This window comes from Nelumbo lutea, chromosome 2 (assembly GCF_056320005.1).
Source record: "Nelumbo lutea isolate HS-2025 chromosome 2, American lotus-T2T, whole genome shotgun sequence".
Taxonomy (NCBI): domain Eukaryota; kingdom Viridiplantae; phylum Streptophyta; class Magnoliopsida; order Proteales; family Nelumbonaceae; genus Nelumbo; species Nelumbo lutea.
The window spans coordinates 18,574,795-18,646,883 of record NC_142685.1 but is presented as its reverse complement, the minus strand read 5'-3'; the positions used below and the strand labels follow the sequence as shown (position 1 = coordinate 18,646,883).

At 38.9% G+C, this 72,089-nt stretch overlaps 3 protein-coding genes across 25 annotated transcripts; 1 reads left to right on the top strand and 2 right to left on the bottom strand.

Moving 5' to 3' along the window:
* The first annotated feature begins 10,551 nt into the window (after window positions 1-10,551).
* LOC148868957 (protein yippee-like) lies at window positions 10,552-17,264 on the top strand. 13 transcript variants are annotated; one of them, XM_088967143.1, is made up of 8 exons: window positions 10,682-10,766; window positions 11,449-11,777; window positions 11,936-12,227; window positions 14,588-14,631; window positions 15,065-15,173; window positions 15,269-15,324; window positions 15,405-15,527; window positions 17,112-17,264. In XM_088967143.1, exons 3-7 carry the CDS (start codon window positions 12,132-12,134, stop codon window positions 15,487-15,489), a joined length of 390 nt encoding a protein of 129 aa, XP_088823269.1. In that variant the 5' UTR covers window positions 10,682-10,766; window positions 11,449-11,777; window positions 11,936-12,131; the 3' UTR covers window positions 15,490-15,527; window positions 17,112-17,264. The 13 variants fall into 13 exon arrangements, with proteins under 13 accessions (XP_088823271.1, XP_088823270.1, XP_088823269.1 ...); XM_088967145.1 differs by lacking the exon at window positions 11,449-11,777 and having other exon boundaries at window positions 10,552-10,766; XM_088967139.1 differs by lacking the exon at window positions 11,449-11,777 and having other exon boundaries at window positions 10,684-10,766; window positions 14,540-14,631.
* Window positions 17,265-20,622: 3,358 nt separating this feature from the next.
* Window positions 20,623-52,776, bottom strand: ATE2 (arginine-tRNA protein transferase 2). Of its 11 annotated transcripts, none has more exons than XR_016107576.1 (8): window positions 52,221-52,750; window positions 45,781-45,948; window positions 41,385-41,423; window positions 37,032-37,182; window positions 28,559-29,710; window positions 22,941-23,247; window positions 21,432-21,736; window positions 20,623-21,139 (listed from the first exon to the last, which is right to left on the bottom strand). XR_016107576.1 is itself a non-coding variant. In XM_088971518.1 (8 exons), the coding sequence occupies exons 2-8, from the start codon at window positions 45,815-45,817 to the stop codon at window positions 21,620-21,622; spliced, it is 1,722 nt and encodes a 573-aa protein (XP_088827644.1). In that variant the 5' UTR covers window positions 45,818-45,948; window positions 52,221-52,750; the 3' UTR covers window positions 21,225-21,619. The 11 variants fall into 11 exon arrangements, 7 of the variants coding, with proteins under 7 accessions (XP_088827644.1, XP_088827643.1, XP_088827641.1 ...); XR_016107575.1 differs by lacking the exon at window positions 45,781-45,948 and having other exon boundaries at window positions 22,941-23,083; window positions 23,165-23,247; window positions 37,032-37,191; window positions 52,221-52,620; XM_088971518.1 differs by lacking the exon at window positions 20,623-21,139 and having other exon boundaries at window positions 21,225-21,736; window positions 22,941-23,083; window positions 23,165-23,247.
* Window positions 52,777-57,303: 4,527 nt separating this feature from the next.
* NPC1 (non-specific phospholipase C1) lies at window positions 57,304-64,663 on the bottom strand. The gene is made up of 3 exons (XM_088970969.1): window positions 63,272-64,663; window positions 58,771-58,947; window positions 57,304-57,763 (listed from the first exon to the last, which is right to left on the bottom strand). Exons 1-3 carry the CDS (start codon window positions 64,365-64,367, stop codon window positions 57,450-57,452), a joined length of 1,587 nt encoding a protein of 528 aa, XP_088827095.1. The 5' UTR covers window positions 64,368-64,663; the 3' UTR covers window positions 57,304-57,449.
* Between the last annotated feature and the right edge of the window lie 7,426 nt (window positions 64,664-72,089).

Sequence of the window (72,089 nt, the reverse complement as noted above, 5' to 3'; positions counted from 1 at the left end):
GAGGGGTGGTCTGCACCTGGTACCAGAACTTAGCTTTCGGGTCAATAAAAAGCTGGCCCCAGTTCGTGCAGATCTTCACTGCGCACTTTGTCACCAGCAAAAGGTGTCCCAAAACCGAGGAAAGTATCTTCGGGGTAATCCAAAGGGAGGGAGAACCCATCCGGAGCTGCATCAAACGGTTCAATGAGGCATGTCTGTAGATCCCTCGGTTAGACCCCGCGGTACAGCTCGCCGCGGCCAAAAGGGGTGTGACGCACAAAGAATTCAAATGGCACATGGTGGCCAGCCAGCCAGCAACCGTGGCCGACTTCCTCAAGCTCGCAAACAAGTTTATGAGAACAGAGGAAGAGATCAACCAGAGAAACGAAGGCGGTGTTGAAAAAAGAAAAAGAGAAAGCGAGCCCTCCAACCTCGACGACATAAGAGGCCACAACCGAGATGCGAAGCCAAGTCAGCCATCTCGAGCTCCCCTAGCAGTTCGAACGGATTACACGCCATTGAACACAAGGCGGACTGAGATCCTGATGACGATCAAGGACGCCCCTTATGTAAAGTGGCCACCTCGCCTGAAGAGCAACCCCAACGAGCGGAACAAAAATTTATATTGTAGTTTCCATAAAGATCACGATCATAGCACCGAGCAATGTAATAATCTCCGCAACGAGATAGAAGGACTCATCCGTCGCGGGTACTTAAGAAATTTTGTACATTATGACAATAGTAATAAAGCAGGTCGGCAAGGGGAACGCGGGAAGGATGTCCCCGAGCCGAGCAACAGACCGGCCGAAGCTTTGCAGCGACCTCCCCGAGAAGAAAGGCCAGTCCGGGGAACCATCCACGTGATAGTGGGCGGTTCAGTGGTGGCAGGATGCACTTTGGCGGCAGCAAGGGCATCAGTTCACGAAGTAACCCGAGAGGAGCAAAACCCTCCCAAGAGGCCAAAGAAGGAAGACCCGATCTTTTCCATAGAAGACGACGCGCGAGGTGTTCAATACCCCCACGACGACGCGCTCGTCATAAAGCTAAGGATCAACGACTTCGAAGTCCGGCGCGTACTGGTAGACTCAAGCAGTTCGGCAGACATACTATTCAAATCGGCGTTCGACCAATTGCAGTTGCAGAAAAGCGATTTGAAACCCGCTCACACTCCTCTGGTAGGCTTCAGCGGAGAGGAAGTCAGGCCCTTGGGAAAAATAACAATACCTATGGAAGTCGGCACATGGCCGTGCGTGGCAAGACTCAACCACGATTTCCTGGTGGTCGCGACCCCCTCCCCATACAACGCCATAATAGGGCGACCAATTACGCATATTCTGCGTGCAGTGGTTTCCACCTTTTATCTGGCAATGAAGTTCCCCATGGACTTCGGTGTGGGGGTAGCGCGGGGCGACCAACTCGAGTCCCGCAAGCGCTATGTTGCCGCCCTAAAGGGAAAAAACAAGGCAACCGATGACCTCGAACTAGAGCGACCGGCGGAGCAGGGCGAGGAACGAGCTTTGCCCACTAAGGAAATGATCGCAGTCCCGACCTCGGCTACAGATCCGACGCGAACTCTACAGATCGGCGCCTCCGTCAAGGAGCCTTTGCGAACTGAATTGGTGAGGTTCTTACTCCAAAATTTAGATATTTTTGCATGGTCCGCGGCAGATATGCCTGGTATTGACCCTGGCCTTATAACTCACAAGCTTAACACTGACCCTGTAGTCAGACCCATTAGACAAAAGAAATGCAACTTAGCCCCGGAGCGCTGGAGGGCGGTCGACGACGAAGTCGAAAAGCTCCTCGCAGCGGACTTCATAAGGGAAGTTCATTACCCGAGCTGGGTAGCCAACCCAGTGCTGGTGAAAAAATCCAACGGCAAGTGGCGCATGTGCGTCGACTACACTGATCTGAACCGAGCTTGCCCAAAAGACTGCTTCCCCCTACTCCGAATTGACCACCTCGTGGACGTGACCTCGGGACACGAGCTGCTAAGCTTCCTGGACGCCTACTCAGGCTACAACCAGATTAAGATGGACCAGTCCAACCAAGAAAAAACCAGCTTCATTACCGAATTCGGTCTGTACTGTTACAAGGTCATGCCCTTCGGACAAAAGAATGCTGGCGCAACCTTTCAAAGACTTGTAAATAAACTTTTTTGGCTTTTAATTGGCACGAAAATCGAATGTTATGTAGACGACATGTTCGTCAAAACACAGTTTTCGCGAGAATTAATAAGAGACTTGGATTCTGTCTTCCAAATTCTGCGTCAGTATAACATGAGACTAAACCCAAACAAGTGTGTATTCGGTGTCACCTCGGGTAAGTTCCTAGGGTACATTGTCAACCGGCATGGCATTGAGGCCAACCCGGACAAAATAAAGGCCATCCTTGATATGAGACCACCTCAGAAAGTAAAAGAAGTTCAAAGGCTAAACGGCCACATAGCCGCTTTGAGCCGCTTCATGTCCAAGTCGGCAGACCGCTGCCTGCCTTTCTTTAAGGCAATCAAAGGCAAAGGGTTCGAATGGACCCGAGATTGCCAGCTTGCGTTCGACGAGCTAAAGACTTACCTTGCCACCGTACCAACCTTAGCCAGACCCGAGGAGGCCGAGGTCCTAGAACTGTACCTCTCGGCGAGCGACGAAGTGGTCAGTTCGGTATTAGTAAAACAAGTAGATCGGGTCCAGCGGCCTGTCTATTATGTTAGTAAAATTCTGCAGGGAACAGAAACAAGGTACCCGCAAATTGAAAAAATTGCCTATGCACTGGTGATATCAGCTCGGAAACTCCGCCCGTACTTCCAAGCTCACACCGTCGTTGTCTTAACCGACAAACCCCTAAGACAAGTTTTGTTGAAGCCCGAGGTCTCCAGTAGGCTGACGAAATGGGCCATCGAACTCAGTGAGTACGATCTCCAGTACAAACCCCGGACCGCAATTAAGGCCCAAGCTTTGGCAGATTTTATCGCCGAGTGCACTTTCAGCCGCAAAGCCCTACAGGTCGAGCCCAAGGTCCCCAGTTCGGGTGAACCCGGAGCTCTCGAGCCAATAGAGTCTGAACCCCGTGAAGTAGCAGCAAGTGTGGCATCTCTCCTAGTCAGGCGAAACGCGAATTGGGATAAGGAGCCCTTGATCCTTCACGTGGATGGTTCCTCGAACCAGCAAGGCAGCGGGGTTGGAATAGTCTTATGCGGTCCGGGCGGCACAAAATTAGAGTACGCACTACGCTTTGAGTTCGCGGCATCCAACAACGAGGCAGAGTACGAAGCACTGATACCTGGGCTGGACCTAGCGCGAAAGGTGAAGGCAAAGCACCTGGTCATCTACAGCGATTCCCAGCTCGTGGTCAACCAAGTTACGGGCGAGTATGAAGCACGTGAGCTCTCCATGATCGCATATTTGGCGAAAGTAAAAGAGGCCCTGCTCAACTTCCAGTCACACTTCATCAGGCAAATCCCAAGGTCAGAGAACACTGAGGTCGATGCTCTGCCCTGGTTAGCCAGCACAAGTCACAACAACATGAGAACCGTGTACATAGAGGACTTAACTCGGCCTAGTATTCTCGGGGGGGCAGAGGAGGTCGCTCCCGTCCTGGAAGTAGAGCCGAGCTGGATCGACCCACTCGCGAGCTTCTTGATAGATGGAACCCTCCCTGCAGAACGCAATGCGGCCAAGAGGGTGCAGCGCCAGGCAGCCAAATATGTCATAATAGACGAACGGTTATACCGACGGTCCTACACACTCCCCTACTTGTGTTGCCTGCAACCTGCAGAAGCCGAGTTCGTACTCTGCGACACTCATGTAGGCCTGTGCGGCGGACACTTGGGGGGCAGAGCACTCGCCCAAAAAGCACTCTGACAAGGATACTACTGGCCAACGATGAAGGCAGAAGCTGTCGAGCTCGTCAGAAAATGCGACAAGTGTCAGAAGCACGCCAATCTCCACCATCAGCCTACCTCCGACCTCAAATACCTCGCCAGCTCGTGGCCCTTTGCACAATGGGGCGTCGACCTCCTAGGGCCATTCCCACCAGCAACAGGCAAAAGAAAATTCCTAGTTGTTGCAGTAGACTACTTTACGAAGTGGATAGAAGTCGAACCTCTGGCAACTGTTACGGCCCGAAACATACAGAACTTCTTTTGGAAGAATATAGTATGTCGTTTCGGGTTACCTTGGGTACTAATTTCCGACAACGGCAAGTAGTTCGAGGATATCAAGTTCCAAGAGTGGTGCCAGAACATGGGGATTCGGCAAAACTTCACATCAGTCGCGCACCCGCAGGAAAATGGTCAGACGGAAGTAATGAACAGAACCATCCTGCGCGGACTGAAAGCACGTCTGAATCGAGCTAAGGGATTGTGGGCCGAAGAGCTACCAAGTGTCTTGTGGGCTCACCGAACTACAGAAAAAACCACCACGGGAGAAACCCCCTTCAACCTCACCTACGGCACTGAAGCAGTGATCCTGGCGGAAATCGAAGTACCAACATTGTGACTAGAAACATACGACGATCGGACAAACGGAGATGAGTTACGCACCAACCTTGACCTACTGGACGAGGTAAGGGACCTCGCGCACATTCGGACAGCAACTTACCAGCAGGAGGTAGCTCGCTACTACAATGCCAGAGTAAAGTAATGAAGCTTCCGAGTCGGCGACCTGGTCCTTCGTAAGATTATGGTGTCCGAACCCGGCGTGGGCAAACTTGGACCAAACTGGGAAGGGCCCTATAAAGTAAAGAGCGCTCGGGGGGGGCATACAAACTCGAAACTTTGGAAGGCAAACAAGTACCTTGAGCGTGGAACATCGTGAACCTAAGGCGATACTACCTATAAACCGCCAAGCGAGGTGGACGAAATCAGGTCCTACGGGACACGGTGCAAGCCAAGAACCTCGGCGTAAACAAGCAAAGAAAAGGGCATATTATCAGCTCGACAAAAAAAAAACAGCTCGCTGCAAAAGCCTCCGCGACAAAATAGGTCGCGGAAGTATAATAACCCGGACAAGAAAAGTGGCATATTATCAGTTAGACAAAGAATCAGTTCAGGACAAAGGAACACTTGGGCAAAAAGATTACCTATTCCGTTGCAAGAAACAGGACTACATTGTCCATCAGAAGGCACTTCAAAAAAAAAAAAAGATTATCTTTACATGCACGGAGCTACTTCTTCGCCATCAGAAGGCACTTCAACAACACCCGAAGGCCCTGCCTCTTCTTCAGAGTCCGGCTCGCCATCAGCAGCATTGGCCATCTCCTGAGTTATGCACGAGGTGGATATGGCACTAACATCGAGGTCGGGGTACGTGTTCCAGATCATCCACCGGCTCAGTTTGAACCCCCTTCTGTAAGAATCCACCATCAGATCATCAAAACGCGGAGAGGCAATGTAGTCTTCAACGGCCTTCTTCTTGGCGTCTTCAATGCCTTGGGAAAAAATCTAAGTTTTCTCCCTAATGTCCTCTTGAAGATACTCGACTTGATGCTGCAAATCCAACTTCAAGTCTGCCATGTGCTTGACAACGACCCCCATGGCCTCGGCATCACGCTGAGACCTCGCCTGCTTGGGCATTGCGACGCGAGCAGCCTCTTCGGCAGCATAAGCGGCCGCCTCAGCAGCTCGGGTATTCGCCTCTGCACCACGGAAAGCCTCTTCAGCAGCATGAGCGGCAACCTCAGCAGCTCGCACTTGTCTCGAGCTCCTCTCCACTTGGGCTGCTAAGGCATGAATTGAAGAATTCACCTACCAAAAGAAACAAGTGAGCAATGACAACAAAAGCGATAGAAAATGAAAAAGGCAAACGAAATCTAACTTACCACCATAGCATGTGTTACGGTGCGGCAGGCGACCTAATTCAAAGGAAGATCGGTCCATGCCGCGATCTCCTCAAGGAAAGTAGCCTCCCTACTCTTCTGAAGAGCGTAGTTCGGCGTCAACACGCTCCTGAACTCCCCTTGAGCTCCCGAACCCGAGGGCCCAGCCCACGTATAAGCGGACCCAGAGTGAGCAGGAGCACTTGAGTATGCAGGAGCGCCCGTATAGGTGGTCTCAGCGTAAGGCGCCCCAGCAGCTTCATGAATCAGAGTCACCTCGGGCTCCCTGGGCAGATCCTCCGGCGTGTTGTCTGGAACTTGAGGCTCCTCTTCCGGGGGCAGCTTGGTACGAGTTCGCTTGGCGACCCGCTTCCTCCTCTTCATACCTTGGAACAGACGCCCCCCACGAGTTCTCTTCGCGTCCATCACACCTGCAGAAACGAGTTCGACATCAGAAAAAATAAAGGAACAAGGCAACAAGAAACCGCAGTACTAGAAACCTACCCGAACTCAGGCCGGCCGCAATAAGCTTGACCTCCGTTAAGTAGTGATGGCACTTTAAACCTTGTCGTGCCCATTGCCGGAGGCCCTTCACCGTCTCTTTGTCGAGAGTAACACCTGAATCAGGAACGGCCTCACCCCACCCGGTCTGAAAGGGCCATCCTTGTGCACTTCGCACACCGAAGTAGTCCCGCTTCCACGCCGGGACCTTATTAGGAAGATCGTGCAGAAGCTTAAAGCCCGGGCGAGGACAAAGGTAATACGCTCGTCTTCCCCCAGGAAGAGAACCCGCCTATCTCTTGAGCATCAAGATGGAGGAGAATATCTCTAAATCTAAAGGGAAATTCTGCTCGCAAAAAAGGGAGACTGTCCCCACCAGGTTCCAAATAGAGTTCGGATGAAGTTGGCCAATGGTGACACCGAAATGGTTTATGACTTCGACGAGAAGGGGGTGGAAAGGAAGTCGCAACCCCGCAGCGAGCTGCTCTCGAAAAATCACGATCTCATCAGGACCGTGTTCCCAAGGAAAATTACCTGACGGAATAAAATATGTATACCCCCAGGCAGATCGAAAAATCACGATCTCATCAGGCTCGACCTACTGGTTCATGGTCCTCGAATTCCACCTCAGGATCACTGAAGCAGTCGGGGGATACGGCTTGGTTTGTAGAACCTACGTCAGTCCTACTTGAAGAGTCGTCTGAGCTATCAAAGCTAGACATTGAGGAAAAGAGGTGGATTCAGGAAAGTACTCACCGGAAGAAAGTTTTGAAGGCTCCGGAGACGGGAACAAGCCAAAGAAACCTTGGAGGCTATGTAACTAGCCTAGGCACGAGCTGAAAAAACTTGGACCCGAGCTCAATAGGCAAACCGCAGAAGTGACAAATCGACTGGGGTCCCCCACTATTTATAGCTACAGTAACCAAGAACCGATCGTACAGATCAAAGACGATTCGACGGCCCACATTCACGTTGGCCGCACGTCCCCTGAGGTCGAGACGTGATTGGCGCATGTCCTTCCAAAAAAAGCAAAATGTCGGCGCACGTCTTTTTGAAACCGACGTCGCGCTGACGCACGTCTTTCTAAAACTGACCGCACCGCACGTCTCCCTGACAAATGCCAGCGCACGTCCAGCAGTGGCGCACTTTTTTCAAGTTTGAATGACCCGCTGTCACGTCCCAGCGGCGCGAATTTTTGAAATTCAAAACGCGCGCGGTCAACCATCAACATTTATTAGGCACATTTCCCGCCTTCTCGGAAACCGAAGAACCCTCGCAAAAGCAACTCGCGCATTCAAGGTTCAAAGGACGGGACAAATCCACCTACTACCTCGCAAAACTCCTCGCACCAGGGCAAGACCCTTGCACGAGGAGTGGGGGGCAATTGATGAAGGAAGATTTGGCCCGACCTCACAGTTATGCGACACGTGGAAAAAACAACAGCTCGGCACAAAAGCGAGCCTAAGGCGTGAACACCAAGGGGAGACACCAGCGGACCGAACTCCCTACTGGGGGCCCGAACTCACCCTTGGCCCCAAACAAGAAAGTAGTCTGAACTGGCCTACCTTGTAATAGTTCGGGATACACTTCCCCGAACTGGCCAACCTTGTAACAGTTCGGGATACACTTCACCGAGCTGGCCAACCTTGCAACAGTTCGGGATTCACCTCGCCGAACTGGCCAACCTTGTAACAGTTCGGGGTACACCTCGCCAAACTAGCCAACCTTGTAACAGTTCGGGGTACATCTCGCCGAACTGGCCAACCTTGTAACAGTTCGGGGTACACCTCGTTGAACTGGCCCGCCCTATACATACCTCCGAACAAAAGACTTCGCCTCGCTCACCACTCCGCGTCACCTTCCGAGCACCAAAACCAAACAAATCGTACCATGCCTGACACTGAGGAAGTCCGTACCCGAGGGCGCCGCACCGGACTGACTTGGGATCTGACGCTTGACGGCCGCACTCTAAACGACCACCTGCCACCGCCACCCGACACCCGACACCGCCATCTCCAGTTAGAGAGACGGTTAGGCAGTGACGGTTCTATCCCAGCAGAAAGGACGGCAGCCGAATTGACAGACGCAAGGGTAATCATACCCGACCTGACAAGGGCCTCAGAGCGAGTGCGCGAAGTGATTATAAAACCCCCCGCCCCCAACAAACAAGGTATGTGAACTTTGCGCTATTTGGTCTACAATTTTCCTTTGAGAGATTACTGACTTGAGCTTTGGAGTTATCACACCGGGTTCCCCCCCGGAGCTCTCATCTTTCCCGTTTCAGGTCCCCCAACGCTCCAGCTCAGAGGCGAGTTCGTTGACAGCTAAGACCGGTCGGATTGCGCTCCATCAGCATTCAAAGACAAAGAGCACTCCATTATTTGACTCATTTGACAAACTAACTAATAGGAAAAGTTACTCGCTCTCCTATACTTTTTTAAACCCATGGAGACTTTCAACCTTTCCCATCCCCATCACCTTTAAAATACAAATACATGTGTGACAAGAAGAAAATTCTCCAAATTAAATAACAAAGGGTGCTTTTATACAATTTCAACTTCAAAAATACCCTTATAATATAATAGATTGAAAAAAACAACCATGATTTTTTTAGGTTGCGTTTAGAAACGATGCAAATAAGTGTGAATGCAAATTTGTAGAATGTAAAACTTTCCATATAATTGCAAAGTTGGGTTAGTTTTGCACTGACAAATATACCTTATTACCAAATGGACTTTTAGCTGTAATGTATGCAAATATAAATTCCAATAAAGCATATGCCTTTTTTCATCAAAAGCCCACTTGAATGCAAATTTACATCTTTTTTATTGATGTACTTTTACATCTTGTTATCAATGTAAACATGCACCGGAAAATGTGCTTTCTGTCATTTGCCAATGCATAAATGCAATGCTGTCAAATACAAGCAAAAGTGAACCAGAGTGCAAATTTACCCTGAACCGGGATTTACACTCCATTTGCATCGTTTCCAAACACAGCCTTAGGATTTAATTTATGACCCTCAAGTACAAATAAGATAAACCCTCTCATAGTCTATTCTTTCTTCAAAGAAATTGTTTTGCACTGTTTCTTTGGTCTACATTAACTCTTAGTAAGTTTTGGTCTCAACACAATTTATATTTAATGATGGGTGTGGTAATTTTGAGACTTATTAGCTTAATTTGTTAAAAGTACAAATGCCAATACAAATATGTACAGTGTAGATACATGTTTAGAAATGCAAAAACACTGTCACATACAAATATGTATGGTACAAATATAAGGTTTTAAAGCACCATTCATAAAAGGGAGAAATACAGCCCAATGCAGAATTCTGAAATTACAGCCCCCATAATCTACTAATAGCCCCCACCCACCTATAAACCATATCTTGCCCGTGGATTTGGCATCAATCCATGGTCAGGATTTTCATCCCCATGTATGGTGGGGCTAAGAATTCTGAGCTAGGCTGGTCCATCATTCTCCCTCATAAAAAATGGGATGTGGTAGAATCAATGCCCATGCAGGCATGCAACTAATGCGGCAGCGACGTATCAATTGCAATTCCTAGTCCACCTGGCAAAGAAAAAGATTTTTCATTCACTCATGAGACTCTTAGAAAAACATTCTCTTACACCACAATTTTTGCTTTGGGTTGACATGATTTGATCTGAAACTTGGTTCTTTTCCCTATTTTCTTTTTTGGGGAATTGTCTAAAATTCATCATGAATTTTCAACATTTCTCTTAAACTCACCATATCTTTTTAAAATGCCAAAAACTCACCATGTCACTAACTTGGTGTTATACAGACAAACGGGTGTTAATATATTACCATTTTAACCTTTATAGAAAAATATAAAATATATACAAAATAAATTAACAGGTGTTAATATATTACTATTTTAATATTTAGACATGAAAAAAAGGAAAAAGTTCAAAAAATATTTTCAAATATAAAATACATAAAAATATAGAAATTATAAAAATTATAGAAATTGCAAACAAAATAAAAAATTATTTTCAAATTATAGAAACTTTAGAAATTGAAAAACAAAATCGAAAAATAAAAATTATAGAAAAAACACCAAAAATTATAGAAAAACACAAATTATAAATAAATAACAAAAATTACAGGAAAATTTATATATTGTGGAAAATAGAAAAATGTAAAAAAACAGAAATTATAAAAAACATTGGAATTATAATTTATGCTGACATTGACATAACAAGGTGGGTAATGGAAAAAACTTGATGACATGCTGAGTTTTAGAAATTTTGAAAAGTTATGGTAAGATTAAGGCAAATGTTGAAAACCGGTGATTTTTAGAAAATTTTCCATTCTTTTCGACTTATTTATGATTGTTTAACTTCATCCGTCAAGAGGACGATGTTAGTGATGGGAGGCAATACAGGATATATCAATCTTTGCAAGTTTCGTATTGTTTGAACCAATCCGAGATTTGTTCAATGGTATGTTCTTCAGTTGCATGAATAGAAGAAACTTCCGTTTCACAATTCCAAGATCAAATTAGGTTCATGAATAGAAGAAACTTCCGTTTCACAATTCCAAGATCAAATTGGGTTTTCTATGTTCTTTTTTATTCTTCTTTTCCTTGTTATCTCTCATCCCTTCGTTTCTTCTGTTAGCGAATCTTTGAATCTTCTCTTCTTTACTCATCTCTTTCTTATCCATTCGTTTCTTCTGTTCTAGCTCACCAGTCACCAGATCTATGGTCCAAGGCTGTGCAATGTCGTTGTTTCAAACAACGAAGCCGGAATTCCACCGGAGCTAGCCGGGAGTGAGGGTTTTGAATCTTTCTGTGTCAGTGTTTGGAACCCTTTTCTTATCTGAATCTTAAAAAAACTTCCGAAGCAAGCATACAATTTTTAATTTTAAATTAAAAAAAAAAAACGTTTATGAGACCTCCATTCCCGGTTGCACGTAAACCACTTTTGACGTGGTTACATTTTAGTGTGATTCAGAACAATTCCTTCAACCGCAAACGCAGACGATCCGTTAGCCACGTCATCCTCCACGTGGCTAGAAAAGAGGGTCATCCCCTACCTAAGACCAACCCACTTTTGCTACGACACCTTCTCAGTTTTCCCGCATTTGATTAATCTCTCTTTTGTACTCTTTGTTTACTTGCAGACGCAGAAATCTAGTGGCAATGGCATTTCCGTGTTGGCCACTGTTTTGGAATCTCCTGCCAACAAAACACGTTCGAACCCCTACGAAATAATCGAACACACATCACACCATGAGACGGGGACCTATGTATGAGATCTGCGGTGTCAGATGGAGTTGGTAGGCTGTTGGATTGTATTTTGTTGGCGGGTGATCCAGATAGTTACGAAACCCACCCTTCTGTAATTAATTATAAAAAATAATTTCCCTTTACTTCCTACCCATTTGGTTGTCAATTGTGCTATATAGGGACTGACGTCTGGTTATGGTCTGTGTTATTCCTGTAACTGCAGGTATCAGTCTTTCTTATTTTTTCTGTGTTTGCGTCTTTTTCCATCATCCCCTTCTGCATTTCTTCTTTTCTTCCGGGTCATTTATTGACATTGCGTGTTGTTTCTTGTTCTTTTTTTGGCCGGATTTCATCGATTTTGAGAAACTTTCCTTTGTGCAGATTGGGATTTTGATTTTTAAGAAAAGAAAGGAAAAGAAACTCTGGAGGCAGATTGATTGGTTGATTGTTCGATAGATAGATTGATATATATAGAGAGAGAGACAGATAGATAGAGAGAGAGAAAGAGAGAGAGAGGGGAGAGAGAGAGAGAGAAAGAAGAGAGAGAGGGAGGGGAAGCTTCTGTCGGAGAGGAGAGATGGGTAGGCTTTACGTGATCAATCTGGAAGGCAAGATCTACAGCTGCAAGTATTGCCAGACCCATTTCGCTCTCTGTGAGGACATCGTTTCCAAGGTTTCATCTCTTTCACTGGGACTCCTCAATCTTTTGTGCTTCTTGTTTTGTTGCGTAATTATCATTGGGTATGTTCGAGTGCTTTTTTATGGCCTGTGTTGGAATTGAGAGTTCTTGATTGATATTGGAATCAATGATTTCTGGGTTATTACTGGAGGCCATTTCTCTTCCTTTCAGATATGAGAAATTTAAGGAAGATCCTTTGGGTTGCTAATAGGATGGTTATTTATGTGTTTGCATTGCAGTTTGCATTTGTTAGATAAATTTTACCCTTAGAATCGCGTTCTACTATTTATTTCTGTTGGGATTCTTATAAGCCATTTAATAAACGAGCCCAGAGGTACTTTACAAAACAAAGTGCACATTTTGCTCTATTTTCTCTTTCAATTGGAGTCTTGAGGAAAACTTTTCCGACAAAAGGAACCAATTGGAAGATATGTCTGGGCTTTTATTCTTGATTAGAGTCCTCAGTCATCAGAAAATTGTAAAAGCCCCGCCCTCAAAGTCCTACACCCCATTTACGTGATTTAGGTTTATTCTAGGTGTTGGATTTTGTAGGTCTTCTGTCTAGAAGACCTAATTTATTCTAGGTGTAAAACCCCCGCCGTCAAAGTAGTAATTTTGCAATCATTTCTTGTGTTAATTAGGCTATATTATTCTGGTTTTTTGTTGGTGATCAGGTGCTCTTTATGGGTTTTGGTGGTGAATAATAATTCTGGCTTGTATTATCCAAAACACTAAGTTTTTAATGAATAACTGTGTCATGAGGATCACCAAGCTGAAGTTCTTAGCCTGCTTAATTAATACTTCGAGGAACTCCTTTCTGAGAAACTGAGTTAAAGGAAACCCATTTATTTCCTTGTTTACTTTCAATTTGTTTTCAAACTACTAAATAATTGAAATGTTTTTCTTCTGAGATTATGGTGTCATTTGGTATGTTCGAATGGACAGTTTTTGTTGTTACAGGGGATGGGAGTGGGGAGAACTACACCATTTTGCAGAAAAATAGAAATTTCTGCTGGAACATAATCCAAAGCCAGCAGAGTTTTTAATCGATAATTCAATACTGCTTTCCAGGATCTATGTTATTTTCTGATTTTGTTAATAATGGTATCCTTTTTCATGACCTATTTTCATGGAAAGCATAGTGAGAGTGTTCCACATCAGATCTTTTTGGTTTTTTTCCTTTCTACATTTCTTTTATTGTTTCCTTCTCTTTTCCTGTTTTTTTCTTATTCAAGGGGGAAAGTTTATATATTATTGTTAGTTGGTGCTGTTAGGCATCCTCAAAATACCCAAGTTTTTATTATTTTTATTTTTACTCTTAACTATTTATTTTTTACGTTTTTTTTTTGTTTTTCAGTAGCATTTTACTCCTTGACATGCATTTTACTTCTAGAATATAGAGCATGCTTGTTTCCAAACTTGTTGAAAGAGTAAATAAGGCACAAAAAAGCTTGAAAGGTGAGAACCTGCTTAGAAATTGGGATACAATTTGATGTGGAGGAGGCCATACTCCAATGATGATGGCATTTCTAGAACAAATACCAACTAAACTTGTTAAGTTCTTATAAGTTATAAGGAATTTATGTTATATTGGTAAAGGTTTTTTTTTTTTTTTTTTTGCTTTAGGTTTGGTAAAGGTAATTGAATAAACAATAGATTGTGCTGTCATTTTAATGCTGATATCCATTACTTGGTAGAGTGCCCTCAGGATGATTTTGAAATGTAATGCTGAAGGTGCCACCTAGCTTGCCGATAAAGTCTCTGGCTGATTTAATGGAAGCCTGGGATTGAATCCCACCTTGACCATGGTTTGGGGTGAAGGATTAAGGGTTTGGACAGGACTGCCCCCTTTGCATAGCCCATTTTCCTACACCCCACCCCACCCACCCACCCACCCACACACACAAAAAAAAGAAGACAAAACATAAACATTTTATAAGAAGCTATACAGTCAATTTTCTTTCCTTCCTGGTGAATACCTTATTTGGCTATATTATGTTCTAACATAACAAGAATGAATCAATTTTCTTTTGTTTATACATTAAGTAAATTCATCCGATTATGTGTTGGGGGTACATAGCTTTATTTGCAACTAGATTTGAATACTACACGTGCTATGTACATAGCCATAACAATATGATAGGCTATTGTACCAAAAGAAAAGCAATATGATGGATTATGCATATCAAAAGCTACTATATATATATATATATATATATATATATATATATATATATATATATATTGGGAAAGAAAAGAAAAGGACTGTTTTCATGTCCAGTTTATATTAGAATCTTTTATGGCAGGCAAGCAAGCGTTCTGACTCAATGTTTTGCCTGTGTTCATTCATTCAGTCTTTCCACTGCAGGCATGGGAAGGCTTATCTCTTCAATAAAGTGTAAGTTTTCTTGATTTTTCTGCAATATATTTTGGGGAAAACTTATTTAATCCAATGACATATCCATGACTTTATAACAGCAATGGATGTATAATGAACTAGTCATCAGGCTATCCTAGTGCCAATGATTTAAAGTATGTAAGCATGACTTTGAGCAAATTTGACTTCAAAATACAAATCATGTAAATTGACTGTATGCTATTTATTTGTTCTTTACATCTCGGAATATGGCCCGTTCTCAAAGTAAATCATCATAAATTTCTTTTCATGAAGTCAGTGCACCTTATTAGCTGGTCAAGAGAAAGGAGAATAGACCTTAATTTTCCGAAAGCAAGTTGTTATACTGATCAATTCTGTTAGTCCTATCAAAGTTAAGTTGTTATATCTGCATTTGGAGGCTGCAAATCATGTCTTTTCTCTCAATGCTTTTCAGTGTGAACATCTCAGTTGGAGAGAAAGAAGATCGAATGATGATGACTGGAATGCACACTGTTGCTGACATATTTTGTGTAGGTTGTGGGTCAATTGTGGGATGGAAATATGTAAGACCAGTAGGCAGAGTTCTAAACTTGTGGCTTCCGTTCTGTGAATATTATGACATTCTAGTATATAATTACTAAAATATTTATTTTGTCAGGAGGCTGCACATGAAAAAAGCCAGAGGTACAAGGAAGGAAAATTCATCCTTGAGAGGTAGAAGGAATATCTCTGCTTCCTGTTTGCTGGTGGCAATATCTAGTTGAGTAGTTGACGTTGGCGTTGTTGATATGCAGGTTCAAGGTGTCAGGTCCTGATGGAAGCCACTATTGGGCAACTCAGGAATCTCATGTTGTTGGAAGTGATGCAGATGATGCCTAACTAGCCTGAATTAGGTGCAATCAAATGCTATTCAAACTGTACATCCTCTGCCTTGTTGTTCATGGATCTTGAAATTGGTTATTTTCTCACATGGCAGCTTGCCTAGTTGCCCCCGAAACACAGATTCTCATTCGTAATTGTTATATCCGAATTGTGTTTGAACTAACTAGTGTACTGGATGGGTATGTTAGTGCTGAAGATCCTATAATCTTAACCCCCCCCAAGTACCCAGCTTTAAGGTGGTTGGTGACTGTTTATTACAGTCCAGTCACAATGCTTATGCCCTTGCTGCTATTGTCACATCATTTTGTGTCACTGGCTTAAGGAAAAGAAAGATGTAGCATTTATGGTTTCTGGTTCTCCATTTGGATCTGATCAGGGCGAATGCTACAATTAGGTATTTTCTTCTTAGTATATGCACGTATTATGCAGTATTTTGGATGTGTAGTACCATGTTGAACTATCCAACCTAGATTATCCATCCAGCAAGAGATTTCTCCTATGAAAAATACACATTTGGATGTTCCAGCTAACGGTCCTTCGCCTACAGACCTGAGCCAATGTTTTCTTTAAATTCTAGCTGTGTCGGTCTAGGAGATTTTGGATCCAGGCATTTGTCTTCTTAAGCCCCTAAACCAGCAAGAGCAGTTAGTTTTAGATGCCAAACTCAAATGTAAAGATATATCTCTGTCTCCTGTTTAGCTTGCACCAAGGTAAAACAAACCCAACTGAATGAAATTAACCTCCACTACTTCCCACCTTACTAGCATGGTTCTTTTTCCATGGCTTGAGTTATCCTTATCAGAGACAAGGGCTCTCCCTTGTGGGGTGGACTGTAATACTAGTATCTTCAAAAACTGACATGAAGGTTGAACAAGGCAGGATTAATAAATCGGGTTCTATCCATGGTTTTTAAAACTGGACCGGACGGGATGGTTGGACTGGAAAAACAGAGAACCGGTCAGGTGACCAGTTTTGGTTTCCTCAAAACCGGATTTTCTTCAAAAACCATCGACTTTGTTCAGCAAACCGCTGACCCGGGTGGTTAAGTGTTTGAACTGTTGTGACCTTTTTTAATTTTTTAATTTTTTGTCAGAATGGGCCGACTGTTTGGTTCAAATGGTTGGACCATTTGACCCGGTAATTGGACCCCTGACCGGTTCAGTTTTGGGTCGTTTTAAAAACCATGGTTCTATCACAAAGTTCTAGATTTTTGGAGTAAGATGATCTGTATATATCCTGAATAAGAAAATAACAAAATGGAATTCATACTTGTGCCCTGAGTTGGATTAGTTTTTTGTTAGATCTTAGGGCAGAAGTTCTTTGTCTTTCTCCCTCCCAAGTAAGTTGTGTGTTTATGGCCCAAGCCAATAGGACAAATTGAAATGTTTTAATATCTCACACCTATCATAGGGGGTGTTCGACAAGATGGTTTTGTTTTTTGCTGATGTTAGGCATTACAAAAGCAACCATGTTGTGTATACCCCCATAAAAATTTTGACTAGGCCTGGTTTGCTTTCGGTGCAATTTTATTTGCACTGGTGCGAAAGTATGTACGTGTGTGCAAATTCTGATTTCTTCTTGTTTCAGCCTTTTCCTTATTTTGTTTGTTTGGATTGCAGATGAAGTAAAATAAAATCCAAAGCAAAAGTGGACCAGAACTTTCATTCTTCTCATGTGCGCTGCATTTGTACTAGTGCAAATGAATATATTTCAATTCAAGATCATTGTATGAAAACCTTAGCATTCGAATATTTCTCCCTCGGTTCACAAAAGATACGGTCTCAGGTCTCCTCTGATAATAGAGATTCAAAGCATTGTATCAATCTCAAAGGTCAGAACTATCAATCAGACTGGACACCCTATTACGTCCAGTCCACCCAAGGACACCACCATTAATGTGCATGACATTACAAGAAAATAACTTGTAGGATTGGAATTCCTTAGAGGCTATTTTGCAAAGATTACTTTAGGGCTGTATAGTGGATTATTATGTGGATAGAAAAGCGAGATTTAATGGAAGTAATGAGCCAATGACAACGTAAACTGCATTAGCATTGAACTATATTATGAATTACCAAGATTTGTGCTCGAATAATCTATATTTTTACCAACTCTATACTCACTCAAGACTCACCCCAACCTCATGTAGTCTCTTGGAGTCCACCTTATATTAATCCCCCATTTCATGACGGCTCTTTGCACCAACAACCTTATTTCCATAAGTGCTGTTACACCGATTTTACAGCCATATTTCACCATGTATTAGAAACATCTTTAAAAAATAATAACATACAAGTATGGGAGATGTTCTCAATATGTAACTGATACATACTGTGAAAATAGTGTGAGAAAATCTGGACTCGTTTGGATATTGGGATTGGGTTGAGTTCAACTGTTCAAGCTATTCAAAATTAGAGTATGTGGACCAATGCGCCCCCACTATGTATCTTTAGAAACCAATATATTTTCTTGTACATTAGAGGCGTAACGCACAAATTTTGGAAATGCTCTCCCACATTGCAAAGTTCAACAAATATGTTTAACAAGGGAGAGTTTGTCTCAGGTAGATTATTCGGTTGTCAGTGGTTTCAGCTGAAAAGGCTGAAGCTTTTGTCCTTTTCTATGCTCTCAAGCTTTCCCGAGAGGTAGGTCTTATACACATCATCGTTGAGAGCATGGTTTTTAAAACTGACCTGGTGATTTGGTTACCGGGTCAACGATCCGATCGTTCGAACCGAATGCTCGACCCGTTTTGACAAAAAAATAAAAAATATTTAAAACCGTTCTAATGGTTTGAACGGTTAACCGCCCACTTCAGTGGTTTGCTGACCAAAATCATCCGGTCTGGTCCGGTTTTGACAGGGCAGGGAAGAGGTAGGGTATATTGGCTACAAGGCAAGGATGGGGAGGGGGTGCCCCACCCCATTGCCGTTCTTAGAAACTGGTATGACACCACTGGTCCAACTAAGTATGCATTTACCAAGCTGTATTCGACAACCCATATTTTCCAAATTGGTTCCAACAACTCAGCTTAATTTGCATTTATCAAGTTAGCATTATAGCAAAATTTTTAAATTTGTCTTCAATTAGGACTTTTGTTCAAAGTAAAGATTTATTTGACTTCTAGTAAGGAATAGCAAGTTAGATTAAAAAACTTTCTTATAGGAGGCATAAGGTGTAATCTTAGTCTCTGTGAAAAAGCAGTTCTGTTGATTTTTTCTTAAGAAGAATTGTTCTTACTTTCAAGTTAAGTTCTTTTCTTTATAACTTCTCTAAACGTGAATTATTTCCAACCTGCACCACCCTTTCCCCAGCGTATTTTGATGAATATCTTTTTTTGGGCAAATTATTAATTCCCCCACCTTCCAAATTTGTCACTGTGACAGGTGGAGGAACCTGACACAATTCAAGGGGATAGGTGGGTGATGACTGATGAGTAGGGATTTTACAAAATAAAATAAAATAAATAAATAAATATTCATGAGAGGTGTAACCCATCCTCCATCCCCTTGACCCTCTCCCCCCAACTTTGATTTCGATGAAAAATAATAAATATTCATGAGAGGTGTAACCCATCGACCATCAGTTTGTAAATTTCGATGAAAAACAATTGATAGTTTTATGATACAGGTTGATTGGTTATCTTAATTTTGACAATAAACCTACTAATATTTTTTCTCTTCTCAAAAACTATCTTATATTTCCTTATAAAGTGTCAATTGTTGCACGGTAAGAAGAAAAAAAAACATGTAGAAAACGTTGAAGATAATTGTCATGTCTTAATACATGATCAGTTTGGATTTTAATTAGGTCGGAACAGGTAAAACCAGTCCGAACCCAATTGTAATCAGAACTCAAGTGTCAACTCTAATTGGAGCACATCACATTTCTGCCAACGCATTGGGTTCCATCGTTTTTTTTTCGTTTTTTGATAAAACGGGTTCCATCGTTTATCATTGAAAAAGAGGCAGAGCAGAAATGAATTCAAACTAAAAGCATTTAAGCTGTCTTTCACCCCTTCACAAAAAAGTGGAAAACACTTCTTCACGTAAAAAAAAAATAATAATAATAAAAAACATATCGCATTGTTTCGACTTTTAATGTCATAATCTATAGCAGAGATTTGTCTTGGTTGTGGTGCAAGTAATAAAAATTAGTTTCAATGGTTAAAATACTTGTCATATAAAACAATACCAGTCATTAACAAACCAATCTAACGATATTAACACATCTAGGGAACTTTCACTAGTCAGATTGGCGATCATGTAGGGAGTATTCACCAATCTGAATGGTTTTGTTTTTTTGAAACAAAACAGCTGCCTTATCAGCAAAACCAATACACTCTGCTGATGTGGTAATTGTTTTTGTTCTACAAAACAAAACCATTCACATTGGCGAACACCACCTTAGCTTACCTAAACCACAATAAAAAGTTACATAATTCAGTGGAATTCAAAAAAGATGTCTCCAGTTCACACCACCTTACCTTACCTAAACCAGAATAAAATGTAACATAGTTCAGTGGAATTCAAAAAAATGTCTCCAGGTTTCTTTCACCTATTCATGGAAAAGAAACACAAATTACAGTATCAAGGTTCAAAATATCGATACAGGGTGATACGCCAGTAGGGCATACCGGCCTGTATTGGTATTTTTTTTCCCGAATCTGGTTCAGAGGGGCTGGTCTACCCCCTGAACCACTCTCCAACCTGAAACACCCCTATAGGGATGTATCGGGAAGGCTCCGGTCAATATGTAACAAAATTTTGATCATTGGACAGTATAATAGAAACATGCTTCTATGGGTAAGTTCATCATCATCCATGCCTTAACCCAACCATACGAAACCGGCTACATGAATGGCAAATCCTGTTTCACCAATCAACTCTATTTAAAACAATACCCACTATTAAATTATCAGTGCATAAATCATTTGTTACTATATTTACCCATGTTCTTTTTGGTTTACCCCTAGCTCTTCTAGTCCTTTCACCTGTAACTGTTGGTGGTATTCTATGCACATGACCAAACCATCTTAGCTTATTTTCTCTCATTTTATCACTTCTATAGGTAAGTTCTATACCATACAATTAAAACTGAAAAAGTAAAATTAGTTAGAGAGGAAAGAGAGAAGCTTAAAATCTGACTCATTATTTTAATAGAAACAAGGGTCTTGAGAATTTTAGGATACTACAGAAAAAAAGTGCAATCCTAATTGCTCCAAATAAGGTTCGATGAATTGGCATATATATTCGTCACGAAGAATGATAAAAGCTATATAGTTAGCATCTGGCTATGGAGTATGGACCTCGAATCACAAAAGGATAAAGGATAAACTAAGGGTATATGTGCTGATAATATAGGGTTATGACCTGATTATCATTTTTTGTGATTAGAGGAGCTTAGCCGGCCATGGAAATTGGCGCTACTTTTAGTCATTGTACAAGTATGCATATATTTGCTATAAGCAAACTCTACTATCTCTTCCTCCAACTATTAGTCAAGGTAACATTACCCTTCGTTTTGGTGCACGATACATCACCATTGATCCCACAAAAGGAACGTTTCGGAGATAGAGAGAGGTAGGTGACATCCAATGAAAGAGAGCAAGGAAACTTCCAATGGAGAGACCTGGATCAAATGAATCCTGTAAAAGTGCACGTGCGCATGCACAAATGCACAAGATTCAAATGTCATTCAGTATTGCAGCTATCGCCTAATAAACTCATACAGACCCTTCAATCGGTATGAAATTACTGGGATAAAATATATGCACACACTATCTGTTCCCTCTTTGGGCTTCACTTCAATTGACTCATTGAGACAACTCATAACAAGTTCCGTTCAAATCCCTATACCCTTAACTCATTCAGGGTATAGCCCCATCAAAAAACCAATAACATAATGGACAGTAAAGAAACAAGAATTAGAATCTGTACCTCACTTAGAACGTGGATCAAGAAAACAAGCCCGGAAAGAAGATAAACATAACATTCGGCGGTGCCTTCTTTTAGCAATCACCTTGATTTCAGGAAATGTTCTTGACCTGGGCAGCATTTTCGTCACTGATTCTTGAATGTACCTTCGCTTCATGAAGGAAACCAATAAGGTAGTGTAAAATGCCAAATTACTCGAGTGAATAAATCATGCGCTCTGAGAGTTTAGGGCCAACCACTCTCTTGTATCTGTGCAACTGAAGTTCCAAGAAATCCTTTTTCTCAGGGTCAATTTTTCGTTGGAGATCCTTCAGATGAAAAAAAAAAAACAATGTCAAATGGAATCACAGTGCCACACAATAACATGCAGGAAAAGAAACATTCAGAAAGGTAACTCAATTTCAGATCTCCGTTTATTATCTCATATTCCGCTTTACCCTTTATCTTTATTATTTCACATTGCTCACCAATTAATGCATATAGTACTCCATTCAACCGGTGATCCTGAATGGAATACTGACAAGTCATTCAAAGAGTCCAAGATTCAGATAGAAAAAGACCTTGCAAAGTAACTTGTCAAAAAAAAAAATCCTTGCAAAGTAAATCTACAAAATTTCCAAATTTTATCAATATATTTATGTGCAGAATGTAATATACTATTTTTCTTTACAAAAATGAGAGCATCACCAATCAATTTGAAGCATGCTTATCTTACTCCTGCCCAAACACAAATAAAAATCCACCTAGGCATTTCAAAATCGTAAAAAAGCACAGTATATGTATAGACACACACACACACACACACACACACATACCCATTTGGAGAAAGAAGGATCAAATAAGATTCAAAAGGAATATTTACTTTAACCAAGCAGCTACTTGAACATAAAATCTCAATTAATTTAGCTAGCATAGAAACAATAGAGTCATTTAACAATGCTAATTAAAACTCAAGTAGACCTGCCACTTGAGAAGTTGATGAGAAATGCTACAGGGTCAATGCATAGGACAGGGGTTGAAGAGAATGCAGATGATAAATAGTATACTAAGTCAAGAAACCACCAGATCAAGAAACGAGAGTTGCAAAAAAAGATGGTTATGGTCCCTTCAGAAATAATTATAAGGCCATTATCTAATGTTGGTCCCAGCCATCTGGGGTCTTGGGAGGGGACTGGATATGGACCTAGCCTTTAACAATAACATTTCTTTTTGCGTAAGGTGGTTGCTCTCAGACTTGAACCCCTGCTCCACATTTCCACACTCGTCAGCCCAATATAGTCTAACCCATTGGCTGATTTGTACAAGTGATCAGAAATTAGTTATGGAGTCTGTTTTTAGATAAAAGACTCAAATAGGTAAAAGAAGAAAAAATGATGAGGATCCAACATTTCAAGGACCCTGCCTGACAATAAAGAAATCCTTTGCACAAAAGAAATTGATAGCCCAGAATCTTCAGACTTCAAAGAATCACAGATGTTAAGCATCCATTAGAGCATACAAAGGCATTCATACCCTAAATCTGAAACGCAAGCCACCCAGTTCAAGCATGGTATTACTGACATCACCATCTGTTATTTCATCATCTGTCAGATCAGTGGTTTCTATCCCTGAATCATCATCATAGGCGTCAAATTCAGCTTCTGCCATATCCTCATCTGTCAGATCAATCATGGTATTAGGATCATGATGCTGTTGTTCAATGACATTCTCTGGAACCTGATTTGGTGAGCACTCACTATTTTGTAGACTGGGAAAATCTGACAAGACTACATACTTCTTTTTGTCAAGCAAAGGCTTTGCAATAGCAAAAGGTACCCACCTGCATAATATATTTCAACATTTATCATAGAAATAATTATATAAAGCAAGAGCCTGAGAAAGCTATTCAACAAGAAGTTCAGTATTATTGTGGTTTAAGTGCTGGAGGTTGTAAAATGTAGAACATGAATAAATGTGGTTTAACTACACAAGAGTTGCATTGGAGTATATCGGATGGGAAAGGAACAAATGCAATGCAATGTATTAACGAAGAGATAATGGATCAGTGAAATCTGTTGCTTCTATCTTATGCCATCTTAGAGTCTTAGAGGCAAGGCTACGTCAGTTTCAAACTTCAATTTAATCATTGAATTTCATGCTTCTTGGCTGATAAAAAATGCAGGAACATGGTAGATAGATTCATGACCTTGGACAAATCATACTACAATTTTGAGGTATTTTGGGCAAAACCCAAAAAATATGCAATAAATATATAATACAAATTTACAGAATTTATATAGATTAACTATATATAAAGGTCATTCTTTGGTGCAATGGTCAAACTGACAAGAGTGAGAAGCATATAACAGCTACTTTGTTCAAAGAATGCCAAAGGTTAGGTTTATGCCCAGTTTACCCCTTCCAAGACCACAGAGAGCCAGGACTAACATTGGTTAGTGGCCCTTTTAACTATAATATATATAGTCCGTATATATATAGAATAAATATAATTATAGCAGTTAAATTTCCAAATTTTTGGAAATTTTCATTTGGGTTAGCATGAATGAAATGGCAAACTTTCACACAATTTAAAACCCTGACCACACCTAGCCCATGCCTTTGACAAATGGAAAACTACACCTCAATGCTCAGCACAGCCAAAAAAGTTGAGAGTCATCCAAAGTCAACCAATGTTTTAAAACATGGAGACGTGATGCGAGGCGTTCCACTACCTGGAGGTGTGAGGCATAGTTCAGGTGGGGGGATGAGGAGGAAGAAAGAAGAGGAGGGCGAAGAAGAGGAAGGAGGATCACATCTTTTTTTTTTCTTCTATGACAGAAGAATGAAGATGCATAAAACTAACTGAAAGAGGGGCATCAAGGCATCACAACCTCGAGGCACCAACGCCTCTGACATATGCTTCAGGGCATTTTGGGGGCACCTTACCTGGAGGCATGCCTCTACGCATACACTTTCCATGCCTTTTAAAACACATTAGCCAACTGACCTAGTTGTTTGGAGGGAGAAATCTAGAGGGAGTGCAAGACAACCTTTTCTTTTTTTTTTTTAAAGAAACATCAAAGGGTACAACCAGAATAATATTCTCTTGGAGCATGGTTCAAAATTTCAATACACCCCAATACATCAGAACAGGTTTATTGAGATTTTGAGCTTCACACATATTTTTTAGTTTTTTTTTTTTTTGTTTCAAAATTTCAAGGAGTTGGAAATAAGATTATTTAACACATAAAATAAACATTTTTCAAGAATTCCTTGAAATAAGTGTATTGGTGACCTACCAATATGATACATATAGGCTGATACGAGCCAATATGTTACGAAATTTTGAACCTTGCCATTGAGACATTCACCCCTTTCTTTGCTAATTTTTTTCAGCATGGTTCTGTACCCCAATACATGTTTCTATAAACCCCAGATTTTGATAAGCTGTCAGCTAAATGTCAGATGTTGGAGTCCATCTGAATTAAGCTTCAGTTTCTATAGATAATTTTAGATTCTCCAGCACTTTATTCCTGTACTTCCAATATCCCGCTTCCATGTTGTTTTCCAATATTAAGCTTTGTCAAGATATTTATTTAGTTGCAGTCAAAGTTCAAGTATCATAGAGTATTTGAAAGATAATTTTAAGAGGCGTACTGGAATACTCCTTGGAAACACAAGGATATGATGGAAAGATTTTTTTAAAAGGAACACCTAGCCACACAAGCACTGTGCATTTTAAGGCATGCACCTCACTTGAATCCAGGCAATGCCCCTTCTAAAGGCGCACACTGTATGTGCCTTGCACCTCAACCAGTGAACCCTTTTATAAGTTTGCTTTTTTACTTCTTTATACATTCTTATGCATTTTATACCTTTTTTTATAGGATATGCATTTTATACCTTTGTAATGGTCTATTAGCTTGTAAAAGAAACAAAAAGAAGACCTTTGAATACTCAAAACTCTAGTTATTGTGTAAGGATACTTTTCACTAAAGTAACAAACGATACATCTCTGGTTCCTAACCCTAAAATAAAATGAACTGTGACTAAAATCACAAAACCAACCACATTATATATGGGCCAAATTTTGGGCCAGGTGACTCAAGGGGCCTTTTCTCTAGCTTCAGGCCTATTAGCCTTCCACCTCTATAAACACCTCAACCTCCAAGGATTTGGAATGTGAGACATCTAACATCATGTTAGCTACTTCAAGAAATGCAACTAGGAGGCAAACAAATATGTAGAGTTTTACATACTTGAATTGATGAAGGGTTGAAGGACTTAGGCACGACCCACATGTGTCGGCTTTCACTTTCACTTTGAATTTGTTTATGTGTTATGCTATTATGTTTTTTCTTCTATTTTTGAATAATAGAATTACTTTATTGATACAAAATAACAAGATGCTTCAAAACAGAACCCAGTTTGATGATTAGCTATGGTTATCCAATCAAAGCATTTCAACCCAGTTTCAATGCAGACCTTTGAATACTCGAAACTCTAGTTATTGTGTAAGGATACTTTTCACTAAAGTAACAAACGATACATCTCTGGTCCCTAACCCTAAAATAAAATGAACTGTGACTACAATCACAAAACCAACTACATTATATACGGGCCAAATTTTGGGCCAGGTGACTCAAGGGGCCTTTTCTCTAGCTTCAGGCCTATTAGCCTTCCACCTCTATAAACGCCTCAACCTCCAAGGATTTGGAATGTGAGACGTCTAACATCATGTTAGCTACTTCAAGAAATGCAACTAGGAGGCAAACAAATATGTAGAGTTTTACATACTTGAATTGATGAATGGTTGAAGGACTTAGGTACGACCCACATGTGTCGGCTTTCACTTTCACTTTGAATTTGTTTATATGTTATGCTATTATGTTTTTTCTTCTATTTTTGAATAATAGAATTACTTTATTGATAGAAATAACAAGATGCTTCAAAACAGAACCCAGTTTAATGATTAGCTATGGTTATCCAATCAAAGCATTTCAATGCAGAACTTTTCAACCCCCCCCCCCCGGAACTAGGCCCCAAAACAATTAATTCCTCATTTCCCCTTACTTTGCTAGAGAGTCTACCAAAGCATTAGGAGACCTCAAGCAACTGTAGCACTTAGGTCATTCAAAATGTTTTTTACCTCCCTAATTGCATGCCTATATTTTCATGGACCCTCTTGATTTCTTTGCAGCCAACTTGTCACCACTTATAATTTGAGCTAATAAGCTATTGTATTTTGGTTTGACTCTTTGAGATTAAATCTTTTTAAAACATTTGATCCTTTTAAAATTCAAGTTTCTTTATTTTTTATGTTTTCTTTTGAACTTTTTTCAAAAGATTGTGTCTTGCCTCATCCATGTTTGCACCTTGCTTTGTGCCTTGTGCCTCAGGGCACTAGAAGGCCCTTGTACTTTTCTTGCACCCCTCACTTTCGTAACATCAGTGGAGAAATTAAGATACACACAAGGTATAAACACATAAATGATAATAAACCTTAAAAACACATAAATAGCACTAAATCTATTTCTTAAATGAATATAAACAAAGAATAAACACATAAGAAACGTAAATTTTAATGGTTTCCATGGCATGTGTACTATTAGGATACCATTAGAAAATGTTGGGACATGATGGAGAAATTAAAATATGCATGTATATGCTTAGGAAAACAATATAAATCTTACTAATGCTTAAAAAATACTAAATTTAGTTGCACATACAAAATAATAGTTATCAGTTAACTTTTATTCATTTATTTCCTTTGTTCTATTTTTCTAATTGATATGGCACTACAGTTTAAATCCAAATTATCTCAAATATAAACACATCAATGTAGGTAAGCATATCCATTTTTCATGCAAGAAACCCAGGTTCAATTCCTGTTATTTGCTAATAATATATGATTTTGCTTTACATTTTCCTATTAATATTGGGTTTCTAAAAGCATGTTAACAGTGATAATATTAATAGTGAAGCCCATTAATGGCGGATGTATTAATAGCAAAGCACACTGATAAAGCCTATAATAGCTGGATCTGATATAATATTTGAAATTAAAAAATGAAATTTAAAACGTGGAGAGGAAACCGGTACATATCACAGGCGTGTAACATATCAGTCCATATCGGAGTGATAACCTATGATACAGAAAAAATGGAACCAAAACTGGGTCATTCCTATTGTGTCACATGCCCATACTGTGAAAAAACACTACTATTAGGCAATACGTATCAAAACATAAAACCTTCGTCACAATGAAGTCTTTTGATGGATAAGTTCATCCCTTTGAGCAATGTCAGAGCAGATTTGAATAAGCACCAAATGATTAAAAGTATCATGTACAAATGACACATTCAATATGCTCTTTTTTTAAATATGGAGTTTGAATTGAAACATGTTCAGAAAATTTAGGAAATATCAAATATGTGTGCCCATCATTGAGCCACATCGCAAACTAATTCTGAGGAAAGAAGGATATCCAGGAGTTTAATCTCCCTAATAGTTTGAAACTATCATCAACTACTGGATATCAAGGAAACAAAGGTGGAAATTGCAGAAATGCAATGACCACATGACAACTAAAATGATTTGCAAGCATCTTGAGTAAGAGCATACCACTAGCGTCAAGACTGCAGATTACTACTACAATTCCCTGCCATGATTTGAACTGTTCGATACATGGACGCCTCCTTCCCAAGGCTAGCTTAAGAACTTAGCACTTCCAACATATTAATGTATGAATTATTGCTTACATCTAGCCTTGTTTTCTAGTCATTCAAGTTTCAGGCTTTCAGCTGCCTTGTAATGTCAACAATTTCCTTAAGAGGTACTCCATCAAATACTGTTTAGATAAATGAACTGGGGGACCATGTATATGATATGGGGCAATAGGATTGCTTGAAGATCATAGACTTGGTTTATAATATATTTCCTCATGCAACAGAGCAACATAAATGACACACCACGTATCTAATACACCAAGAGTAAACCATAAAGTGAAGACACAATTTTGTCTCTAAATTAAGGAGCCATATATTTGTAAGATATTGCATTTCCTTTTCAAAACTTCAAAAATTCAGAACCCATTTCATAGATCCAGCAACAGAAAAAGGTAGGTTAGTTGTGAAGGAAAGAAAACTTACTGGTAGCGAACAGGACAGAGAAGTTCAGACGGATGGTATGCTGCTTTGTATCTCATCTTTCTGCAGGAGTGAATGTAATAACCAAGATAATAATATTGAAGACTAGGACAATGTAACTGGTTCTCTTTTACCCAATCAATCTCTTTCAGGGCTGAGTACTTGCCTAGTGATAGGAAGGCAAAGTCTGGATCCCAGAATAAATATTTACTAGACAAACATCTTGGAAGGATATCCACTACACCAACTGCAACAAGTTTCCCATCCATCACATATTGTTGATGGAAAGAACCAAATCCACAAGGTGGAACTGTACTGTCACCGGATGGTGGGACAAATATTATGGGAGTGTCAACCAAAAAACTTTTGTAAGAGCTTTCCTTAACTTGATCAGGTTTTTCATTGTGCACTTTAATTTGATATCTCCGATACAAAGCATATTCCTCTGGATCAAAACTTGACCTTTTCAAATGTATCTCAAACCTACGTCTTTTTTGTGGAAGATGTAGGCTGTTTTCCACAAAACTGCATTTTCCACCACTGCCTTTGGGAGAACATCTAGATGCATCTACAGTTGTAGACCCTTCACCTAAAGAGGGTTTTCCAGTAACTGAATAAAAGTTAAGGTGGCCATTGCAAGCCCTGATTAAGAAACCAGAATCTTCTCCAAGCTGATTTAAAGAATGTGCCAGCTTTTCTGCAACAGTATTTGGCGAAAGCTCAGAAGATTGCCCATTTTGATGAACAGCGTCTCCTGATAAACCTAACTCATTTGCATCCTTTTCTGTTGATTTAGACCGTCTTAAGGCTGCTACTATCTGAAATGAAATGCTGCTGGTATATAGGAGACTTTCAGATCCCTCGATGTGTTTCCTTTTAGCCAATGAGACCTTTTTGACAGAAGCCTTCGGTAGTTGAATATTCGAAGGAAACTCACCACTTCCAGCACATGCACAAACAACATTATCAATTTGGTTTGACAAATAATGCATCAATTGTTCTTCCTTATTCTTTTCTTCGGAATTTTCAGAACAGGATTTCTTTGTCACTAAGCTTGAAACTTCTTCACTGGAGGAGCCACGTGATTGTTTACAAGTATTTTGCTCATCCATTAATGGATGTGGCTTTTTTACATTTAACATGCCATCCAGAAACCTAGAAATTAGGTTAGAACTAATAAGTTCAGAGGAAGTACAAGGTACAACTGCATACAGAATAAGAATGATCTAACAACAAAAACATAAGAACAATCATAATTGTCTGATAAGTTATCAAAAAAATCATAATTGTCTGATATATCAGAACCTCCTCCTGTGATTATAATCACTGGAAAGAAGATAATCATTACCACTCAAAGATTTTGTATGTTGTAACTGTTAGAGTCAATAGACCAGTGGTATTTGAGTCATTCCATAATGTTTTAGTTTAAGTTGTTTTGTCTATTGTGTCAAAGATTGAATAGAGTGTCCATACATAAAGAGGGACACAGAGGTCTTTGTAATTAAAGTTAGAAATATAAATATATATATATATAGTATTCTGGTCGGCTGGGAGACTGATTTTTCTCTTCTGGAGACCAGCTGAACCATCTCTTCATCTTCTCCACTCTTCCTCTCTTCCTCTCTTCTTCTCCTTCTTTCTCCCTTCTCTCTATCCTTTTTATTTCAGGAAGTATATCAGGTCTGATCGAATAACTAATATGGTATCACAGCCCTGATTTTCTTCCCAGATTTTTTTTTCTTCTCAGCACCTTCAGCACATTGACTTTGAGGTTTCTTGGTGATTACCTGGAGGATCAAAGAGATAATAAAAATGAGTGGTCGTTTCTTGTCTAGGGAGGTATCCATGCCTCCAGTCGCAGTAGAAAGTTCTGTCTCAGTGGAGTTTCAGAGAAATCCTCTAGTCAATGTATCAAAGAGGGACTGTAAGTGATCAGTTTGTGTGCAACAGTTCGTTTGGGGTGTTCCAATGATCTGAAAGGTCACAGTTGTGGATTTCTTGACTTCTTGTAGTTGGCCTATTAACAGGTATGTATAAGAAATGATTTTCCGAATGTTTCTTGTTAATGGGAGTGAGTGATAGGTATCAAAGAGGGACTGTAAGTGATCAGTTTGTGTGCAACAGTTCGTTTGGGGTGTTCCAATGATCTGAAAGGTCACAGTTGTGGATTTCTTGACTTCTTGTAGTTGGCCTATTAACAGGTATGTATAAGAAATGATTTTCCGAATGTTTCTTGTTAATGGGAGTGAGTGATAGGTATGAGAACAATGCTGAAACCTGTTAAAGCACATGTTTCTGAGTTTCTGTGTGTGTAATTAGTTACAGCACATGTTTCAGTCGTAATTGATTGGTTGCAGTATAGTGTGGTGCTGTGAAGTGAAGTTTTTTATTCCTTTTTATATACCCAATTACCCATGACAACCCTAGGAGAGAACAGTAGTAAAAAATCCAGTGTTATGATTCCCTCTGATTTTCTTAATGTACAAATAACATCTATCAAGCTGAATGGTGAGAATTATATAGCATTGGCCAAGTCAGTGGAGAACCTTCTTAGAGCCAAGAAGAAGGTGAAACATGTGAAAGAAGAAAAACCCTCAATTGATTCCCAAGGACATAGTGATTGGGAACAAGAAGATGCACAGATTATGACATGGTTGTAGAATAGTATGGAACCCAAAATCAGTGTGAATTTTATGTTTCTTGACATAGCTAAGGAGATATTGGATCATGCCAAGAAGCTCTATTCTAGACAAGATAATACTATAAGGGTATATCAGCTCTATCACGAATATTTTAATTTACAATAAGGAAATCAGACACTTGAGGAGTATTATGCTAGCATGAAGAACCTTCAAAATGAGCTAAATATCTATCATCCTTTGACATCAGATGTTAAAATTCAGCAGAAACAAAGGGAGAAACTAGATGTGACGAGATTTTTAGTGTGTTTGAAGGCTGAGTACGAACCAGTTAGAGCTCAAATTCTAGGAGGCTCTACTCTTCCCTCTCTTGAGGAGGTGTTTGCACAACTCCATAGGATTAATATTGGGTCTTCAGAGAGTCCTATAGTCTCAAATAGACTAGCCTTTGCAGTCATGCGAGGGGAAGGTCATGGTGGACCCATGTTGCATCATGGTGGTGGATGTGGTGGAGGTCAAGACTCAGGGGGAGGTCGTCGTAGAGGTCGCAGTTATGGGCCTAGGAAGCGTACACATTGTGGGATGGAATGACACACTGTTAACTTTTCCTATGATCTACATGGGCCAATCATGCAGCAGCAAGAAGTGAAGCAGTTGATACGCAACAAACTAACCAAGCACCTTCTACATCTACTAGTGCCTCTGTGAAGGAGAGTATTTCACATGATGAGTATGAAAGATTTATTCAGGCTACTTCCCAACAGAATACGACTACTCTTGCCCACTTAGTTATGACTTGTCTAGCTTCCAAACCTTCACCCTAGATTATTGATTTTGGAGCTTCCAATCATATGACTGGGACTCCAGGTTTGTTTTCCTCCCTTTCCACATCTTCTCTATCACAAATAGTCACTTTAGCTAATAGTTCTACCTCTCCTATTTATGGTGTTAGCAATGTAAACATTGCATCATTGTCCTTATCTTAAGTTTTGTAGGTGCCCAAATTCCCTTTCAGTCTTATTTTTGTTAGCAAATTAACAAAATCTCTAAATTGTTTTGTAACCTTCTTTCTTAACTCTTGTGTTTTTCAGGATCCCAAGACGGGGATGAAGATTGGTGGAGGGCATGAAGCTGGTGGATTGTATCATCTTGATGGTGGTGGTTCAACAATAGCTCTCAATCCTCTCTTACACCTCTCCAATGGCATTGCAAACTTGGTCATCCTTCTCTTAAGACACTTCAATTACTTGTTCTGTCATTCAGTCATCTTTCTTCATTGGAATGTGAGTCGTATCAGTATGAGAAACATCATCGAGTTTCCTTTACTCCTAGAGTCGATAGTCATAGTTTGAGTCCTTTTTCTTTAGTCCATTCTGATATTTAGGGTCCAAACAAAGTTGTGTCGTACAATGGTTATAAGTACTTTGGAATTTTTGTTGATGATTATTTAAGGATGGCATGGCTTTATCTTATCAAAGAAAAGAGTGAATTGGTCACCATTTTTCAAAAATTGTATGTTGAAATTCGCACTCAATTTGGTGTTCACATTAAAATTCTTTGTTCTAACAATTGGAAAGAACACTTTTATACCCCGTTTCAAGAATACTTGCAACAACACAGGATCATCCATCAAACCTCTTGCACCTATACACCACAACAAAATGAGTGCTCCTAAACATTTTTGGATTGATGCTGTTCTTACAACTTGTTTTCTCGTTAACCGGATGCCATTGTCTATCCTTGAAGGTCAATCTCCCTTCTCCGTCTTGTTTCCTATGTTGCTCCATTTCCTCTTATTCCCAGGGTTTTTGGGTGTGCATGCTTTGTTCATAATCTACGCTCAGGGATGGACAAGTTAGATGCACGCTCTACAAAGTGTATCTTTCTTGGCTACTCTTAGACATAGAAGGGCTATAAGTGTTACAATCCTTCTTCTCAATGTTCCTTTGTGTGCCCTAATGTCACCTTCTTTGAGTATGTTCCGTTCTTTACAAGTAGTGATGTTTCTTCTTCATCTCCTATGCTTCCACTTCAAGTTCCTGTTGACGACCCCATTCCTCTTATTCCTGTTGCTCCCAAGTCTTCATCTCCTACACTACAGGATCCTACTGAGTGACCACCTATCAGGCACATGTATACGCATCGACAGATATCGGCTCCTCTAGTTTCTTCGCGGTCAATAGATCTGGCAGTTGTTCCTAACCCTGTGGTGCCTTCTCAATCTAACCTTGATCTTCCCATTGCCTTGCATAAAGGTAAACGTAGTTGAAATTTGCATCATATTTCTAACTATGTTTCTATCTCTCATCTTTCTGTTTTCCATCGTCGATTTGTTTCCCTTTTGTCTATTGTTTCTATTCCTAGGAATGTCCATGAAGCTATTACCTCCCCAGAGTGGCACTAAGCAATGGAAGAGGAACTCTCAGCCCTTGATCATAATTACACGTGGGAGCTCACCACTCTCCCTCCTGGTAAACATGTTGTAGGTTGGTGGGTGTATATTGTCAAATACTTGCCAGATGGAAGCATGGAGCACCTAAAGGCTAGGTTGGTGGCCAAAGAGTATTCTCAATTGTATGGTGTGGATTATACAGACATTCTCTCATGTTGCCAAGATTGGCTCAATTCGTCTGTTGATATCCTTCGCAGCTATGTTTTCAACTTGACACAAAAAATGCCTTCCTACATGGTGATCTTAGTGAAGAAGTGTATATGAAGCAACCACCAAGGTTTGTTGCTCAGGGGGAGGATGGTAAGGTGTGTAGACTTGAGAAAGCAATTTACGGATTGAAACAATCTACTAGAAGTTCAGGACTGTTATCAGTCTTGAACCCTAATGAATCTCAAGATCGAAGATAAGTAGAAAGAAAGAGGAGAGAAGAGAAAGAGGGAGAAGAAGCAGTAGAACACAAGGGTTGAAAGGAGGAGCAGAAGCTTCATGTTCTGCCGCCGCCACTTTAATTAATATTTATAGGTTATGCTCATTACATGGAAAGGACAGATCTGCCCTTAGTCTTTACATAACAAATAGAGTAAAACAAAGACTGAAATAAATAACAACTGAAACAACTAAATGACCAATAGCTAACCCTAGGCAGACTAGAAAATCTTCTACCCTACGAACACAGTGGGACCGTAGCTGTGGGGCCCACTTCAGTGTTCTCTACAAATTTCTGCATGCTTGGTTTGGTAGATTTAGTGAGACAGTTAAAGATTTCGATATGAAACAATGTCAGGTTGATCATTCGGTGTTCAGCTATGATTCTGAAGCTAGAAAGGTTCTGTTGGTGGCTTATGTAGATGACATTGTCATTACAGGTAGCGGTAAGTTGGGGATTGATTGATCAAAAAAAAAAGTTGGGGATTGATAAATTGAAGGCTTTTTTGCAAGATCACTTTCAGACAAAAGATCTTGGCAAATTGAAATGCTTCCTGGGCATAGAAGTTGTAAGGTCAAAGCATGGCATAAATTTGTGTTAGAGGAAGTATGTGCTTGACTTTTTAGAAGAGACAGGATTCTTAGGTACTAAACCAGCCGAAACACCTATGGAGCCCAACATCAAATTAAGCACTGATGCAGGTGAAGAATTTGATGATCCTGGAAGGTATAGGAGGTTAGTGGGTAAGTTGAATTATTTGACCATTACTCAGCCAGGCATTTCCTTTGCAGTGAGTGTAGTCAACCAATTTATGCAGAAGCCCCTAATTCCCTCCCCATTGGAATGCAGTTTTGAGAATTGTACGATATTTGAAAGGGGCTCCAGGTCGTGGATTACTAAATTGGAAGAGCAAGAAACAAACAGTTGTAACAAGTAGTGCTGAAGCTGAATATAGAGCCATGGCACACACAACTTGGGAGTTAGTGTGGTTAAAATACTCCTCCAAGAGATAGGGTATACACTCAACAATCCTATGAAGTTGTACTATGACAACCAAGCTACAATTTACATCGCATCTAATCCAGTCTTCCACGAGAGAACAAAACACATAGAAGTCAACTATCATTTTGTAAGAGAAAAAGTGCTCAGTGGAGTGATAAATACGGTACACGTGAACACAGGGAATGAGTGGCTGATTTGTTTACAAAAGAGTTGAGTCGGGGAAAAGTGGATTATATATGTAACAAGATGGGATTATATGATAGGGAAAGTTTGTATGGCTGATAGGTGTGGAACAGTTGATAATAGAAGGGGACTCCAAGGTTACAAAACCCGGACTCTATAGTGTGGTGTTTTAAGAATGAAATTAAAAAATTCAACTGCCTAACAAGGAGTTTGACAGTGAGAATACAATGGGTGGGGAGATCAGCAAACTCAGCAAGGGGTAAATAGGGAAAGTTTGTATTGGGCTCAATTGTAGACTGAATCTGCTTTCTATCTTTTGTCTTTCTTCCTACTGTTAGGAGAGGATGCAGGCCGTGCCTCTCCACGGGAAGCTTGTAACTGCATTAGTTTTCTATTAATGAAATTTATCTTTCTTATTTATCAAAAAAGATGGGATTATATGATATATACTCTCTAGCTTGAAGGGGAGTGTTAAAGTCAACAGTTACATACATACATACATACATACGTACATACATACATACATATATATATATATATGTATATGTATATATTATTCTGGGCTAGGAGACTGATTTTTCTCTTCTGGAGACCAGCCAAACCATCTCTTCATCTTCTCCTCTCTTTCCTTTCTTCTCCTTCTTTCTCCCTTCTTCACTCTTTCCTTTTTATTTTAGGAAGTAAATCAGGTCTGATTGCATAAACCTCATTAGACCTACAAAACTCATATGACCTGAACAAGATTGCCATACCATGCAAATTTGTGTAACTGTGTAGTATAAACAACCACCATTTTTCCAAATCCATGTTTGACCTATCAAAACTCAAATGAACTACATAATAACTGGCCATTGTTATGCCTCAACAGTGATGTACTGATCATTATACACCTGCCGATGTATAACAAAAATTGTAGTCTCACTATTGGATGAGTGGCTCACTGTATAATGTGGTCTTTTGAACAGCTTGAATTATGACAAATCACAAATAGCCAATTACAGTCCATGGATGACTAATCAGATAAGACAATTTTTGGCATAAGAGTCCTCCAAGGTTGGAGCTACCAAATGGGGGATATAACCCTTGTGTCCTGTTAGATTATCTTTTTTTCAGTTAGCCAAAATTCCCTCAAATTTCTAAACAAAACTATCCAGCTTCTAGGGGCAATTACATCAACCAAAATCTAGGCATGATAAGTTGATAACATGGAAATGCATTTTGACAACTGAACATCCTAAGTCTATACATGATAGCATTGGATCTCCTAACAAAATTAATGGTTAAATATTTAAACTACCCCCTGGTTTCTGACAAATACTTAAACCACCACTCTGGTTTCTATAATGACTTAATACCCATGTAGTAGAATGATGTAATAGGGAAAATACTACACATTAGTAGACTGTCATATTCGGTTCACATATGACATCATGTGCCTGTTTTAATAGGGCAAATACTACTCGTTTGTGGTAAAAAAACCCTTCAAATAGAGGATAGCTTCTGTTAAATGCCCTTCTACACACTGGTGCTCACAATCCTGCCGTCACTGCCAACACAGGATCTGCCACTTTGAGCCAAAGACTGAACTGGAAAAAGAGAAAGGGCATGCCCAAATTGAGTCATTTCAGAAACCAGAGGGGTGGTTTAAGTATTTGTCAGAAATCGCAGGGGTAGTTTTAAGTATTTAACCCTAATATTAAAGCATTCTGTATGTAAGGCTGAAATTAGAACTTCAAGAAAAGAGGATATATGGATGAGGTGCAAGAAAGGTACCTTTGCATTCGTCTCAATACCCGAAGTTGCTCTTTTGAAGGAACAAAGTCATCTGACTTCAGACGAATAGTATAAGAAGGGCAACATGTCCTTTCCATCTCGGGTTTATAAAGGAAAGCACCAGATCTCCTCCAACCTCGATCAAGAAGATCTGCCATGACTAAGAAGCTTCAAGACTGGAGTAGGGTATGAAAGAAAATATAGAATTGATACTTAACCACTAAGATTACAATAACCTCACCATGATTCCAAACTAAAGTTGTATAAATAGAACAGAAAAGTTTAGTTTAGCATACTCTTTCAGATAAACTGGATCATCTGCTTAACTCTGCTAATAAAGCCAGCAATTTGAGATACCTATATAACTAAGTAATAATAGACTTAAATGGGAGTTTTTCTTTTCTTCTCCTTCATATTCTTTCTTTTGTGAGCTTTTAGCATCTGCATTGTGAGTTTCAAGCCCAAATAGATGCATCAGCTATCTAAGGTTTGCAAGCATGAAAAGAATGCAGATTGCAGAACACTTGACAGTAATGAAGATAATTTTCACTTTTCCAACTTTTGGAATTTGTAGAAGAAAATAGTAAGTGCTTTTAAGAAGCAGGGAAGTGCAGCTTGTGCCTCGTAAAATTGCCAGCAGACCCAGGACCCAATGGCTTCAATTTGATTACACCACCTGTGCACATGCTAGTATGTACATACACATTTACACAACAATATCTCATTAAAAATGGAAGACATGAAGAATAATCTATACCACTATTAAAACTGTGAATGAGGTACAGATTCTGGATTTTTTTTTACTAAAATACATTTGTCCTTCGAACTTGATCTCCCTATATTTATGAGGGCAAAAAACATAATTTTAACTAGTACTCTTATCAAATTCATTATATTCCTCACCATTAAGTCCTATATTTAAGGTATTAAGTTGCATTTCCTTTCATTAAATCTTATATTTAAGGCACATTAAATAAATGAGCTTTGTGGACTTTTCTTGACTAAAACACCCCCATTTATGAATTTAATCCCTCTTTAACTAAGAAAGCAAAAAATGTAATTTAACGTACTATTACTTTTCACTTCATTAAATTTCCTCTCATTAAGGTATTAACTCTCATTCTCTCTCCTTAAATACTTTATTTGAAGTATTTTTGTTTCTCACCAATAAATTCTACAAAATAAATCTATATCTAATGATCTTATCGATATATATTATTACGAAATGGGTGTATTCTCCATGCACTAAATGGAATCTACTCGTGTGAGTAGATTAACGGTCTCACGTACAAGAATTCCGTATATGTAACTCTCTCAGTTATCTTGTGTTTTCTTCTTCTTGGTCTTCTTAATTCTTATACTTGGACAGAACTTGTTTGATGTTCAAGGGTCAAGATAAAGACCCTGGATCTTGAGTGAAACGAGGATTTTAAACTTATTGTGAAAGATTTTGAGTCCCAAGTCCTTCAAATACATGTCTATGACTGGGAGAAGGTTAAGTATTTCTCATCTATTTCATGAACTTCTAGGTTCTTTTGCTGTTAGGGTTTCTCAAATCATCAGGGTTTCTGTTGCTTCATCCCATAAATATAAGGTGGTCATAGTTGTCAAGGCGACTCCTAGCCGGGTGCCTAAGCGGCGCCTAGGCGACAAGGCGCCCTTGGAGTCTCACCAAGCAGTTTTCTATAGCGTATTATAACAAACTTCTATATTCTTAACTTTTTGAGGTTGTAATTATAAAATAACTATTTTTAAACTAAAATATTCATTTTGTGTGTTTATATATTAATTTCTTTTTGTTATTTTCTTATTTGTTAGGGTTTAATCAACACAAACATTGCTAAATGCTTTATTGAACCCTCAAAGACTTCAAAACCTGAACCAATAAGTAAGAAAGAACATAAAATGTTGTCCAATCAACACATTTTCCTATAACAGAAATAGGGATTCAGCCCCTATATTTTTCAAATTTTCTTTTCTTTCTTTTTCTTCTCATGAATATGTTGGAGAATGTTGATTTTCTATACTTTAACATGAAGTTTATACTTTTCTTATGAAAATTATGGATATTTATTAAGGAAATATGATTATGGGCCCTAGGGAACTACCCTAGGATACATGTTTTTACTTAAAAAAAATCCCATCACCTAGGCGACTAGGTGCCCCTGTCGCCTAGCCTCGCCTTGGCGCCTTGAAAACCATTGGCTCGGGGTGTTGCCGAAGTATTGATTACCTACATAGTCGAAGTGATCAAGCTGTGATCCATAGGGACGTGAAATCATCTAATATCCTTCTTTCTGATGATTTTGAGCCCCAGGTGTTGTTCTTTTAAAATTTTCTAACCCCCCCTCTGGATTAACTACAGTTGTAAATGGCAGACATTACTCATGTCATCCTTGATTGTTTCATCAGCTATCAGATTTTGGACTTGCTAAGTGGGCTTCTTCCTCGTCATCCCATATAACTTGCGCTGATGTTGCGGGAACTTTCAGGTTTGTATCATCTCATCCTCTAGCTTCTTCATGTATGGAAAAGTAATGACAAAATTGATGTCTATGAATTTGATGTTGTGCTCCTTGAACTGCAGTTTGCAAGGAAGCCTATCAGTAGTGATTGTCCAAAGGGCCAGGAGAGCTTGGTTATGTGGGAGAGAGCCTGGGGTGATTTCTTTGGTTTGAAATTTACCTCTTCTTTTCAGCTTATAAAGTTATAGCGGGAATTTGATGGAATCTCCAGGCAAAGCCGATTCTTTCTTAACTAATTACTTATATATCATTTTTCTCTTAATTATTTATTTATTATTTTGAAGGACTTTTCATGGAGCTGACATTGAGGACGGGTTTTCACCCTCCCGTCCGCTGGTGTTGGGATTCTTTTTTTTTTTGCATACATTTTCTGCTAATTTCTTTATTTATTCATTTATTTCTATTTGATATTGTTGAGGGGAAATAAGAGGAGGTAAACTTTGTGTCTTTTGGTGATTATGTTGGACATGACAGTAGGAAGTAAATCCTTAACCACATTCTTCTTGGCTCTAATGAGATCACTTATTGTCCACTGGGGATTGTCCATACCATTTTGAATTCAAGAACGCTCTGTTGCAAGTCATATAAATTTCATATTTTGTTGTCTTTAGTATCAATGAAGAATCCCATATGGGCACATCCCCGGTTAAATGGCAAAAAAATACTATTGTTTTGAAAACTAATATACAGGTGTACACTTGTTTTTTAGACTCAATTTGAGGCTAGATACACTACTTTGTTTTAGGTTTATGAGTTAGTATGGCAAACAGATACCTTCTAATCATGGCTATGTTGTTGTATATAGCTTAAGTGTGAACACATGCAAGTACATACAGAGACATGTATTGCTGACTATCCTGCTTAAGTGCTAATTTCAAACAATTGGAAGAATCAAGTGGTCGACCTAGGCCATCCATCAGATAAAAGACCCTCTGTATTGACAGTGTGCTCACTCCTCTGATCTAGACCATTCATGTAAGGTTTGTTTCTTATAAATCCATGATGAGTGTATTAGACTGGTGATCCATTATATCTTCTTGATGGGTGGCCTATGTTGCCATTTAGTATCTATTCTGATTTAAGGAAATGTTTTTATTGCTTTTTCCTCTTTCTCAATAGTTGTTTACGATGTTATTATTTAAAAATCTTTAATTTTGTCTAGGGTATGGGCAAGTTTGGGTATTTAAAAATCTTAATACCATATTTTAGTTATATATATTGGTAAATATGTTGATATTGAGCATTTCAATTTTGCAGAGTACACATACTTGAAAAGTTCAATCCATAAATTCTTAACAGCTAAGGTCATTGTGAAAATAAAACTCTCTGAGAGGTGCATGCATGTGGAAATTATATGGCAAGAATATGATATTGACTATAGGACAATTTATAATAAAGGATCCTTTCATTTCAATGTAAAATGGATAGATAAGTTTTCAGACTAAAATATTTCAGTTATTTTTTGCCCCTTTCGTTCAAAAACTTAATTTATATACACTTCATTAAAAAAAGATGGGGTGAAAGACAAGGTAATTCCGTAAAAGGGGTGAAAATAATAACTGAAATATTTCTCTAATGAAGATTTTAACTTTTCATATTTTTTGTAATGGGGGGGAGGGGTGGATGGATAAACTCAGTGGTCAGAATAAACCCTTTTTAGGCAACTGTAATATTAAATATCGAATAGTTATAGCAGGGAAAATGAATTGTCAGGAATTTATACAAATTACATAATGTTCTAATGTCATAATGCCAGTCCTAAATGTTCTAACAGCTTTTGTTAAAAACCATGCCACAAAAAAAAGAGAGACAAGTAAAGAATACCAACCTTGGTAATCATCAACAGTAATACTGTGTGCCCATAAACCTACAAAAATGGATGCCAAAAAGACATGTTCAGAAAATTTGTTTGCTATCTTGTCTCAATATACACAGGTTTCTAAATACACAAGGAAAAAACCAAGACATTAATTGTTAATTCAAAGTTCATATGCTTGGTTCGCCATAAATTATTTTAGATAGCAATCCTGTGGAAATATACAACTTAAAAGTTTGACATTTTGTAACAAATTCAGATGGAGGAATATTGAATGCAGCATTAACTAGTTTTACCTGCATGTCTATACATGGAAATGTAAATAAATTAATATTTTTAAAGAAACGGAAATTATTTAAATCTAGAGGAGAAAATCTCTCCTCACTGGAATGCCAATACATCAAATCATGAACTTAATGCATTTAATTGAGAACCATATAAGATCCCCCCCACCCCACCCACACATAAACAAGTCAACATCAATTCAAAGGTCCAATGTGCCCATAGCGCACCCAATAGAAAGTGTACAATTTTTAATAAACTCTCAAACCCTTGTCTAGATACACTTGACATTTAACTCAATTCTAACCAAATAATTAACCCATCAACTCCTGGGCAGATCAACTTTAACCGAAATTCATCCATCAACTTGACCCTTCCATTTGGATAACATTGTCTGCAAAGGTTGCATCATTACAATGATCTCAGATGCTTCATTAAATTAGATAAACCCCCTATCAAGAAGTGATAGAAGGGAGTGATACAACACAGTAAAGAGATCACAATATATCTTGGAACAGAAATAGCTGGAAATGTCCATGAAATGGAGCTTTTTTTATCAGGAACTGGTCAATATTATTAACTAATAAATGAATGGTTTCCGTAGAGATATGTGCTAAGCACTCCTAATAGAGGAAGGCCAATGCTACACCCTAACTATTATTCACATCACACATCTGGTTCTTTCTTAAAGACTTCTAAATGAAAAAGAAATTACAGAACATTCCCAGCTTTAGAGAAGAGTGAAATTGCAGCGGGGGAAGAGAAGGAAGGAGGATAAGAGGAAGAAGGACTTGATCATGATTCAAGCAATAAGGAGATTACTTTGGATGAAAGCCATCTAATTGAAAAATCAGTTTATTTGGAAAAGGTTATTGATGTAGAAGTTTAAGTACATAAACCGTTGGGTTTAGTTGTTCTAGGGGATGAGGATTGCGTAGCCATCTAATTGAAAAATCAGTTTATTTTGAAAAGGTTATTGATGTAGAAGTTTAAGTACATAAACCGTTGGGTTTAGTTGTTCTAGGGGATGAGGATTGCGTAGCCATCTAATTGAAAAATCAGTTTATTTGGAAAAGGTTATTGATGTAGAAGTTATCCTATGCCTATTATGGAAAACGATGTAGAAGAAAATAGTTGTGAAACTAGTGTTGTAAATCTAGGGTTTGTATGAGAAAGAAAGAAAAAAAAAAAAAGAGAAGAAGAAGAAGAGAAATGTGTCGAGTGGTGTGTTTTTGTTATTGTTCACACCCTCAAAAGGAACTTTATATTTTGAAACAAGAAATTACAAGTTGACCCCTACTTGGGTGCCCAAATACAAAGAGAGTACAAACAGAAGAGAAAAAGACTAAAAACACCCTTGCCTAAACTTTCTCAACACTCCTCCTCAAGCATATATATCAATCATGCCCAGTTTGGCAAGGTTCTTAGCAAACTTTGGGCGGTGAACACCTTTAATGAGGCAATCAGCTAGTTGGTCTTCAGACCTTACAAAAGGAAAGAAAATCTCTCCACTAACAACTTTTTCTCTAATAAAATGTATGTTCGCCTCAATATGCTTTGTACGATCATGTTAAACAGAATTGTGGGCAATGTTTATGGTTGTTTGATTGTCACAATATAGTCTCATTGGGATATCCACTTGAATACCCATCTCAGTTAATAATGTCTTCAACCAGAGTAGTTCAGACAATCCATGAGCCATTCCCTGCATACTGCCTCAGCACTAGAACAAGCAACCACAAATTATTTCTTACTTCTCCATGAAACAACATTGCCTCCAACTAATGCACAATAACTAGATGTAGATCTTCTATCATCAATGGACCTTGCCCAATCAGCATTTGTGTAAGCCTCAATCTTTTGATGGTCGTGATTGGAATACAACATCCCTTTACCAGGGTGTCCTTTCAGATAGGCTAAAATTTTATTAACTACCAACATATGAGAGGTCCTAAGTTCATGCAAATATTGGCTAACCACTCCAACAGCATAGGATATGCCAGGTCTGGTCAAACACAGATACAGAAAGCAGCCCACCAATCTCTAATATACCCCTTTGTCTAGAAGAGTTTCTCCTTCGGTAGCACTCAACTTGTGGTTGGGATCAATTGGAGTTTCTACAGGTTTACACCCTAATTTCCCAATTTCATGAAGCAAGTGCACATTTCCTTTGTGATAGAAAAATTCCCTTCTTAGATCTTGCAACTTCAATGCCAAGAAAGTATCGAAGACCACCAAGGTCCTTAATCTCAAATTCGGAAGCAAGGAAGGACTTTAACCGGGAGATACCTGTAATACCGTCGCCTGTCACAACAATGTCATCAACATATACTATCAACATTGTTACTCTTCCATTAACCATGAATAAAGTGTGGTCAGCCAGAGATTGAAAAAACCCAATCTTTAAGATACCATTTTTGAACTTGTTAAACTATGTCCTAGGAGATGGCTTGAGCCCATACAAGGACTTCTTCAAGCAACAAACTTTTCCTTCACTATTAGAAAAGCTTACCCCAAGTGGTAAGTCCGTATACACTTCCTCTTGTAAGTCCCCATTAAGGAAGGCATTCTTTACATCCATTTGATATAAAGGTCAAAAGTGATGGGCAGCAATAGACATGATCACTCGAATAGTTCATTTTAGCAACTGGAGCAAAGGTTTCCAAATAATCAATGCCACAAGTTTGTGTGTATCATTTGGCTATAAGTCGAGCTTTGTACCTCTCAATTGAACCATCTACGTTGTGCTTAACAGTGTAAACCCACTTACACCCAACAGGAATCTCATCCTTAGGACAAGGAACAATCTTCCAAATATGGTTCTTTATTAAGGCCTTCATCTCTTGGTTCATAGCTTCCTTCCAATAAGGGGACTGTATTGCCTCTGTAATACTACAAGGGATGGAAACAAAAGAGATGGCAAAAATATAGGCACAATAAGAAGGTGAGAGAGCATCACAAGACACATAGTTAGTAATAGGATAGTCGCTACATGTCATCTTCCCTTTTTGAATGGAAATAGGAAGATCAAGGTCAGGAACAGTAATAGAATTATCGGGAGGTTCAAGATCACCTAAGTCTGAGAAATCAGTTTATAATGGGCATTCTACTTCAGGAGCCACCCTCTTACTTGCGCCTGATGAAAAATTGTTGCCAAGACCAAGGCCGATACACAGGGGAGGAGGAGGAGGAATACCATTGTTAAAGGGAAGAGAGGGAGGAGGAGGAACAGAAGAGACATGGACAAGAAGGCAGAAAGGGAGTCCAATCTTCACTTGCATTCTCCCCCTGAAGAGAAGGACGAGATGACCAGAAAAAAAAAGATGACTCCTAAACGGTAACATCCTTAGAGGCATATCTTTTGCCATAGAGAGCATCAAAGCATCTATAGCCTTTCTAGACATGAGAGTAACTAAGGAAAACACATTTAACTGACTTATGATCAAACTTACGCCAGGAAGGACTCATATCATAAACAAAACAAACACAACCAAAGATTTTGAGGGAGAGATTAAAAGGAAGTTCATTAGGAAAGAGAAGTTAATGAGGAGACTAAAGATTAAGGATCCTTGAAGAAAGTCTGTTGATGAGATACACAATTGTCTCAACAACATCACCCCAAAAACGGGTGGGAACATGAGTCTAGAATAGTAAACGTTGAGCAACTTCAACACATGCCTATTCTTCCTTCCGGCTACCCCATTTTGTTATGGAGTATGAATACATGAACTTTGGTGAATAATGCCCCGATCTTCAAGAAATCTATTCAAATAATGTTCAAAGTATTCATTGGCATTATCAGATCTTATTATCTTAACACTTTTCTCAAACTGTGTCTCTACCATATTCATGAAGTTTTGAACCATCATAGGAACTTCATCCCAACTTTTCACCAAGTAGAGCCATGTATACCGATTGTAGTCATCAATGAAGGGGATAAAATATTTATACCCACCCATGCTAGCATATAGGCCCCAAACATCAGTATGGATCAAATGAAAAGCAACATTACTTCTTTTACCACTCACAATATATGTGGTTCTACAATGTTTGATAGATGACAAACTTCACATTCAAGGTTCAACTTTGACACTGAATCAAATAAGTTTGGAAATAGAAGTTTTACAGAATTGGAAGACATATGACCAAGACGACAATGCCATAATTTCAAAAGACTCATTTTCTCATTTGTACAAGACTTAGTCTGGCTCGATAATCCATGCTCTTAAAGTCCATCAAAGAGGTAGATTCCACCAACTTCATGCCCACTTCCAATCTTCTCCGTGCTCAAGTCCTGAAAAACACAAAGGGAAGGAAAAAAGGTCATTGAGCAATTATGGGATTTTGTAAGAGAATTAACAGACAACAAACTTTTATGTAACTAGGGCACATGAAGAACAGCAAGAGAAAGGTTATGAGTGAGTTTGACTTCACCCTAACCCGAAATAGGGGTCTGAGATCCATCAGCAACGGTAATCTTGCCCCTCCCTGGTGTTAATTTATATGAGATAAAATGTGAAAGCATACTAGTCATATGGGCATTGGCCCTGGAGTCTACAATCCATGGATTAAAAGATGTGGAACAAGCAAGTGCAGTACCTATCTTGGCGTATGAACTAGATGGATTACTAGGTCCAGAACCAAATGAGAAGGATATACCACCCTTTTCCAGCTACAATATTATATTCCTATGTTTGTCCATTACAAAAGAGGAGTCATGAACATCAGAAACTAGAGCATCATTACAAATTGTAGCCAAGTGAGAATTTCCCTTCTTCCCTGTTTTAAATGATGATTGAGCTTCCAACACCTTTCCTTAGTATGTCTTAGCTTTTTGCAATAATTACAAACCAAATCCTCAGCCTTCCAATAACATGGTGCTTATTAGTATTTTGCTTAGATCGATATGACATTAAGGCAGAGTGATCAATCATGAGAGGTTGCATCATGGTTGTCCTTTTACTCTCTTCCCCTTGTACAAGGGAGTACATGGAGGCAAGAGTGACAATGCCAACCATAAGAATATGTTGCCTGGTAAAATCAAACTCTAGATTCAAGCCAACCAAGAAATCAAAGACTTTATTCTCCTCTATGTACTTTCAATATTGCTCACCATCTTCAGGGTCCTTCCATACAAGAGCATCCAGGTGATCCATTTATTCCTAGATAGACTGTAAAGAAGAAAAATACATAGAACCAGATCTCTCCCCCCGACGCATACTACAAGTTTCCCTCTGAAGCCAGACACTCTAGCAATATTGTTAACTTGGGAATAGGTGGCAACAACTCTATTCCAAAGATCTTTGGCCATTGGAAGAAACATGTAGTTTCGAGCAATATGAGATTGCATTGAGCAAATCAACCATGACATTACAAGGGAGGTATCCTGTTCCTACTTTGCATATTTCGGATCTTCCAGATTTGGCTTCACTTCCTTTCCTATGATGAATCCCAGCTTACCTCTCCCAAGATGGTATGTTTAGCAAATTGGAACCACTCTAAAAAGCTAGTTCCATCAAGTTTAACAGTAGTTATCATACCACTAGAAATGTCTACATTTCCTACAAGCACACTAGAAACCATTTGTACATCCTTAGATGATTCCATATTCTATCAAAACACTTTCTTGTCAACCAAAAGGGACCCCCAATACTTAACCACAACTAAGGACCCAAGAAACCAGGTCACCACACAATTAAGAGACAAAAAAAGGCCAAAAAACTAGGTTGGCGACAAATTAGAGGGAGAAGAAAATCTCAAAAAAAATTGTCTAGGTCTTAGAAAATTACGGAACCACTTCCCGTTGCTTCCAAAGTGAAAAACGACCTGAATGGTCTAGGTTTTGTAGCAGAACTGATTAAACATGGTGTATAAGGCTCAACATCAGATCTGGAATTTCTACAATTTTGTGCTTGAAAAAGCGACTAAAAATCATAGAAGCTTCGAACAGAGACAAGAGTCATACCTAAAATCTTCTAAAATCAAGGTGAATCAAACCATGTAGGATTCACGTACTGCTGCCAACACCCGAAAAGAACTGTTGGTGTCATTTGGCGGCACTCTAACATCAGCAGTTCATCTCGTGGAAGAAAGTCAGCAGGAAAGGTATTCCCAAGTGCCTTTACCCGCTCTGATACCAAGTTGTGAAACTAGTGTTGTAAATCTAGGGTTTGTATGAGAAAGAAAGAGAGAGAGAGAGAGAGAGAGAGAGAGAGAGAGAAGAAGAAGAAGAAGAAGAAGAAGAAGAACGTGTCAAGTGGTGTGTTTATGTTACTGTTCACACCCTCAAAAGGCACTTTATATTTTGAAACAAGAAATTACAAGGAGGCCCCTACTTGGGTGCCCAAATACAAAGAGAGTACAAAGAGAAGAGTAAAAGACTAAAAACACCCTTGCCTAAACTTTCTCAACAAAAATCACTTGATTCCGGAAGTCATGATTTTCAAAGATTGGATGGTTTAACTGGAGCATTCAAGAAAAGAATGAGATATCTGATGCAAGCCAATTCTTTGAGAAGAACTAAATGCTAGAGATGGAAAGAATCAATGAGGAATTTAAGTATGTGAAGAAGCTTAGAGAGGCCTCTCTAGCAGTTAGAATTAGAAGGATGAGGAAGAACCAAGACATCTTGGTTTCAAATATTTTTGTTCAGTTGAAAAGGGGTCTATTTGGAATTGGGCCAAACAAGAAGTCACTTAAACCTAGGAGGATCGTAAAGAAGTAGAGAGTTCCTGGTCTGGCTTTTTTGGTGATGGGTAGCTCATCTATTTCATTGGTGCTTATTGGTTTTTGGGATTCTGAATCTTTTCAAATTAGGGCTCAGTATTATCCTGGAGTTTTCTATCCTGAGGTTTATTTGCTTTGGGTCAGTTTGTTTGGGTTTTTTTCTCTGGGTGGAAAGTCATAACTTTTATTGTTTTCTCCAGGTTGATTGTTTTCTGCTAAGGAGGGGTGGATGGGGTGGATTTTCTCTTTTTTTCTCTTAAATGATCTCTGGTCATTTTCCTTGTATCATTATCTTTTTCTTTCTAATAAATTTTTATTTTATTACCAAAAAATATTTACATCATACTGTTACAAATTCCCCCTTGGAGAGTCATCCCACCAATGGAGATAATCCCTGTTAACTCCTTGTCTTGCCAACATATCACCCATACCGTTTTCTGACCTATGTTTCTCCATGTAAAAGTTGTACTTATCTCCTTGACCAGCTTCTTTATCTCCCTCAATGCATGCATGTATAACTATGGACCTTCACAGTTCTTGCACCATCCCGCCATTACTTTGTGCCCCTTAAGGAGGCGTAATGAAGATGAGGAGGAGGAAGAGGAAGAGGAAGAAGAAAGGAACTCCTTTTTTTTTTTTTGAGAAAAGGTAAAGTATCATTGTATTAGTATGAACAAAAAAAATGTACAACAAGACGATGTACTAAGGAAACAAGAAAAAACTGTTCCCTTTAACCTTGATCCTCACCCTGCTTTACAGAAAGATTATCCTGTATAATAATAAAAAAAAAAAGATTCAAAACCTACACCCTTAAACAATCTCTGACCAGACAACCAAGAGAACATCTTTCCCACAATTTTCTGAAAAATGAAATCAGCAGAACTTATCTTGCTCTTGAAGACTCATGCATTTCCTTCTTGCCAAAGGCACCAGAAGACCACTTCTGGGGTTATATTCCAGATTAATTTTCCTCTTTGACTCAGCCCTTCCACCTTCCAATCCTTTAGAAAGTCCTCTACTGATCCTGGGCAGCAACTTTTGTACTTCGAACAAATGTGAAATTCTGTTCCAAATCCCACAGGAGTAGCTGCAGTGCAGTAAAAGGTGATCGATCCACTGCTTCCAGTTGGCTTTCACATAAAACATAGCTAGCTGAATCCAGTACAGCACCTTTCTGGGTAAGGCTGTCCCTTGTAAGTATTCTATTGAGATAGGCCATCCAAACAAAGAAAGATGTTTTTGAAGGCACATTTTTACCCCAGATGGTGTGAGTTGGGACTTAATGTCCTTCTGCACTGCCGAAGGCCTTGTGAAAATATTTAACTGTGAATTTTCCAGTCTTCCCAGTTCCCACTTCTAGATTCTTCTGTCAGACCTGGCAGACTTCACCTGTATAAGAGGTGCAGTAGTTCCATCATTCATCCACTTCCCAAACATTTAGGTTCCTCCTAAATTATGGGATTCAGGCCAAGGTACTATTCTTGAATTTGCAAGCTTTCAATGAGGATCTCTTTCCTCTCCTTGCCTTTCCTTTTTCTTTTCTTTCTTTTCTCTTTTTTTCTTCTCTTTCTTTCTTTCCCTCCCCTTCCCTTTCCTTTTCTTCCTTTTTTTCTGTCTTTTGTTCTTTATTTCTGCCTTTTCTGTATGAGGTGTGCACCTCATAGACCTGAGACATACACCCCAGAGAAAGCAGCACCTCTGGCATACACCTCAGGGTGTTTTGGGGGAACCTTCAGGCATATGCCTCCCATGCCTTTTAAAACACTGCTTGTAAGTTCTAACACAGTCATCAACTCTGCCATGTTGAGGTTCCAACTACAATGGAACCTTATAATAGTTATAAGGGATAGCCCTCCATGCCTCAATACACACCACCGATTCCAAATATCCCCGGATTGCCCAAGCTACATCCATCATATGTCATCTTGGTTAGGCCCATGGTTGGAAGAGAGCAAGTCCTAGTTGATCAAGGAACCCATCTGAACAAGCCTTCCAAAACATTAGCCAATACTCTTGCCTCCCACAGGACAAAATTGGGTTCTGAATCCATTCCAATACCATCCCGAAGTCACCTTCTACCAATTCCATCTTATTAAATAGGCCAGCTTGAGACTTTGGAACATTAGCAACTAAACTTTAGGGGAATTTCCTTCTTTAGTCAGCCCCAAGAAGCTAAATAGGACATCACCTTCATGGTCTCTAAAAATCACTCCTATACCTGATGGGCACAGGATGCAGGTTAGACAACAACTCTAATCAAATTCGGCTTAATCACACCACAGCCCAAGGCAACCCAGTCTGCCATTATATTCTGCTTTGGATGAGCATATCTAACAATTGCACCCCATTCTCTCAAGATGGAGCCAAAAAGACCCCCTTGGGACTTGAATTCTTCCTTCATCAAAATCCAATGTGCAACACAGGTCAAATAATAACTCTAACATCAAACTCCTTGTCTTTGAATGTTCTAATTTTTTTTTCCATCTCACTCACACCCAAGAAGGCTGCCTGAACACATCTCCACATATAAACTTTTCAACTTTTGGACAGAACCCAATTAAAGAGTTACAATGAAACCTAAATAAACCCATCTTTGGATCATCCAACTGACCTCAAATTTCAGATGGAAATAGGCCCTTCACTTATATACACAAAACTTCATAATGACAGAATATGATGATGATACAAAACTAAGACTGCTAGAAACCACCTCCTGATTTTGTCAATGCTGCTTCCAGGTATTCCTGCATCCACCATATGGTTTTTCATCCTCTTATAGCTTTTAGATTATATTTTGTTTTGATCCGAAAATACTTTGTTTCATCAATGAGACATAGGTATTCTAGGCAACACTTTTTTTGGTAGAAAAGACATTGAGAAAGGACAATGAGCACTTAGAAGGTAGAAAAATAAATTCTAGACGGCAGTTGATTATTTCTGATTGCAGTTTTCTTTCCTATTTCCCCCTTCTAAACCTTATATTTCTTTGCTCTTTGCCAGTAGTGTCTCCATTGAAAAACCAGAGAAACTTCTTGGAACTACATCTTTGAGACGAGGATCTCAGAGATGCATATTGAAAGAACCAACTATGGCACTTATGTTCCCTTCAGACAAAAAACTGTTACTCCAGACCAGGTCCTCAATCCATATGCAGAATGCAGGTATTTTTTGTGTTAGGTTCACATAAAAAGAATCAAGTAAAATGGAGGGTGTCATCACACGTGATTGAGAAAACAATAAATTTTTGAAAAGTTACTCCTAGAACTCAAGTTCGGTCATGATGGCAACGCCCAGCAACTTCTCTTGCATAGCAAGCTTGCACCCTCGACTCGAATTGTTTATAGGTGAAAGAAGATTAAAAATTCGACATAGAATCAACCCCTGCCTCTAATATAAGGCTGAAGCACTTAGCCATAAACTAAGAATTTGGTGAATACCAAGCAGGTATAGCAGAACAAAAGCTGTAGGTTCTTATGAAATTCAGAGCTCTGCACTAATCCACAATTAACCCAAAAGATAGAGATGAATACCACTTTTCATAAAATTATATGCATGGATATCGAAGTATATGTTCCCCCGAAATTGCAAAAGCAATCATTTCACTCAATAAGCTCGGGAGAAGGGGAGGAGAAAAACCAAATGATTCGACCTTTTCTATTTAGTTTTTCCTAAGATCTAATTGAATCATAAAACAAGCAATCAATCAAAAATTACAAACAAACCGCCAGAAAATTCGGTAAAATTAACAAGCAATATCCAAGCAATCCCAAAAACCAATAAATCGCCGGTTGAAACAATAAAAAGTAAACAAAAACAGAAGTCATCACTGAATCCTCTAACCGTGGGTGAAGCTTGTACATCCACCAGATTTACAATAACCACAAGAGCCCTTCCGCTTGCCGACGTCAACGACGACGCTTTCACCTCTGTTGCTGCTTCTCCTGCTACTGCTCGCTTCGTTCTTGCTCCTATTCGCCATTACCAATTTTCATCCAAGTCCTTGATTTCTTTTAAAAACTTAGGGTTTTTTGGGCAGATGATCGACGAGAACCTATGAGCCGAAGGTCTCTTCTTCTCTACTTCTGCGTTTCAGTTTCTGGTTTTCCTTATAAGGAATTAAGCTCTTAGAAAAACAACACAACACATGAGCTCCAGCTTACACTAAAATCGTAAAAACATATTCCGTGGGAAGTCAGACACCCCATTATTCAGAAACCGGAGTGAACGTATAAGGAAATATGAATTAAGTTGAAATACGAAATTAGCCATATTCCGTGGGAAGCTTTAGGTTGAAATACGAAACTACCCTTCTATCTATGGAAACATATCGAATCATTGATATGTTTCAACTTGCAACGGAGTCTCGTCCTGAAAAAACCGTGTACCATTGCCATGCGGTGGGTGTACTTACTCCTGCAACTCATCTCATAATGGCTAATGATGCTTTGGTATTATTTATTTATTTATATTATATTGTTATAAAATTAGTATGTTATTTTTTTATAAAAGACCTGAATATATATAATGGAAATAATTAAAAAATATTTGTATCTTTTGTTTTTTATTTAAATTGATATAATTTATTTTTTTAAAGAAAATAAGTTGTATCGGATTATATCCAAATTATCAATAGGATTCGTATTCAAACCAAGGCCTATCAGTAGGGTTGTTCATAATAAGAAGGCCCAATCCAACCAAACCGATTAATCTGGACTGACTCAACCCGAGTCGGTTGGGTTTTCATCAGCACCCATCAGTTTCGGGTTGGGCAAATTTATAAATCGAAATATTGGGTTGGTTTCGGTTTTCTTGTGTAAAAATCAAAACCGAATCGAACTAGTCTTCCTACTTAACTAGTATTCTACTAGTTCAATAGTTTCTAACTTCATTGACATGGACAAAAGTAGCTTCCTTTTCAGACAAATAAAGGAATCACAAAAAGGGATTAAAAGTTTCAGAAATAAGGAAACTCTGGAGCTCGGTGTGGGAAAGGAAGTCTTATAGCTTCCTTCCTCTAATAGCATATCAAAATCATTGGGTCTAAATCCTACGTCTCAATTCAAAACTTATGCCCAGATGGCCAGTCTAGGCTCTAAGAAAGGACAGTTGGGAACCCAGATTAAGGTTGCTTGTTTACCAAGGAAATACAAAAGCTTTTTGAGTGGAACAGGGGTTAGTAAGGTTGATACTGGACCAAATGTGAGACAAGTTTCAGAAATAAGGTTTGACTACAGGAGCAAAACCGAAAACCGACCCAACCGACTCAAACCGACCAGGTCAGGTCAGTTGGGAAACCCCAATAAACCGACCCAACCCAACCCGTGTACAACCCTACCTATCAGATCTTTGGATTCGACATGAACAGTATTAGATTGGATATGGATATATCTTATTCAAATCCAATCCATTTGCATCCCTACATAAATGATTCTAATTGGATAATATTCTCAGATCGGGTTTGGACACCCGACCCACTCGTAAGTCTTAAAATGACGAACCCTTAATTGTAACCATAACCCAATCTAGGTCGGATAGGATTAGTTTACTTTTTTTTTTTTTCTGACCCAATTCTATGAGGCTACAAGTAGGGTTGGATTCGAGCCAAGCCGAGCCGAGTAGTGCTAGGCTTGAGCTCGAGCTCGGTTGAAGCCAGAACCTTGAGCTTGAGCTCGAGCTCGGTTTGAGTAAAAAATGCATAAGCTTGAGCTCAACTTGGGCCGAATTCAATTTTGAGAAAAAAATATTTTATAAAAAAAAAAATAATATATATATATATATAAATATTTTTATTTTAGATTCAAAAATATTAATAATTATAATATTTTTATTATATACTATATATATTAAATATCAAATATATATATTATATTCTCGAGCCGACTCGCAAGCCTCACAAGCCAAGCTCTAATAGGCTCGAACTCGGCTTGTTTAATAATCGAGCCACTGTATTAGGCTCAAACTCAATTAAAACCAAATTGAATCGAGCTTTTCACGAGTTGAACTCGAACAACTTATGAAAAGCTCAGCTCGTTGCCACTCCTAATTACAAGTAGTAAAAAATCTTGAGCGTGGTTCTTGGCCCAAAAAGCATGACCTCATTTTATAAATCAGGTTTGATGCATGGATGATAATCTCGAATTCTGTTTGGGGTATATTGTATTGGATCCAATAATATAAATCTCATATCTTATCTCTTCGCAATAGGATCTTAAAAGGTTAATTCAAATTTGAATCTCATTCTAGATATCTTAATTCGAATGATTTGATTTTTATAAAATTTGACAATTTATTAAAATTAGCAAAATGCAGCACTCTATATAAACAAAAACAATATATGCCTTTTTTTATTAAAAAATAAATGATAAAAATTACAAAATGCAATACTACCCGATCCTATCGGATAGGATCGGATAGAGGGATCAGACCCAACCCAATTTTAGATCCTATTTTTATGATCCATGTCTGATCCGGGAAATCCAACAAGGGAGGATATCGGAACCCAACAAAAACAGGACCAGAGTTGAATTCAAAGCGGATCATGAGCCGGTTCATTTTGTACCTCTGATTTTATTCAAATCAGGGTAGACCCAGTCCCAAACTAAGAAATAAATGTAAACTAAAGATGATCATGGACCCAGTGGCCCAGGCTTGGTCCAGGCTTGTATCATATGATAAAGTGTATAACCTATGCATGGTGTGGTCCATAAGACCTAAGATATAAGTTGCACGTGCGGGCCCAACCCCAAATATAACATATAATCCGGTCCATAAGACCTAAAATATAACATATGAGCCGGCCCATTTCATTTATGAGGCGGGGGCACCCTTGTCCGTGCCTCATAGATAAAATATCTATTCCCACCTTGTCCTCGGTGGTGGCACGAGTGGAGTGGGTTCAAGGTGAGGCACCCATTCCTTATCCTGGATAAGGATTCTTAAAATTTCTCCACTTTGAAATTATAAGTTAAAAAGAGTATAAAAAATATGGGATATTTTAGAAATGGAATCGTGAAAATTTGGAGGTATTTTAAACATGGGATTATGGGAACCTAGGGTTTTGAGAATTTGAAAAAAAAAAACTAGGAATATTTTAGAAATTAATAATAAACTTAGGGGTATCTTAATAATTTACCACCAATTTTGGAGTGGGTTCAGAAAAATATATACCAATCCCATCTGGGCAAAAAATGTTTTCTCCATCCCACCCATTATGCTAAGATTAAGGAAACCCACTCCATTTAGGCGAGAAAGAGTGAATGAAGGCGCCAATTTAATAGGGAAATTTGTCATCCCTATTGTAGATGTAGACAGTTCCAACTATAAGACTACTTGAGAAATGTGTTAATACAAATATTATCATTTTTCATGAATTATACAAATAATTCCCCCAAAGATTAAAAAAACAAACAAACAAACAACTTTTCAAGCTTGAGTGTCTTGAATCCTAGCACATTATTATGAATCACATCTCTAGATCAAGCTCATGTCCAACCATATTTGCTTGACTTTATTTTTATTCGTCATGAACTCACTAGGCTGTATTATCATTTTAGACTAGTGACAAAGGTTGTTTAGTTGGATGACCAATCCATCTTTCAACCACCGCTAATAAACAAGAAAATTAAAAAAGAAAAAAGAAAAAGAAATAACATCTTTCAATCAAGCAGAAATGTGTCGTCACTAAAAAAAAAAAAGAAGAAAAAAAAAAGCTATATAACAAAAAAATGTGTTTAAGCAATTCATATGATATCAAAGGGCATCATATTTGGTGTTTCTTAAATACATACATTTTTTTTCTAGTTGAAATGACACTCATGCATCGTTATTGGTCAGTCCAAAATGCAATGGCAATCAAACTGAATTATAATTGAATAGTTTGGGTTCAAGTTCGATTAGGCTCAATTCAAGTTTGATTTTAATTGAATTGGAATCTTGAGGTAAGCTCAATTAGTTATTTAAATTTAAGCTTAGACAATAAAAAATTCTGTTCACGAGCCTGACTACATTAATACAAACATATATATACATAGCACATACATATACACAAATATACATACATTTGCATACATTTTGCATACATACGTACATATGTTATACAAAATATATTTTTATGTTCTGTGTATATCACAAGAATATACTATACATTATAAAAAACATATAATGTGTATAATATAAAAATATATTCATTTTAGAGCTTTTAAGTCAAATTTGAACTAATAAAATATTAAGGCTGCATCTTAGGCTGGGTTGACCTGAACCCAACCCGAAAAGCTGGATTGGGTTGGGTTGAGTCAAGTTGATATTCGGGTTAGGATTTGGGTTTTAACTCATAAACACGATTTTACTTTAGATTGGATAAACCTCAAGCAACCCAAACCCGACTCTATAATATATGTCATATATAAATATAAATATCACCCATTCTATATACACTTCCCTATTGATAGATTGTTCGATGGGCCAGTGGCTGTCTCATCCAGTCATTTTTTTAAGCAATTCTTATGAAATCGAGAAGTTTATCATAAGGTTGGCTGTACACAGAGAGTTATGAAGAAAAATCCGGAAAAGCAAAAATAGTCTTACATGAGCTGCAACATTGACCTTCCGCTATTGAAAGTGACACAATGCAGCTCAATCAACACTGTGTAAACAGTTAAAATGCCTATCAGCAATATCAAGAATCTGCTCCACAGATGTATCATGTATCTATTATGCCACCCCGATGTCCACCATTGAAGTTTGAAGGAAATGTTGCCAGAACATGAAAAAAAAAAAAAACAAATCTTACTAAGTCACTGGGTGATGAGAGAACCCTGTCACACTTCTGATCTAACCACGCAATCTTCCCCATAATCACACAGTTCTTAGTTGTAAGCGATGAAAGTAGAGCAGAAAGTCAAGAGAGAGCAGCGAAAGAAGCACCTTGGAGTAGTGTAGTCTATCGTATATTCGTACGGTATCCACTTCGGGAAGATACAAGAGTTTCAAATATAATACAAGAATGTTTTTGTGAGTTCTTATGTAGAACTGCAACTTACAACAGAAGATGAGCATGGCAGAATTAATGGTTTAGCAAGCACTGCCATATTCCCCACCTGCAAGTCGGCTTGTGAGGGAAGGTCTCATTGTAACAATGGCAGAATCATTTGCTCCTGCCATTAAGGCAGCCCTTCCGGCTTCCAAAAACCTAGCCACTGCATCCTCGGCATACTGGTTTGCCTGACCTACAGTCATGCTCTTGCCAATGTATGGATAGGTGTTGAGAACGTGATCACCATTGAGCTGGGATGCAAGCTGAATCAACTCCACCTGGAACTCCGAGAGGCCCATGTCTTCCTTCGGTCCCCGTGGCCTCAGTGGGGTCACAACTTCTGGCAGTGTTTCTGCAAATATCCATGTTCCAAGGTATTCTAAATTAAGAACCGCAAAAAATATATGGGGAATTCATAGAAAGAAGACTGCAAGCGATTCATTGCCAAACCTACCAGACACGTTAATCATCAATGTAGGAAAAGACGACATTGGATGACCCTAGCATCTAGACCTGGCAATTGGGTTGGGTGGGTCGGTTCGGGTTGGGTCAAGACCTTCGGGTTGATTTCGGGTTGTCAAATGCGACCCATGGGTCAATTCGGGTCATCCCAAAAATAACTGAAACTTAAAAAAATAAAGAAAAAGTACATATAAACTTCCAAAATTAAAAGAATTAACCTTAAAATTCCAAATATAAAATAAAAAAACTTGAACACTTAACAATTTAAAGAATAAATGATAAAGAGTAAAGACTAAATAGAAAAAAAGTAAAGAGTGGAAACTTCCAATAATGCATGAACAGTCCCAATTAGACTTGACAATTGGGTCAGCAGGTTGATCCATGGCCCAACCCAACCCAGTTTTTTCTGGGTCGGGTCATTCTCAGATTCAGGTAGCTAAAAATGAGACCCTAACCCTGTTTTTTCTTCGGGTTGGGTTGGGTCGGGTTCGCAGGTTGGCCAACTTTTTGTCAGGTCTACGTAACACCTGATAGTTTCCATTCACAATCCAAAAGTAACTGGGATGTGATTGGCTTGGGGATAAAACAAAAGAGGCTTTACTAATTGAAGTATATATCAATCACTATAGCCATCATTTTGAATTTGGGGAGGCAATACCCCACCATTCTAGACAAGGTACCACAAACCCATAATTGTTCTTTATTACCACAAATGAATTGATGAATTCATGATAAAAAAAGGTCATAAAAGGCTCAGTTTGGAAAGAGTACAACTACAAATATGTACAGTGCAAAGCCTAGTATTTTGTACTTCTAAACCTGAATTTGCACTGTACATATTTGTATTTGTATTCTTCCCAAACTGAGCCAAAGGATGTGTTATAAGGAGATACAAACCTGGACAGTCGGTACGGGGAGTGTCACGGAGATGGAAATAATTCTCAAAGGACCCAGCCCATGCATCTCTCTTCGTCAGGAAATTTGATTTGAGGTTGAAAAGCTTTTTTACAGTAGCAGGGATAGAAGAATGTTCAAATTGTGAATATGGAGTTGGCCCGTTAGGCTCATGAATCACTGCACCAAGAACCAAAAAGCAGCTTATAATCCGGTTATTTGAATTTCCAATATTTTCAAAAAGATGCTACAAGCCTTTCAGTAATACATCATAGAGAAGCATTAATTTTGGATGTGAAGTTGCTTACTAGAGTCCAGATCTGCCACTATCATTACCACTGCGCCACCTGTCTGTGCTACTCACTGCACTTGTATCAGAGTTGAGGATGGATGGCACAAAGTGGTATTGTTAGTAGCCAACATTAGTGGCAGATTTTGAGTCTGGACGTAGGACTAAGTGTCCTAGAAACAACAGTAAAAAGGTATCATCTGACTTGGCAGATGCAGTAAATGTAAGTATACATGTAGTTAAATGGATCAAAGAAAAGCATAAACAAAATAAACTACTTAGTGGGGGAGGGGGGATTCAGGTTTCGCAAAATAATCACCAAGCTATTTAATATATCTGACAGGACATTCATTTTGAATATCAAACACATGTGCTGTATGAACTCCAGCTTCATGCAACTAACAGGAAAAATCAAGCATAATATTCCTAATGAGTAACAATAGGCAGCGTGATAAATTCTAGGTGCAACATTGATGATGTAGTGTGCTTACTGCTTAGACAGCCATTGCACCAGTGAGAAGTGAATTGGTGTGAGTAGAAGCTTTGAAAGAGAAAGAGAAGGCCGAAGAAAACATGAAATGCAACTAACATCACAAAAGAAATCTCTTTATATATTTTAGGACCTTTACATGAACTTGTTTGGGCTTACCTCAAGGGGCATTGTATAGATCTTTGAAAAATTATCTCATAGAAATAGGAATGCAAGATGTTTAACTACCTGATGTGATGCAATTGAGAGAGAAATAAACAAATTGAAAATTTCACATGCTTGAATTGTTGATTGCTTTGAATATTTTTATATGTTATACTTGATTTTATTACTATATTTTCACCTTGAATATGTTCAATATGTTGTGTTCATGTATTTTAATTTGAGCCGGTAGGCCTTTTAGAATATTTAGTTTCTTTTACAATTTAAGTTTGCATCATTTTGAAATAATAGTATTTCTAATTTTATTTGATTTTTTTGAAAATTTAAAAAATGTTGTCTTTCTTCAAAAGGCACAAGAAAGCTTTTTTTTTTTTTTTTTCTTGCAAATTGGATAGTAGACCTCAAAGTTGTTAGTGACGTGGAGGAGATTATAATTCTCTCGAGATAGTCCCACAAAGGTAATAAATGATGCAATAGCCTGCAGTGAGATGCCATCTACAAGCAATGTTTTAAAAGGCATGGGAGGTGTGCCTCTGGGCGAGGCACGTCAAATCACCCTAAGGCGCATGCTAGAGGCATACGCCTCATGCATGCCTCCTATGAAAAGAAAGAAAGAAAAGAAAAAAAATGGAAATGGAAGGAAGGAAAAGAAAAAGAAAGAAATTAAAGAAAAGAAAAGGGAAAGGGAAGAAAGGGAAAGAAAGTTTGGGATGGAGCAGAGCCCTAAGGCGCATGCTAGAGGCATACGCCTCATGCATGCCTCCTATGAAAAGAAAGAAAGAAAAGAAAAAAAAATAGAAATGGAAGGAAGGAAAAGAAAAAGAAAGAAATTAAAGAAAAGGGAAAGGGAAGAAAGGGGAAGAAAGTTTGGGCTGGGGGCAGAGCTCCCGAACCCCCTTTCATCCTCTTTAGGAGGCTTATGCCTCCCTGTGCTCAAGAGGCTTACGCCTTATGCCTCCACATTTTAAAACATTTCATTGATTGCATGGAGAAATTAAAATGTAGAAGAAGAAAATTTCCTAGTATTCAACTAAGATTTAGAGGGGACCAACTCTTTTCATATTTCAAATCTTACTGAAACCTACAAGTAGCACCACCATGCCTTGGTAAATGGCAAAGGGGGTTTAACGATTAGGTGTTGCTTGTTTGCAATCCATCATTTGCACTGGCACAAATACAAGGGAATACAAATAGAGAGAGTGTAAATAAGTGTAAATGCATCATGGGAGTATAAGTGCTTCCCATTTTATATGAGAAGACAAGGTTAAGGAATGAGTTGCAAAATTTGCATCATTCTTTGGGATGCAAAAGTTGGATCTGCCGACGAGTGGGAATAAGGTAAAAAGTGCAAATTTTATATCAGGTTGGAATGAAACAAACAAGTGGACCATGCACAAGATTTTACACCAAGTTTGGATTTGCACTACAAATAAACAAAATAGTCCTTGTACTTTTTAACCTATCCATTTACTTAAGATCTTGTAGAGCTTTCCAAGTTCATATGGTTTGAAACAAAAGAAGGTCCAGACCAGATCAGTTCTTCAGTGACCATTTAAGCTCTATATCCAAGCTAAATCATAGACTGCAGAATGCATTTTTTATAGGGCTTAATAAGGAAAATGCTTTTTCTACAGGAAAAAAGAGGCCCTTCACGAGGAGATCTATAATTGTCTCTCTTAAAATCCCAATTCTCAAGAAAACGTGGGTCCTTCTACCGTTGAAAATCCCCTGCTTGGTGTCTCAAGAGACTTCTATCCCTTTCCAAACTTCTTGCAAAGGAGTTTGTAAGGAATGAACCAGTCAACAGCCTACACAAGATGAATTCACAAGTAGGAAGTCCTTCCAATTGCAATAAGAAATCTTTAGCTGCAGTCTCCACTAAGCTAGCAAATGAAATAATATATAAGTTTTTGCAAATGAGCTTCATGAACATGACCTTTCATCTGCACAACTTTTACAGGGCAAAAGAGCAATTCCCCTCCCTGGCGCTGTTTAGTAGACAAACATGCCACAAAGGAACATATGAATGTTACTTCCCTTTATATTTTCTTCTTTTGATTCCTTATTGGTTGTTAATACCTAACAAGAATCTAGAAAGATGTTTGAAGTTTAATTTCAATAAAGGGCCATTACCCAATGATAATACTGGCTATCTGGGGTCTTGGAAGGTGGAGTAAACTGGATATAGACCTAACCTTTGGCTTTTCATTTTTGCAATCTGTATGAGGTGGCTGCTTTCAGAGTCAAATCTGAGTTCTCACAATTTGATTTATGAATTGATATGGGAACTTCCTAAGTTGTTATAGAATTCTTTTACTGCCCAAATGGCAAATGCTCCCAAAATAAAGTTGTGGTTGTGATATCAACCTCTCCTTCACCCAACGAATCTCCAATGTGAAACTCATTTGGATCCTGATCATATAAATTTCAGAAATGTGTTACATTATAGGGCTATACCACTTTTTTCATGTTGTGGCTCTAAGCTTAGCTTTTGTTAATATTATATTATCTATTCTTGTAGGCAACTCGTGGATGAGCCTGATGGATGAAATTCTTATCAAAGAGGCCTATAAAATTAAAAGATGAAAAAAAAACCATGTATAATCTAGTTGGAAACCAAAAAATTCCACATGCTCCATTATGTCATTTCACCATCCACCATCTTCTATACACTAGCAACTAGCAAGTTTCAGTACAGAACTCCTTTCCATATGGAAAAGCAAAAATCTTCTTTTGGGTTTTCTTTTCTTCTGGACTTTTGAGATTTCAATAACTGGCTTCATTGGAATGCCCGATGTGTGTTGAGTATATAGTTGATGCCCAAGGTGTTCCTCTTTTGATACATATCATAGATTGCACATCATATTTTTGAATTGTTACTGAACAGTTCTGATTGTGGTTTAAAAGCATTCTGCATTCTCATAGATATTCTTTCCTTCATCCATGAAAGATTTTCCAACCTAAATAGCCCTTGCAACATGGACAAAAAGGAAGCCTTAATTTTTTTAGTAGGAGTTTCATTACTTAAACTCTCAAAAGAAAAAACTTCTTGCTCCACCCATACTGAACCCAATACAAACTCCATTGAAAAACAGAAAACAAGAATAAACACTCAGTATTGCATTGTCACAAACATGGGAACCAGAATTTGATGTGGCTCCAACAACCTGACTCAACAAGAAAAAAAAAAAAAAAAAAAAAAAATCAAGGACTTGTGGGCACATCTACACAAAAAAGCATTACCTATTAAAAGAGTTCATTTTTTTGAATTCTAACATTAAATATCTATGAAAAGCTCCAGAGCTTCATCTTTGTCAGTTAAGGCTCAGTTTCGAACGAGAACAAATACAAATATGTAGAGTGCAAAGCCTTGCATTTTGTATGCATTTGCACTCTTTCCAAACTGAGCCTAATGGTTTCTTTTCTAGAGAGAATGACATTCATTGAGTATATTTATTTATCCCAAATAAGCTAGTAGACGAGTAACGGAGACAGCACCAACATTGACAATAAAAAGTTAAACCCAGAATTTTGAAAACAGCATAAGAACCAAAAAAGCTCACCTGTACCCTTCTCGATCCACGGCGAGATCAATATTGTCGGGACCCGAACACCCAACCTATCGAACCTGAAATAGAAAGGATCAGGCCCAATGATACCGTCCGGATTAGGGACACCAATGACCGGCGTGGGCACATGATCATAGAAACCACCATGTTCATCGTATGTGATCAGCAGCGCCGCCTCGTTCCACTGTGGGCTCGCTCGCAGAGTCTCGTACACCTCCTTAACGAACTTTTGCCCAATGGCGACATCGTGCGATGGATGGTCGTCGTTGGCCGGAGCCAGCTCCACGTCGAAGTACCTTTGCTCGATCACCACGTAATTCGGAAGCTTACCCAACTTGGCGTGCATTTTGAACTTCAATGCGTAGCTATGGAACTTAACTACGTGCTTAAGTTTTCTCAAGCTCTTGAAGAAGAGAGTTGCAGGGATGTTCTGGTAATAAATCCCAAAGCTAAGGTCACTTTCGTCCAAGGAGTCGAAAATTGTCCTCTGCGGGAACCCATGGATGAGGTCCTTCCGCACGTTGCTGGTGGCTCCATGAGAAGTGGCGGAGTGGACATAAAACCGATTCGGCTGAGTCGAAGCGGGCACTGACGCGAACCACCGATCGAACACGGCAAACTCGTTAGCCAAAGTGGTATAAACCGGCAACAGCGAAGGCTTAAAACCGCTCATAACGGTTTTCGACATGCCCTCACCCATGCTTTCTGCTTGTTGCACAAACCCATTCATCGGAGCCGGATTCGACGAGCAGTTCTCCGACCCAAAAATTTGCTCCCGAATCGCTTGAAACGAGTGGCCGGGATCGGAGTCGACGAACAAAGCATCGTTGGTAACGAAAATCTCCTGCGAATCAATGTCGAAAGCCGATACCCGATTCGACTCTTTACCAGTCAGACCATCGATTTGCGGCCGGGAAGATTTCAGCCAACCCAGAACATGATCAAAAGAGCGATTTTCCATGACTAAAATCACCAGGGTCTTTATTGGCCCTTTGATTTTGCCTTTCTTGTGCCAGTTGACGTCAAGGGAGCGAGAGAAAACGACAAGGTGGAGGAAGAAGACTAGGAGGAGAAGCCGCCGGCAATCCATCTTGGGCGGCTCAGGAACCACTCCGACGGCCGGAGTATCGGAAATCAGAACCCAGAAAGCAGAAAAAGTAGAAACCGGGAAATAAAGTTAGTTGGCCTCGAAGAAAAGGAAAAGAGCTTAGAGCAGTTGAAGCCTGTCCAGGACCGTCGAGAGCGTTGAGTTAAGAGTTAAGACGTAGACGACAAGGCTAGTCAATAGACTCAATACTCAATAGGGACCAGCCGGCCAGCGGGCGGCAAATAACGAGATTTTTTTTGGATAAAAAAACGAAATTCAAAGGTGTTTATCAGAACAAACAAAAAAATAAAAAGTCATTTGATTTTGTTTTACTTTTTGTGCAATGGCTACAGCATACTAAAGTACGATCGACCAAGGACCCAGCATCTAGAAATCAGGACCGTCTGATCAACAATCACCGAACAGTTTTACATATTTTTTGCCAAGTGAAAGCTGACTAGAGAAACCATGATCTTCCATCTCATTTTGAGTATTGTTCTTTCTACGTCAGCCCATAAGTTGTCGGTGTTTAGAGTAAAAACCCTTAAAGTTTTTTAATTTCTTCATAAAAAACGCGTCAAAATTGCTTGTTCCGACACGTATCAGACCGTTGTGGATAGAAACTTATCAAGGAGAAAGAGACCGGGAGAACGAAATACGTGTGATCTCCTAAATTTGCCACGTAATCTGCAGCTTCGAACAAGTACCCGGAATGACGTCGGTGAGCGTTGTACTCGTAGAATTTTGGGAAAAATGGTTGGGTAGTTGCATGAAACCGGATTCACTAAGTGCAAAGTCCGTTCGAATATTCTTCCATTGCATTGGGAATATCTCTCCATGAAGACATATTCAAACGGTGTTCGAGGGCCTTGCACTTGAAGTCTATTTTAGGTAAATGTAATTGTCATTACTTTAGATGCATTAGACAATTTATCATTTTTATTGGTTTATTATATTATGGGTTTCTAGTATATAAGAGCAATTTTGGGGTTTAATATTAATAAAAGTAATATATTTAAAAAAAGGTTAACTTTTTAAAAATAATATCAATAAAGGGCAAAAATACCGTTTATCTTGTTCTTTTTGCCATTTGTTCATCAAAGTCGTCGTTCGCCACCGCTGTTCATTGCCACCCGCCGTCGCCTTCGGCAACGTTGCCGGAGGTGGCTGGAGGCAGAGGTGGCGGTGGCAGTGACGGCACTGGTGGTCATTCCTCCGCCCGCTACCGCTACCACCTCTGTCACCAACCATCTCTGTCAACGTTGCCAAAGGTGGAGGTAGAGGTGGTGGCGTTGGACAGAAAAACCACCAACGCCAACGCCGCCACCTCTGCCTTCGGCCACCTCCGGCAACATTGTTGAAGGTGGGCGGAGGCGGCAGCAGACGATGGTGGCAGGTGGTGGCGGACGACAACTCTGGTGAACAAAATGGCAAGAAGAAGATGATGAACAATGTTTTGCCCTTTATTGATATTATTCTTAAAAAGTTAACCCATTTTTTGAATTTTTTTAAATATATTGCTTTTATTGATATTAAACCCCAAAAGTTGCCCTTATATGCTATTACCCCAAAAAAAGGGTCATGTTTCGTAGTATTATTCAAAATAAGTTTATTTGGGCCTTTAACCACTTATTGATAATTGGGAAATAAGTATGAAATAAATTTTTGTTTTAAAAATAAGGGTTTATTTTTTAAGCCCAAATATCCAACTTTTTTAAGTGTTTATATAATAAATATACGCACTTATTCAATTTTTTTCTTCCAAATTTGTTTCTAGTTGAATTTTACAAAAGCACTTTTATAAAATATTTTTATGAAAGCACTTTTATACAAATATTTCTAAAAGTACTGTTATGAAAGTATTTTTATGAAAGCACTTTTAAGAAAATATCCTTACGAAAGTACTGTTATGAAAGTATTTTTATGAAAGCACTTTTAAGAAAATATCCTTACGAAAGTACTTTTATAAAAGTATTTTTACAAAAGTACTTTTGTAATTTTATAAAATGCTTTCATGAAATAAAGTTATTTTTGTAAAAGTAATTTCATAAAAAATATATTTGTAAAAGTACTTTCATAAAAGTGTTTTTATAAAAATAATTTAATAAAAGTGCTTTCAAAGGGTATATTTTGAAAATTTGAAAGAAAATGAATGACAAAATAGTCACAAAAGCTTATTTAAGTGCTTATTAGAGAAAAAGACTACCAAACACCCAATATAAAATAAATGCTTATTTTAACAAATAAGCACTTCAAAAAGTTGGGTGTCAAATGCAAATAAGTGCTTATTCGAATAAGTACTTGTTTTTAAGCAATTATTCAATAAGCACTTATTTTTAACTTAAGCACCCCCCAAAAAGGCCTAGAAGTCTTATTTTTGGGTAAATTACAAAGAGCCCTATGGGCTAATGATAAATACAACTTTAGTATAAATATCCCCGGTTAAAGTTTCGTTAGTTAACTTCAGAAAAAAAATTAATTCAGGTGTTTAACTTTTTTTTAATTATGCTTTTTTATTTATTTGAACAATTTATGATTCCATTAGTTTTATAAATAGAAAATTGAAGTTCTCTCCATTACTGTAATAAATCCTTGTAGATTTTTAGCTATACTCAATATCAAGATGAAATGGTAGAGGTTTGTTTTTAGTAGATCAAAATTTAAGGTTTTGATTGATTTTTCTTATTTATTAAAAAAAGAAAGATTATTTTTTTATATTTTAGGATGAAAAAGAGACATTCATATTAATAAAATAAAATAAGAATAAAGAAAGTTGTTTTCTATATAAGTGAAATGATTCTTATTATTCTAGCCGGTTTGGTTTGAAAAGCAGAGGTAGTTTTCAGTCAATTAGTGTTTGGGAGAAAATGACAATGAAAAGATAATAAGTTTAGATTGGTATTTTGATAAATTTATGTATTTAGTCATCTAACTTAACAGTTGGGAGGTATTTGTTGCAATCATAGAAATAATTGCCACTAACCTTAACCCCGCAACTCTGGTAGAAGTGCGATTTGCCCCAAAGTCTTTACTAGAATAAATCAAAGATACTATCAACCTAGCAATGAATAATTTTAAGAGGTGGTGTTTTGACATATTTTTCCAATCAGGTAGATAGGAAAAAGGATACCACCTTTTCAAATGAATGCCCATTCATCAATCTCTTCTACGAGAGATATTTTTAATGTACAACTTTAGTGTCATGTCCGTAGGTGTGAATAGGATTCTTGTGGAGTTGTGGATAGGAGATCTGAATTGATAAGCTTTTCTTATCGGAGTCAACCAAAGACCTTTGGATTTAGATTTATGTGTTCAACCAATCCTGATTTTTTATCCACACCTATCCATGAGATGCTACATTTGTACATTGAGTAAATCTCATGTATTGCATATTATCATTCATTGGGGGATGTTCCAATGTAGATTTGTAGTATCTTGTGGATAGGAGATTCGAACACGTATCCAACATGGTAACATTTATTCAAAACAATAATTTGATTTGTTTTTTTTTTTTTTTTTTTGTATTAAGTGGTACCCATGAACATATGGGGGTCGTAACACTCGGGTTAATTACACAAAAATCTTCAAAATCGATGAAAGTCATTAGTGAGATTCAAATCTGCATCTCGGCTGGGACAACCAGCTAATGTAACAACTTAGCCACCACTTAAGTGGCATAATTTAAATTAATATCATAAAAAAGAATTAATGTAAGAACATCCGAATTTGATTCAACACCCCATGGAGTTCACTTTTGTTAGGATAGTATTGTAACACATGGCTAAAACAAAAAAAAAAAAAAAAGCACACCCCTGTTAAGTGTGGTAACCAATGTGTTTTGAATGGATATTGATGTAGGTATATTTGGTTGGCCCACTAGATCCTAACATGTGGTATCAGCTAAGGGCATTTTCGACAGAGGAGTTAGCCTCATCCTCTTAATTCCAACTGACAACAAATCGGAGCATCTACTTTGATTTGGTTTCTATACTTCAAACAATGAACCTGAGTACGAAGTCTTATTTGTCGGTCTCCAGCTAGCAAAAGACCTCAGAGTCGAGCACATTTAAGTCTTTAACGACTCTCAATTGGTTATGAATCAATTGAACAAAAAATATGAGGCCAGAGAACCTAACATGAAAAAGAATCTGAACAAAGTATGAGATTTGGTCAGACAATTCTAACACTTCACTCTACATCAAGTACCTTGCACTGAGAACTCCCAGGCCTTGGCTGCGTTGTGCACATAGAGAAGCTGGTACGCCCCAACATAGAAGAGAAGCAAGTGTGCCCAGTTCAAGCCGAGCCTTGCTAGATGGATCCCATCCTCTCATACTTACAACGTGGGCAACTACCACTAGATAAAAATGAAGCACAAAAGGTTAGATGGTAGTCAGTGTGATACGTCATACTGGAGGACAACTTGTACAGAAAATCCTTTACTCTACCCTACCTTAGATGCTTACACCAAGACGAGGGAGAGTATGTACTGAGAGAAAGCCATGAAGGCCTCTATGGCAATCATATGGGGGGGCAGAGCCCTTGCACAAAAGGCACTAAGAAAAGGGTACTTCCGCCTATCCATTCAGAAGGACACGATCCAGTTCGTACAAAAGTGCAACCGATTCCAAGGACACTCCAACATTCCTCATCGGTCAACCACAACCCTCTTAACCCTCAACAATCCTTGGCCATTTGCCAAATGGGAGATGGGCATCCTTGGACCTTTCCCTCAAGCTACGGGGAATAGAAGGCACTTGACCATGATAGTCGATTACTTTACAAAGTGGGTAAAAGAGAAAGCTTTCGCAACAATCACAACAAGGATGATCCAAAGTTTCTTTTGGAAGAATATCATTTGTTGCTTGGGCATTCCACACATGCTTGTCACTAACAATGGCTGCCAATTTGACAACTCCAAGTTCATAGAAATGGTGTGGAAGCCTAGGTATAAGGCAGTAGTGCACCTCAGTCTGTTACCCTTAAACCAATAGGTTGGCCGAAGTCACCAACAAAACCATTTTGGACGGGTTGGAAGCATGATTGGATAGAGCCAAAAGACTTTGGGAAGATGAGCTATCTAGCGTGATATGGACATACTAAACAACACCTCAGGCGACCACAAGAGGGAACTCCTTTTAATTGGACATACGGAACTGAAGTCGTCATCACAACAGAGACAAACTCTTCAGATGGAAGCAATAAGTTAAGTCGAGAATAACGAAGAATTGAGAAACAATCTTGATCTGCTGGAGGGCATCCGAGAGCTAAATCAAATTAGGTTGCCACGTACCAACAAAGAGTTGTAAGATACTATAACTCTCGGGTCAGAGAGAGTCACTTCAAAAAAGGAGACCTCGTCTTCACAAAAAGTTATTGTCCCTAAGCTTAGCATTGGAAAACTCAACCAAGTTAGCAAGGGCCTTGTAGGATCAAGCAAATGGTAGGACCCAATACCTTTCAATTGGAGTATTTGAGTGGAAGACCAATACCTTGTACTTAGAACCCGGAGAATCTCCGTATGTATAACCAATGAATTCAAGTGTATAGTGAGATGGATTTATGAATGAAAAATATGCAAGTTCTTATCTGTTTACTTCACATATACTTGTGTTTAAGTGTTTTTGCTTCCTTAATTGCCAAAATCCCCCAACCAATGGCTCATGGCATACAACACTACATTAGTTTACATGCTCAATAGGCCTTAACCCAGGGCATACAACCTCACTTGGGTTATACGCCTAACATGCCTACCTTAGCAAGGTAGTAGACCTTGAGACTTCAGAAACTCGCACCAAGTGAATCATAGCTAATGACCTCAATATCAAAGTTCCAAGGTAAAACACCTCGGTTGAAAGAAAAGGGGCCTAAGTTAAGTACTCACTTAATATAACGCAAGAATAGACATACACTAAACAAGGCATTCTTAACAAAAAAAAAAAATCTATTCATAACTTGTGGTTTTACAAAAATTGCCTCTAGGGGAAACATCGGCCCCTGTACTTACAAAAAAGAAAAGAAAAGAAAAGAGAAAACAAAAAGAGAAAGCCTTCAGAAAGGGCACACAAGCCCAAGTAACTATGAAGAAAATACATCTACTAGGCATCCCTAGTCTAACCATTGGATTTGGTATTCTCCTCAGCAACCGCCTCCTGCTCATCAGCTTGAAGAGTAGTGTCGCCACCGTGGTCCTCGACTGATTGTTGGGCATCGAGGAAAGGATCCAATTGGTCGATGCCAAAGTTTGGGAAAACCTTTGACACTTGGACCCTACAATCCTCAAAACCCTCCAGATATGAGCGAGAAGCAAAGCAGGCTAGGTCCCTCTTATGACCTTTCGAGGCCTTATAGTCGGATATCATCCAGGAAGATGAATCTTCAGGCTGGCATTCCTTTGAGTTGAGGGAATCCTTGAGTTCTTTCATTAGCTCCCTTTTGGCCATGACCTTGGTCTCTACTTTCTTCCAGTGTTCATACTCCTCTGATGCTTTGCCCTCCGCCACCTCTCACCTAGCTTGGGCGTCGGTTGTCTAACGCTTGAGATGCTCTATATCCTCCTGTGCCTGCTGTAGCTACTGAATCAAAACCTCCACTTTGTCATAGAGGCCAACAGATGTGAAAAGAAGTGTAAGTCAAGTCAAACTAGTCAACACATTATAACAATTTATAAACTCCAAAGATATACCTTGGCTGCCTTATCCAGCAAGGCATCCCGGACTGAGTTAATAGAGTGCTGAGTCCAGGAGTTACGGTCACCGAGAAGCTCTATCCCCACAGCCAGCTGCCGGTCAATCCCAACAATAGATAAAGTATCCCCCTCTCTCTAACATTCCACATTGGCCTAAACACCCTATGGTTGGCCCAAGGCTCGATGTCAAGAGCGTTAGAGGAGCAAGGGCAACTTGACGTGATCCACCAAAAGTTTCCTCGACTCGACGTTCTCTCATATATAGTTTCTTGGTAGCCCTTTGGTCCCAATTACCTTCAACGGGATGTTTTGGGTTGTCACCTTTTTCTTTATTGCCTCGGTTTCAGCCCTCATCCTTGTTGCACCTTCCTTTATCTGTCTACGAGGCGTCCTCTCGGCCAAGCCCTTTTTAATAGTCTTCTTTGACGCGATTGCCTCCACTAGTAGTATTGCCTTCATGTCGCCCTCCATCTCTACAAGAATAATCCAACAATGTGTCATAAAAATTGCACCTAAGCTTTGCCAAAGCCATAATTAGCAAGTAACAAGAGTGTCCGTACTCGGATATCACCAAGGCTTCCTCCCTCACCAAGGGTTCAACATGAATCGTCCCGCCTAGCCAAAGCTGACTAATCATGACGTTCTCCTTGTCACTACTACATGGCACAATCCTCTTGGCCAGCATATTTGGGCTCCTCCAATCAGTTTGAAAGGATCAACCCTTGAAACAGCTAATGAAGAATAATTTCTTCTTCCAATTTGTGCATGAACGACAAGTTGTCCACCACTTTCCCATTTGGCCCTGGAAGTACCACAACCCTTCACCATCGGGGTGTATTCTCAAGGCAAAAAGGTTCCTAAATATATTTATAGTTATGGAAACCCTTTAGAGATGAGCCATCACCAAGACAACCACTATCATTCAGACAACATTGAGAGCAAGTTGGCTGAGGTTTAACTTGTAATGGTTCAACAACTCAAGGATTAAAGGGTGCACAGGAAAACACAACCCGAAATGAAGATAATGCTCGTAGGTG

Bases quoted from the DNA above. Each gene is read 5' to 3' on its own strand.
- LOC148868957 (XM_088967139.1), top strand. From the start codon at position 12,132: ATGGGTAGGCTTTACGTGATCAATCTGGAAGGCAAGATCTACAGCTGC. The intron at 12,228-14,539 runs GTTTCATCTCTT...CTTTTATGGCAG, and splicing joins GTGAGGACATCGTTTCCAAG to GCAAGCAAGCGTTCTGACTC. The intron at 15,174-15,268 runs GTAAGACCAGTA...TTATTTTGTCAG, and splicing joins CAATTGTGGGATGGAAATAT to GAGGCTGCACATGAAAAAAG.
- ATE2 (XM_088971520.1), bottom strand. From the start codon at position 52,359: ATGGCGAATAGGAGCAAGAACGAAGCGAGCAGTAGCAGGAGAAGCAGC. The intron at 23,248-28,558 runs GTAAGTTTTCTT...TATATTATGCAG, and splicing joins CTCTGTCCTGTTCGCTACCA to GTGGGTACCTTTTGCTATTG. The intron at 21,737-22,940 runs GTATGAATGCCT...TTTCATCTGAAG, and splicing joins GCTTGCGTTTCAGATTTAGG to GATCTCCAACGAAAAATTGA.
- NPC1 (XM_088970969.1), bottom strand. From the start codon at position 64,367: ATGGATTGCCGGCGGCTTCTCCTCCTAGTCTTCTTCCTCCACCTTGTC. The intron at 58,948-63,271 runs GTGAGCTTTTTT...TTCTTGGTGCAG, and splicing joins GTGGATCGAGAAGGGTACAG to TGATTCATGAGCCTAACGGG. The intron at 57,764-58,770 runs GTTTGTATCTCC...GGATATTTGCAG, and splicing joins TCCCCGTACCGACTGTCCAG to AAACACTGCCAGAAGTTGTG.